Genomic DNA, 63441 nt, shown 5'->3' with positions numbered 1-63441 from the left:
TATATATATATATATATATGTATATATATATATGTATATGTATATGTATATATATATGTATATGTATATATCGGTGGAGGGGAGTGGGGAGGGTGGTACAATAATTTATGAAGAGTAATGGCAGAATAAAAAAAATCAATTAAAGTAATTTGAAGATAAAATAATGTAATCCAACTAGTTAAGAGTTTAGATCAATCCCATTAATATATTACAAAAGAGAATATTACTTAAATGTTTAGAAAATTACTTGATTGTTGATAACAAATGCATTGCATTTAAGATATTTTATAATTTTTTTATATTGCTTAGTAAATATTATTTATTATTTTTAATTTTTTATGACATTATATTGTTATAAATATAAATATAAAAAGTTTAGAAGTTAGATATGTTATAGCGAAAACATGTGCGGTATGTATGTAATTTTTATCATAAATAGATCATGCGCTCAGATGGACAATCATTGTCTCATAAAGCTTACAACCCATCTTACTCTTTATATCATTGACCTTGAATGTCTTCAAAATTAGTCTATTTGTATTTTCAACATATGATTATGTTGAATTTATCATATCATGACATTTATTCTCAACTTATTTATGTGAAGACATTAGGTGTCTAGCTAAATACTTTAAATATGAACATTAATCACTTAATTTTCCCTCTTACAATAATCCCAAATAATACTTCAAATGTTGAGGAAAAGGACTCTATGAAATCTTTGTGAATTAAGTGAAGAAATTTTTATTGGACGGTGATATACATTTGAAAATTGATGATTAGTTTGACAAATTTGGATTGAGAAATATGGGCATTGAAAGATGAACTGAGTCTAGCTACCAATCTCCTTCATTGTTAGGTGTGTTCATCCTAAAATAATATCTATATAAATGTACATTAATACTGCATTAAAGCAAATATAAAATTGTAATATGATTTAAATAAATAAAAAAAAAACATACCAAAACAATACTGTTTGGAAGTTTGCATTTCGGTTTTCCAGAAGGGCAAAACTTCCAAGCTTCGAATACTTAGAGCAAGAGGATCTACACGAAATTTAACACAAGAAAGGAGTTATGAGAATGTTTTTGTAATTAGCTTTCATTAAATACAGTTTTAGAAGGAGGATTCCGGGAATTTGGGAGAGAAATGAAGTTGCGGGCGAACGAACGATGATAGTGGTTGAGGGTTTAATTTCTCACCATGAGAGAGGTTATGGGTTCAAATCACACATAATTGTTCTTTGGGCTCAACTTTCTCAATCACACATAATTGTCCTTTGGGCTCAACTTTCTCCAATAACAATATTAATAATGTTATGCCATGAACAAATTTTCAACATACGCATGTTTCTTGAAGCATAACACAGATCTCGAAGCAACCTGTCGAGCAAAGCATGTTCAAACTTTGATTAAGAATCAACCATATCACTAATTTCAGCAAACTGATTGGTTTGAAGTGATTGGCTTGACGAGAAGGGCCCAATGATATCAAAATTTGTCAAATTCGAGTCAAATCAAGCCCATATCAAGTCATTCAACCATATTTGGAGGTTTTTCGGACACATTTAGAAGGTCAAATAGATGTCGAATTCAATGAGTTTATAATCAAATAGAGCGTCTCGACAAAAAATCCAACGAGCCCAAGACGCTCAATTCCAACATCATTAAAGCATTCAAATGTCCTTTAAATGTCTTCTGATCGAGGGAAGCATTTTGAACTGTCTGAATAAAGTGATTCATATTCCTACAATAATTGCGCACAGAACTCTATAAATAGACCCCCATCTCTCTCATGAGGGAGGAGGGAGCTTGAGGGTTAAAGAAGAGCTTAAAACCTTGTAAAAGAGTTGAAGTCCAACATCACTCCCACCGCCAACCACCGCTGATTGTCGCCGATCACCATCAATCATCGTCGACCACTATCGACCACCACCTGTCAGCCGGAACCAATTGCTATCGATCGCCGTCTGTTCCTAGCAACAAATTTATGCGCACGTCAACGTTGTAACGTGAGGTCTTCTAACCATTTTCCAACTGTGGGAGAAGTGGTTGTCGTGCATTGGCCGTTAGTCTTAATATGAGGGGTCATTTGGCCCGGTTCAGTCCAAGGAAATAAAATAACACGATCCAATCGGGCCATGCACCTAGCCTCAACTCACAGTTTGATTTGTCAGCATAAGGAGAAATGAACAGTGGCCACATAAAATATGAACAAATTTCTGTTGGAACATCCTTGTTTCTATCATATCAGAATGAGACTAATTTTATGTTGTCCTGTTAATTCGCACACACACACACGCACACGCGCACACACACACACGCACACGCGCGCGCACACACACACACAAATATATATATATTATTATTCCTATCATAATTCAAATTTAGTTATATTCTTTGATAATGTATTTGTACCTATTTTAAAGTAAATTTGATAATGAGGATATTAATTGGCCAAAAATATATACCTTGTTCAGCGTTGGAAGCAAACTAAGAAAGCTTATCAAAGTTAAGAACTTAGTTGAACAAACATTATGCAAAAACGTACAGGTTGTTGAGGAGAATCATTTGCTGAGAAGGAAAAACTAAACAAGCATTTACTCTAAACATACATTCAATTTGCCTCTTCTTTCTATTTATTATTTTTATGTTCTTAAAGATGGATATTTTAGCTTTTAATTAAGACTTTTTGAGGACTTGGTAGAGTACAAATTATTAAATAAATAAATATTTTTTTCTCAACCAAATCACACTTGGTGTCATTTTCATTAATGTATATATATATAAATATATATTTAAGTGCCATGTTTTGTATGATACTCAAATAAAACATCAAAATTTTCATTTCGTGAATAATTTTAGGAAATTAAATATGAACGATATTTCAATGAAGTTTATAAAAATGATTTAGGATTATTAAAAACAATGCTTAAAAATTATTAGAAGTAATTAATGAAGTGCTTAGTAACAGAAGAATGAAACTTATGCACCTACCTGGTCGAGTATCGAGGATCTCACCTCTAAGCTAGTTGTCTCACCCGCATTTCCTCCCACGTGATCAACTGCTCGAGGGCGAACTGCTCCGGGGCTCTCATCGGTTTTGTTTCGCTCTCTATGTTAGTAATTGTATTTGTAGCATGACTACTTTACCCTTTAGCTTATTTACTACTCTGCTCTGTAAATAAGCTTCTAAAGGACAGCTCAACTTTCATTGAAATGCATAAAATCACTTTGTATTTCTTGAGGCCTGTTTTCTGTCTTCTCACCTCTTATATTTCATAGAAGTGTCATATAAAGATTTTAAATACTCAAAAACCATCATAACCAATTCATTCATTATGTTCTAAGTGTCTATTCCATTGTACGAAGGGTAATATTTATACAAGTATTCTAAGATTTAGAATAGGAAAGAAAATAAATAAAAAGCAGAAATTAAGCCTAGACATTTGTATATGGAATCAACGTTAATTACAGCATATCAGAGTCATTAATGTCATTACACCATATCAAGGCAAATAAATGCCATTGATTTATTTCCTAACATAGAAAATATGAAAGGAAAATTAAAAAAAAAACTTCCTAGTTGGAATCATTCATTCCTCAGGAGATCACACGAGAGGCCGACTCAAAGTCATTCGGTCTATCGTTTCACTTCTCTTTTGGCAATCTTATGATTCTACATTGCGATTAATATATTTTAAAGTATAATACAATGCGTACCATCCACGTGAAAAATATAAAAGCAACACATGCTACACATAATCATGAAGCCATGCTGATTCACGTGCAGATCACGTATTATACATCATATAAAACAAAAATATAATCTTTTTCTTTTTAAGCGTATTGTCAGAGCATGCATTTGACTCCTTTTTTTTTCTAACTGCTTTTCAAATATTTTGTGATGAAAAATATTTTTTAAGAACCAAGTTTAGCCAAACCTACCATCGAAAACTTTTGAATATATATGTATTTATATCACTTCTCCATGACAGCATTATGATAACTATATAAAAGACTGAATTTTAAGATCAAGAAATTCAATTGCAGCAACAAAGACAAAAAAATACTAAACATTTTTATAATCTCGAAAATCAATCCAAAAGCTTTCAAATATATATATATATATATATGTATGTATGTATGTAAAACAAGAGAGCTCAAACCATAGGCAAATACGCCAATTTAAAAATGTCTGGCAACGTGCAACTTCAAATCCTTTTACATTACTCAATTCACAATTATTTTATCAAAACAATGGCACAAAAAGATAAATCAAAATCCGGAACCTTATTTGAAAATTTGAACAAAATTTATCTCAGCCAAAAAAAAAGCATTTGGCGCATTCTGATTATTTTCAAGGATATAACAAAAATTTGAACAAAATTTATCTCAGCAAAAAAAGAAAAACCATTTGGCGCATTCTGATTATTTTCAAGGATATAACTAGAAAATTTATGATAAGGTTTGGGAGATTCACCTAAAAATATAATATAGAAGAGCCCCTTTTCGGATTCAGGATTAAGCCGGAACATAAGATTCCAGCATCAACTGTGCATGTGTTGGCGACATAATCTCCACAATGAGATAGGTGAATCTCCATTGCTTGTCCGAATTGTTCTTGAACATTTCTGCAAACACCTTTCCGGCTCCATGAGGCCCTCGAATGTAAAAGTTAACCTGCAGTTGTATGCAAAAAATATATATTGATGTTTAAAATGATATCATAGATTGGAGATTTTATTGGCATTATCAGTTAGCATATTAAGGGCCCTCGATTGATTTGTTAAAGTAGTTACGAATTTGTTATGGAGTGTCATAATTTTTTTTCTCTTATGGAAAAGATTAAACACCAGCAGCTTTCATATAGCGATCATATTCTAAAACAGGTGTGATTGCTAAAAATTATTTTTACCATAAATTTCTGTTGCATAATGAGTAAAGTGCCAAATAATGTCTTCGCTGTTTATATGAGGTCATTGTAATCGTAAGACTATAAAAGTGTCATATTAATTCTCAAACTCTTTGATAGGGATGTCAATTCTGGTCAGCGGACCTGACCCGAATTAGGTCAACCCGAACCCGAACCCTAGCCGAATAATAAATAAGTCGAAAAACTCAACCCGAACCCGACTCAACCCAAACACGAATAAACCGAACTCAAGCCGATCAACCTACCAGCTCAATTTTTTATTAAAAACTATACTTCTTACATTTAGCCAATAACAATAGACAAATTAAAAAAAACTCTATGTTTATACATGACAAACAATAATATAAGAGTTAGAAGTACAATCAATTTTTTCGTGTTTATCTGAGTCATGATCGAGTTTTTGGGTTCAATCCAAACCCGACCCGATAATTTTACGTGTCGAATTTTCAGAACCAAACTTAACTAGAAAAATATTCTGGTCAAAACCCGAAATTTTTCAAGTCAATTTTTTACACCCTACTATTTAAATTTGGGTTAAAATAGTTCTATGTTGCAACTATTTAAACTCATTAAAAGAGTCCGAGGACTAAATTGATAGTTTTGTAAACTCTATGATTAAAATGACCCATTGGAAAGGGTCAGAGAACAATTTTGACACTTTTTTTCTTTTGAAAATTAACAAAAAAGAAAATTGCTAAATACTAGTGTGAGACCGATTTGCAAAGCTAAGCAATACCAAAGCTACACAAAATGGTTCCTAAATCCCTAAGCAGGTGGATGCCTAAAAAAATTAAAGATAACAGAAATACAATTATGGAATAATTTAGCAGTTAAATCGTGACTAGAACACCAAAACAAAGTGTTGAAATGAACTCCATAAAGAAAGTAAAATAGAAAATCACCTCAACATGTTCAACACCATCTTCATCTTTCCAAACCCTATTAGGTATCCTTTGCCGAGCAGCACGATTTCTACTTTCTTGGCCATAGCCGGTCACTGGGGAGCCAATCCTAACTTTAACCTGAAAATGTAGCCAAATATAAAAATTTTGTTCTTAAAAAAATAATGCAGCACAGAGGGGTGAGAAGAGTCTATTGAACTAACTTGGCTATCATTTTGAACCCTTTCAAGCGCCTTGCCAAAAATCTTGTACCTGAAGAGGGGAAAGACCAAGCAAATTGAGGCAATGCTTCATGTGTTTTGCTACCCATTAAATTGTAGGTGTGAAATGCAAAATATAAATCAAGATAATTGGACTTAGTCTGTGATAAATAAATAATAAAATTCCCACTGTCATAATGTTTCTTATCAGTACGAAGCGTATAAAAAGAGTAATGGCATAATTAAATGAAAAAAAATACTTCTCTGGAAAAAGGAAAAAACCAAGATTACATTCTAAATATAAAGCTTAAAACCAAATCAATTAACTGAATCTGCAAAAAAAAAAATTACCATCATGACAAACTGATCAAAATAAAATCAAGATATTTGGTTTAATTTTGGGTAATTTTCAGTTAAAGATATGAATCTTAAAAAATTGACTCCACATTTATTTAGGTTGGTTTAATTAAGTTTGATGTTGAATGATTTTAAATTCTAACATAATTTGTTTTGACAGTTTTAATCCAAAATGATGAACATTGAAACAAATTTCATCAAAAAAATGTAATAACTTAAATTAAACAAGTAATAATAATAATATAGATGTCAGCGTTTAGAAGACATGAAACTTCTCGTAAGAGAGTTACTTCATGATATTTTGACATTTCCCCCTCATTCGAATAAATGAAAGGGAAAGACGAGAGGGAAGGTAGCAGAAACTTTTACTTATTTTCCTTACTAAACATTCCAAATAAATTTTATTTACTCTACTTATTGCCACATCTTTTACTTGTTGTAAATGTTCCAATTAAATAATTATGTTTTACATTAACTTATCTTCATTAAGTGCTACCTCCAACTATATCTCTGCTACTATAATCATCATTTCTCAATATATCTATCCTCTTTAATTTACCACATCCAACCATTGACGTTTCTATAAAGTTCAGGTTGGCTAAGAATAACTTTTATATCACCCAAAACTCAAATTTATAACATGGATGATAACAATAAGTGCACTCGTGTAAAAAAAGTCAAGATGGGATAGTTGAGCGTAACCTACCTCCATTATAATTTAGATGTCATGAGCTCAATTCAAAAAACAATGTACATTGCAAGAATAAGGCTACATAAAACCTTCTATATATAGACAGTGAAAGTGAAAATTAGCATATATTGAAAGTGCAACATTGTAACACACTTCCACTATTCCTGATATGATTTTCTTAGAAAGAAAAATGTAAAATGAGCTCACTCTTTGGGCTCAAAGATTAGCTCCTTAAACACAGCATAAGCGGCCAAAGCTGCAACGCCAAGTCCTGCAAGTATTATAAGACTATATGATGCACCCTCGACAAAAGTCACAGGTTTCTCTGGAATATTATATGTGGGAGAATCATCGAAAGGATCTTCAACGGTAGAGATAGCTTTCCTTGATTCCTGGTGCAAACACAGAATGAATATTCTTAGAACATTCTGCACATTAGATATGTACCAGTGAGTGCTATTTATCAGAATTGAACGCCAAATCAAAAGCAAATACCAACGTAAAACAGATATTACATATAAATCTAGAAACAACATAAGAATTTGAACAACCAAAACAATCAATTTAATAGGTCGAGAATTTGCTCAATTTCCACTATTTTTGGTGCGAATGTATTCTTGACATTTGTAACTCAGCCTACTAAAGCCAGAACAGAAAAATAAACTTTAAAAATATGATTTAGGAGATGCATAAAACGTTATTTTATGTTATCAATTGGATAAGCCCATTATAGATAATGTACATGGGGTTTGATGACTATATCCAGAAGTTTTTGATGATCAAATATCGCATTGTAAGGTTTCAAAGTGATTCAGCCAGAGAAATGTTTCCCTCAATAGAGAAAAAACATAATGCAAAGTCTGATAAGCCTAGACTACTCACCATCATCGTCATCATTAGCATTACTCCAACACTTGGGGTCAGATTTATGAACTCTCATTTTTCATTCGTTTCATAATACTTTTCAAATAAAACCTATTATTCACAAATCATTTTAAACAACTTCTCACATTGTTTTACCCCTTCTTCCTATAGCCAAACTAATTTCATCTACTTATCTAATGGGCATAATTAGGGGTGTGCACTATTTGATTAAAACTAGAAAATCGAACAGAAGCAATTTGATCAAATTGGTTTGTTTAATTAGAAAAATTGGATTTTGGTTTTGAAAATGCTATAATTTGGTTTTCGGTTTTCGGATTGGTTTTGAAATTTATGACCAAGCAAACTGAAAACAGAATCGAGATTATATATGTTATGGGCCTTATCACTTGTGCTTAAGTTACGAGTAACAATATTTAGCCATTAAGGGTTCTCCCTAGCTCGCGCCGCTCAGCTCATCCCCGTCGCTCTGTTGCCATGCCACTCGTCGATCGCTGGCTCACTTCATCCCTCTCCAACCTCATTCTATAGACATATCCTCCTTGGTGTATGAACGAAGGCAGCTACGGATTCGAAAGTGGCCTGAGGTGTCGTCAAAGGTGGAAATGGGGAAGTAGGAGAGGCATGAAGACTCTTTTTCCTTTTTTTATTAGGCATGAAGACTCTTGGTTCCCAAAAATCTCAGTTATTAGGGTTCTCAAACTTTTACTTTCACCTTCCAGTTATAGCCCTAATTTTCTTTACGCTGCAATCCACTCCACAGTCTTACAAGTTTGTGAGTGGTTTGACAGTGATCTCTCTCTATCTTCTTCTCCAACTCTATCTTGTTCTAAGGCATTTTTGAACCGTAAATGACCAGTGGGTTTAATTTTTATTCTAGTTGAAGCATTGTTTATGTCGAAATGACTGCACCATAATTTTTGGGAACATATAAGAAGATCTGTCATCATTTATGGCTACATCAAAGTCATCACTATGAAAAAGGTAGATTGTTCACTGCTGTACCTCAATTGAATGTCATTCTGCGAATTGAAATCCATTAGTTTTGTTTTAGCAACTATATTAATTTTTTATCAATTGAATATCACTTGCTGCTACTAGCCCTCTGCATGTGCATGTACTTTTTATTTTTTTATACAACAAATATATATATTTCGGTTTATGTAATCCTTTAAAACTGAATTAAACTTCGGTTTAATTAGTTTGGTTTTATCAATTTTTTGTTTGGTTCAATACCTCGGTTTCTGGAATTTGGTTTAAATCAGTTTGCCCAAATTGCCTGTCTGTTTTTTATAATCTAATCTTCAATAGATGTCATTTTAACTCTTCATTTAACATAATCATCATTAATTTATACTTCCTTTTTACACATATTCATCTCAGATTTCAATTACTGCTGGACCAAATAAAACAAGTAGGCTACAGGCTTAAGCCGATACTAACAAATAACTATCTGAAATTAAGTACAACAAAACTAACGCAACTGACAGAACCAAAATATGAATTCATGCAAAAGAAACCCATTAGAGATTTTCCTGTCAGGAAAAACAAGGAGATAGGTTTCAGTTCAAGTTGGGAAAAGCATTAGAAAGTTCACCCAACAATTTCATTGTGTTTTGTCAGAAGGTACGGTATATTAAAATTCCTAGTTTTAAATTAAATAAACAATTTTTTACTTGCAAATTGCAGATTATAACGCACCGCATTAGATTAAAGCAAAATTGCAATGAAATGATAGATAAATGATTGCAGGCATGGCTCAAACTTCAAACCTCTTTTGCCTGCTGCGATGATTGTGAAGAATAATTTGATGAAAGTGGTCTCATGTTACAAAGAAGCAAGCAATGCTTGGTATGGTTTATGTTCAGCTGCTTTGAAGGGATTGAGATTACATTCCGGCTTAAGTTTTTTCTGAACAGCACTGAGTCACCTGTCACAGAATCACAATTAATGCACCAAGATTATAAGAAACTACCATAAAATTTCACTTGACAGTGGTGACAATTGTGCTTGAACATAAATAGAAAACAAACTGCCTCTGCATGTAATTCCTCTTTCTATGAGTATAATTCAGTTTCTTCTCCATGATGTAATAAAAACAATTACATTTTTTCAGCATTCACAAACATTTTTCATTTAAATAAAGAAAAAACGATAGTAAGAGTATATTACTGAATAAAAATATCAGGAAATTTACAAGCCCATAACTTCTTCGAACAAGACCAAAAATATTAATAATGCTCAGAACACAAGCATTAAGTGTAATAAAATTTTCAAGGATCAAAATCTTGCTTCAAGATGTTTCAGAATGGAATCGACATGGTCTTTTGAGGGCTACTCTGATAATTAGATTACATTGTTAGGTAATGTTTTCTTGTCGTTCTTTTGAAGGGGTGGTTTGGTAATTCGGTGTGCACAAGCTTTATTAACAACGCCAGCCTACCTAAAGCTACTTGCCTAGAGAAAATTGGATATCCTAGTTAGGAAAGGAGGTCCCAATTGTGGAGGAAGTAATGTTGAAAGGAGATTATAGCGAAATTTGAGGCTCTAACACAATTGATCCTCAGAGCCCTTAGACCTCCTTTGTCTTTCTTTCCTTGTACCTGCCCACTAGTTTCTAGACCTAAAAAGGGTGATTAATGGCTGCTCTTGTCAGCCTAGAAGCACACATATCAATAGTGAAAAATAACGTGCTGTAGCTCAAAACACAGCACAATCCACCTCCTATGCATTTCTTTCTCTTATTATTAACTTTGTTTCTTTGTGTGTTGATCTATCAGTTTCCTTTTCCTTTAGTAAATTGTCTTTAGTAAAGGAAATTCCAACAAGAAACCATGCACATCCCGCATATTTCCCATTTAGCAATCACTGGACACCATAACAAAAAAAGAAGAGCAAGAAACTGCAAAAAATAGAGATAGCAATTGCAAAGCAATGATGCATTGACAGTCCATAATAATGAAGCATGTTGTATCGAGACGTGCAAGACATGCACTTGCCCGACATACAGCAAACACATGCCGAGCACACCATCTATGTGTCCATAAAAAGAGAAAAAATTAACATGCATAAATGTCCGACACATCCCAAGTAATACATTGTAACTTTAGCTAATCAATTTTTTTCAAGATAAATTGATGAGATAAGTTAATAGATACTCAATAATGATTTTCTTTTCATATTCAGCTCTATATGTTTATATTTTTAATGAATTCTTTTTTTTTATTACAAAATAATTAATTTTTTAAACTTTAAATAAACAATCAATAATGTCATGTGACTATTTCTTCTTAAATCAAGTCTAAACTATCAAATAAATTTAAACGAATTTGCTATTTTATGAGCAATTAAAATAAAATAATTATTATATGAATTTACTTAATATTTATTTAGTTTGTGTAATTACTATATGGCATTTTAAAATTTTTAAGATAATATTATAATTTCTTATCTAATATGTGTTCTTATCCTATAATTTCAAAAATAGGCATGCCCCAAAAAGAAAAAAAAGATATATATTTTGTAAAATTACACATAAATTCAAGCTTTCACTAATCACATATTATAATTATTCAGTTAGTGCTACAAAAAAAAATATTAGTTCACGAGCAACTCGTGTTTCATTCGCTCAGAAGTTCATGTTTGGTTCATTTGTTAAGCAAGACAAATACAAATTGAGCTTTGATTTAAAGAAGTCAAACATAAACATTGCTTTGTTCAATTTTGTTAGGCTGGTTAATTGTTCATATAAAACAACATAATTACATATATATAGATAAATTTTATAATAAACTTTGAGTAATGGTGATGTGAATTTTCTATATATTTATTTCCTTGTGAGGTCTCAGTTTATAAAAAATAATTTAAATTTGACCTAAACAAGCTTGTTTAAAACAAACCAAACACAAACATGATATTTTCAAACAAAATGGGCCAATTTCAAACAAAAATAAATTCAAATGAGCTAAATATGAATAAACAAAAAACTCATTCATGCATGGCTAATTAAATCTCTTAGTAACTGCAAATAATCGAGAGCAAGTCAATGATTAATGATGATATTAAATAAAACTATGAAATTATGTTAGTGATGCACTAATGTATGTAGTAAATCTTCATGGAACAGTGTAGCTTATCAAAACTAATTAGCATGGTCATTTTATGATGTTGAAAATCTTGCTTTAACATCTCTCACAACTAGATTTCCAATTGTATTTTTTATCAAAAGATAAATTGCATCCATTTGATACCTAGATTAAATAAAAATTGTAAAACGGTTGAACTTGCAAAATATGCATGTCCCCCGTCCCTCTAAAAACAAAGAAAAACTAAAAATATATTAAAACATCAAAAAGACAATAAATTAAACATGTATAACTTCAAGTCCTTCAAAGAAGCCAAACTATGCTTGTTATCTTATAGGATAACTTTCCTCATCAATTCATTTTTTAATTGATTCATAAACTATATCAATGATAATTAAATTAATCTATCAAGAAGCTATCAAGAAGGAGACCAATCCCTACCTTCTTTGAAAGTATAAGAGAATCACATGAGAAAACATAGAGGACATTAGGTTGACTCCTACAATAGTGTACCAAATTCCATTTATAAGACAGCAATTTCAAATAAAAGCTAAAGAAAGGAAATGAAAGTGACAAACAATACTCCATCCTTTTCCTCCTCAAAAATAAGAGAAGGAAACAAAAAATAATGAGAAGGCTTTAAATCACCAGAAACAAACCTTTTCTGTTATATTACATCTTCCTCTGGTATGCATTGATGAGAGATTTATGAGTGGGATCGACCTGGTTCAATGAGTTCGAAAGGCCAAGCTTTTCTGATTGTGAGGTTTTTAGGCGACACGGGAGCTTGGGTCGCGCTACAGTAGATGCTACAGTACCGGTTCCAGTACTGTGGTCTTTTTTTGTACTTTGATCACTTGCCTTTTTTCTATTCTGTTCTTATGGATTCTATTTCCTTTATATTCTAATTTCTTTCTATTCTAACTACTAGTACTTATTATAAATATGTTGTTTGTAGTCATAGGGTTCACTTTTTTATGATTTTTATTTCATATTTATGTCAGGATAGCCGTCGGCATCCGCTTTCACCTTCGAGGGTTGCATCTGAGGGATTAGGTGGTGCTCCGGTTGTATCTCTCTCCCGATGTGGTGATTATCTTCCACCTATCTCCTTCCACATACTTCCCCGCCACTCTCGGTCGCTGTATATCGTTGCAGTCGGCCACAGCAGCCTTCCGTTTGTTGTTTTTGCCGCCCCAGCTTCCCAGTCACCTCCCACTTCAACCCTAGGATACACTTTAGTGATGTTTGATTTGAATTTAACAATAATACTGCTATTTCTATTGTGATTGGGGTTAACTGCCTTTCTTATGTGTGCCTTTTCTAAATGTAAAATTCTAAAAAAATTAATATTTGTGTTGAATACTACGCTGTCATTGTCGGGTCTCAAGCCCCGGATGAGAAAAGTTGAGAGTTGTGTTAGGTAGTCAACAACAAACTTAAAATTCGTCGAAAAAATCATCAAATGAATCATTTAAATCATTGTGAAAATGCTGGGATATCCCCTAAAAGCGACGCACTGTATAACCAAAATGCAGTGAAAAATATGCAATGCTCGCTACACCGGTGTTCGAGGTAGTGTTAAATAAACAAAAATTCTCAAATTATGAATGGATGCAGCAAAAACATTAGTCCATAATAATAATATTATGGATAGAATTTTAAAGTATACGTACTCTCACAGATAAATTAATGAACTTAGTAGATATTATGCTTCATACAAAGATAAATATCTTATGTGTTCAGAAAACTAAATGGGATGTGGATAAAACACTAAGGAGATTGAAAACTTAGGCTTTAAATTTTGGAATTTAGGTAACAGCGCACTATAAATGATTTAGGTGTAATTATACATATGAGTTTGAAAGATAATGTTTTTAAAATTAATAGAATTAGCGAAAAAATTATAGCCCTGAAGATTGTTATTGATAATAAGATTTTTAATGTTATAAGTGCTTATGCTCCTCAAGTACGTTTAGATATATTTCAAAAAAAAAATTTGGAATAACCTAAAAAATATAGTACAAATGAAAACTCTTGAATGAGTGTCTTAACAATTAGAGACAAAATGTAAAACGAATGTATCCGACAAAGGATTAGTGTAGCTCTAGCGGCAGACAAAATTAGAGAGAGTCGTCTTAGATGGTTTGGTCACATTAAATGTCTACCATTTAATTATCCAGTTAGGAGAGCAGATTTTAGATTTGACATATGTTAAGAAAGATTGAGGTAAACCTAAAAAAACTTGGGCATGTATTAAAAATGATCTTAATTTATTAGAATTAAATGAAAATATGACACTCTGGAGGACCAAATAGAGCAAAAATGATTCATGTAGTCGACCCCACTTAGAGGATAAAGGCATGTTATTGACGTTGTTATGCTTAACACAAGGTAAACAAATTTATCGAACAAATTGAACATAGACATTGTATTAAAAACAATATAAAAAAGAGGCTAAATTTAAACAAGGAAAAATTCAAATGAGCCAAAAACAAACACAAAACAAGCTCATTTAGTATTAAATAAAAATATAAAAAACCCTTTTAAGTTAATAATCTTAAAATGATATATTAAGGAGATGTAATTTTGATATATAGCTTTTCATCATATATTGCTCATATATATCAACACTAGGATTGCCATAAATTATAGTATATAGTATAAGTCAAAAACAGTACAAAAGTATTTGGAATATTGACTTTAGTACTTGAAAATTTGGAGAGGATACACAGAAATAATAAGTTTAAATTCATTTGATTTCATTTAATTGGAAATGTTTCTTCAAGGTTTAAAAAGGATGAGCATCTCTCTCTCTCTCTCTCTCTCTCTCATAATTCAATGTTAATATATTTTGCATCCATGACGCAAAATGTAAGCTTTGAGGTATTCTGAACGTAAACCTCATAGTTAAAAAATTGTGTAAAGCTAAACTAAAGATAAAAAATAAGATATTAACATCGTAACCTATAATCATATTAAAAAAGACATTAACACCTTAACATAGTAAGACGTGACAATTTGTGCGTATCTCAAATAACAAATTGTGATGACTGTAAAATATCATATAGCAAATTATGTAAAATAAAAGTATAATATAGGTATCAATTGATTATACTAATATAAAAAATAAATGAAAAATAACAAAAAATATTAAAACAAGGACATGGGATAAATTTAATATAATAAATTTCTCACTCCATTTTCCAATACAACTTCCATAAACCCAAATAAAAAATAGAAATAAATAATCAAAAGCCCTAAATACTTGCATCACTAAGGAGGTCTTCATTAAATTCATCATCATAATCAATCGTTTCCCCCTCCTCTTCTTCAACTGAGTCCGAGTTTTCTTTTTTTTTTTTCGCCACTTCTTTAATATCAATTACTTTTCCCTTTCCTAATAAGTAATAATCGATAAGAAGTTAAGAATACTAATGAAAATTTAACACAACTTCAAATACTTAATTTTTTTATGGATACATTTTTTATTTATCACTTGTTTCCTTGTACTCAATATACTAGCCATATTTTTTCTATCCATCGAGGAATCAATATTCAAATCTTCTCATTATAACTCATATAATACGATTTCATTGTTATCATTAACAAACTACTCATCATTCAAACCACTTTTTTTTTTCAAATTTCAATTATTCAGTCAATTTTTACACATTGATGTACACCAAAGAATTCCTCATTAAACTTATCAGACAGTTTATTATTTTTGTATGAAGTTGATTGTATGTGCTCTAGTTGCAATCAAGATTTCAAATTTTGGGATGTTCATGAAGAAGCTAATTCTATGTGGGACAAAGTAACAAAAAACTATTAAATAAATGGCAAAATTTGTACTTGGAGAATCAAAAGAAAAAATTTCTATAAATAAAAATGGTTGATGGTGGAAGGTTGATGGTGGAATAATAATGGTGGAATAATAATGTGCAAAAAAAGATAATAAGAAGGTATATTATAAACATTGGTTTAAATGTAAAAGCTTATAGAACTGAAAAAAATATTAAACGACCCGTATGAAGTTTAAAAGAACAATCTATGACGCTAAAAATTCTGCTTGTAGTGATATTTATAATAGATTAAATACTATGGATGGTGAAAAATATACGTATAAGCTAGCCAACCAAAGAGAAAATAAAAGTAAAAACTTAACTGTTGACCTCGCTTTCGGTCGAGGTGTAGTTTTCCCCTTCTTAGTAGCCTAGGATCTAGCCGTAGGACCTTTCTGTCGACTACTCCTAGAAAACTAATGAAGGAGCCCTCCCCGTTAGTAATTCTGAACTTTTCTTCGCTCGACTTGACATTCCATATACTTGACATTCCATATAGTAATCTTGACCACTATTGCTTAGCAGGTAAGGCTACTCCGAAGGAACTCAGGGAGCATTCCTATAGGACTGCAAGCCTTATGATTAACTCTACTCGTTGATTTGGCATCGCTGCGCTCTTCGTAGTCTTGTTTAATCGAATTCGAGTCGAAGTTTAGATAGGATTTAGACCGCGATGCATTTTTAACCCGATCAACGACGAGGTTGCCCGGACGACTCCGGATGACGAAACGGACTGCGCCTACGCGTCCGGGACGTCGATTTTGCTTAGGAGAGACGTTTGTTTCGTCGCGAGGGCATTTCTGGAGGAGATGTGTTTAAGTATTATTTATAATAATAAATAATATTTTATTATTATAAATAAAACTTATAAACCTACCCTAACTTCATTTCCCCTCTCCTGTTTTCCGTCTCTCGCTCGTGCGTCTTTCCCTCTCGCGTCTCTGCTCTGGTCGCCGTGGCCCCTCGCGTGACCCCCCAAACTAAGCCCCATGCGCTCTATCTCTGCGAGATTTTTTTCAATCATTGGCTTCTTCTTCCCTTAGCGTATATCAGAGCTCCTCTGTGAAGCTTCAAGGGGCCGAAAATCATTTTCAGGGGAGGACCTTTCTCTATTACTCTTCTCTACTCACTCTCTAAGTTTTTTTGAACTCTCCTTGTTGCTGGAGAGGTGTTGGCTAGAGAATACTTTTCTGCAATTCCTTTTGTGATTCTACTTTAAGGAGGTACTTCCCTCTACCCCTGTGTGTTGCCTGTGTTCGGCCCTGCTCTTTACCGAGTCCCTGCGCTTTATTTGTGTTCGTCCCTGTTCTCTGTCGAGCCTTTATTAGCATGTTGAAACGAAAAGATCACCCTTTGCTTCATTTTTTTTAAATCCATTCTAATTTAGTTCTCTATATGCCTATCATATGGAAGTAGCATTTGTTTGATGCAAGCTTAATGGATGTGTTTACTTCTCATTTCCTACTTTTGTATTTTACTAGCTCTCGGTTTTAACCTTGCCAAACCACTGATGATGACTTCAGGGTATGGTTTAGCACGCTAGTTGTCATTATACTTGTATTAGGAAATGTTTATCACTTAAAGCATGTGAAAGATGAAAAAAAAATATGCATATATTCTAGGAGTTGGACTTGGTTAAGCAATGTGGCATGCTATTAGTTCTTTCTTTTACTTTGCTTATCTAAAGTGTTGAAGTCATGGCATGTTTCCTATCTCCCAAGGCATATTTATATTGGAAGAATTTAAGAGGATGGTCTTGAAATAATTTGACCCCTCTCATGAGCATGTTAGTATACGTATTATGAAGCTTTCATCCACTTTCACTCAAAGCATGTGGTAGTTCTATTTTGAGATGTCTTAAAGATGTGAGAATATTGCTCTAACTTTTATTATGGCTTAGTATTGGAGGTCTCAATTGCAGCTTGATTTTCGACCCTCACTTGGCTCGGGTTATTTTCGACCCTCACGACCCTCACTTGGCTCGGGTTTTGGCCTATATTGGCTCGGTTTTGGTCTTTTACTGGTCCTTTTTTTTTTAGTTGGAAGCTTGGTTTGGTTTTGCCTTTGTGCCGAGCCTTGGTTTTGCTTGTGATGGCTCGGGGTTTTAAGCTTTTGTTAGCTTTAGCTTTAGATTGGGAGCCCGGTTTTTTTTGCCTTAAAGTAATTGGAAGTTGATGAATGAGGAAGCTAGGTTCTTAATCTCTGTTGGAGTTTTGCTTTAGCCCTTATTTGAGAGTTGGAGTGACCCTAGTTGGAGGCTCGGGTTTGCTTTGTTTCGCCCCTGCCCGAGAGGCGGATGTGGGTGTTTGCTTTTACCTGCCTTCTACCCGTGGGACCTATTGGAGTTTGTTGAATTTAATTTAGCCCCTCTTGTTGAGCTTGAATCATTTGAATGATTGTAGGTAGATCAAACTTGTTACTTTGAGAGATTGGTGATGTTTTGTACTCTCTTAGGTACATCAAAACCTTTATGGAATTGATTTGAGTCGCCCCGACCGTGAGCTTCCTATGGCTCTGTCCTGTCTTGTTTCATTGGAAAGCCCTGTGTTTATTCGAGGTGTAAAGCTATGGATTGATCTGGAGTTGGGAAATCTTAATGTCAGTTTGCAGTTTGGGAGTCCTTCAAGTTTTTTTTTAGAGGACGTTTTAGTTGGGTTGAGCCTGAGAACCAGCGCCAAAAGACCTTTTTTTATTGTTCGCTATGTTTGAAAAGGACCCTGGGCCCTACTCTTCCAGGACTTTTCGATAAGAGTTTTGAGAACTGATCTACTCTCCTTTTCAATGTTTTAGATGGATCAGTGTCTCCTCTCTCTCACCCCATTTTTGTTTTTCTTTTTCCTTGCTTCTTGGTTCGGTTTTCGATGTTTATGTCCGACGCATAAGTGTCCACGTATAGCTTTTTGCTATACATGAAACCATCAAACAAGGTCGCACAAGCAAGGTCGCAAGTAGTTTGTTTTGGGGCGTAGGGTGGTGATGATATAGGCACACCGAAGATAGAGCAGCAAGATATCATATCATATAACATCAAGATCCAGATATTTGATGAACAATAGGATAATTATATCCTTCACCGACATAAGTTTAGCGAAAGTTGGCTCAAACCTCCTCAGGTGGTTGACAGTCTCACGCCCGACAGCGTAATCGATTTGTGGACAATAAAAATTGTTAAAACTTATTTCAAGAAATAAAAATATATTTTTCACTATAAAATAAAATTTGATAATTTTTTTAAGACCTATGTGCATGTCAAAAACATAAAATTTTAAAATACATCTTTTTAAAATTGATTGTACACTTGACGAATACTTGTTTAGGCTGAGAAATGCTCTCTAGGTGAGGTTCAAGACACAATTCTAGATAAGTGGCGGGTTTTATACATTCGGGTGACCGAGTAGCCTTCGTGGACCCTCGAGTATAGATATATAGCCCCACATGAGTGTTTGTGGTCCCCCTTACCCGAATTTTTTTTTTGTTTTATCAAAGCTTTGGAACAGGGCACTCGTGTTTCTTTTCCTTTCTTTTGGGATTTCTCCAAGATTTTTGAGGATTTTTACTTGAGTCTTTTCTCGTTGATTTTCTCGAGTTTTTTTTCTCTTCTCGAGTTTTCTACCATGAGTCATTGTTACACTCTTCTTCGGATTTCCTGGATGACGTTTCTTTCAGACTTCGCTTTTTGTGATGCATTTCAGCTTGCTATATTTAAGAAACGGCGGATCTCACGGGGCGTACAGGTTTACTTTACATTTACAACACTTCATTTCCAGTTTATACCTGCTACTGTCCTCTACAACATGTTATGTTGTTCTTGTTTCTACCTGGTACTGTTTTTCCTATACAGCATGTTATACAATTCTTGTTTTTACCTGCTACTGTACTGTACAACATGTTATACTATTCATGTTTCTACCTGCTACCGTTTTCTACAGCATGTATATTATTTCTTTCACCATGCATTCTATTGTTTGTCCTGTACTGCACATTTTATACTAGATGTTTAGAGGACTATTACCATAGGGTCGTTTGATTTAACATCATAACCTGGCACCCTATAAAACTTAAACTCGTTACGACAAGGAGCTTGGAACTAGCGCGGTGGGCAGCACGACAATCTTCAACAGCAGAACATGTCTTCCCCAGCTAAATTATTCCTTTCCTAGAAATTAAAATAACAATTCATAGGATTTCAAGGTTGTTCGCCTAGCGCAACATAAATCCTCAACCGTTTCGTTAGGCATTTGTATAGATCTGTTGTCCGATCTAAGCCCTAACTCGCTTTAGGATTCTGAGGTTGTCGTTCGTTACGACCCAAATCCTCACATCTTTCAGGCAATTTGTGCGATCTTTTCACACGAATGTAAGCCCTAATTAAATAAAATTGGCAGGATAAAACACTTGAATATTTCTCCTTAAAACTGAAGTCAAACCATAGGGTAGACTGGGAAGTCACCGAAGATCTCCTCTGGATCTGTGGCATCCCCTAGCTCTTACTCCTTTAGATGTTACAATAAATGTTCCAAATTTGAGTCATTCCCCTTTCTCACCACGTTGTCTAATTTCGTTGTCTAATTTCGTTGAAAAATCTCATCCTTTTGAAGTCCTTGAAGATAATTTTTCCTGATTTTTATCGAGAGTATTCGTAAGTATTTTCGGTCATTTAAGATGTAATTAACTTTAGAGGTTTGCCCTTATAGGAAGTTTTTCCAAATCTAAACTTAAAATAAACCCTATTTAATTTTTCATATTAAATAGGGGAATTTGTCGACAAATAAAATGATTTCGCAGACCAAACGGACGTCATATATATCTTAGTTTATTTGATCGAGCCTCATCCTCAAGTCTTGTGTTTATCCCTCGGGATAAATATAGAGTTTGAGGTAAAACGCTCTTTCATTTAAACTATGAAAAATATGAGGTCAGTTTGATTTTCATATTTGATTTTAAAACTTAAATCTATATGTAAATTAAAACGTAATTCCGAAGCGGGCAACGGAATTTCGATTCCGGTGACCGACATTTTCTTACGGGCAACAACAACCCAACCCCCCCCCCCCCCCCCCCCCCCCACTTTTTATCGCCGATATTAACTCAAGTAAGGTGTATTAAATAAAAAAATAAAAAAAATATTATTCTTAGAAAAAGATATTTAAAAAAAGTGGGTGAATTATTTTGATAAATGTTTTAATAAAGTTTAGGAAAATACTCGACCTTAGTGATCTTAATATAATTAATAATAATAAAATAATTTATTTTTACTGTCCCAATAGTGAAAAAGAAGTTGATGAGGCTTTGAAGAAAACTAAGGGGGAAAGTTTATAGTACCTAATGATATCCTAATCAAAGTGTGAAAATAATTGGGAGATTTGGGAGTTTCTTGGCTTACTAAACTCTTTAATATTATTTTAAAAACTAAAAAGATATCTGAGAAGTGGAGTAGTTTGGTCCCCATTTTTAAGAATAAAGGGGATGCACAAGAGTGTGTCAACTATAGAGGAATTAAGTTGATGTGTCATACTTTAAAATTATGGGAGAAGGTAATTAAAAATAGGTTAAGACGTTTTACAAAGATTTCTCATAATCAATTTGAATTTATGTCAAGCGGGTCTACTACGTAAGCTATACATTTATTGAGAAGTTTGATGGTGAAGTTCAGAGATAATAAATTGGATCCACATGATTTTTATTGATTTAGAAAAAGCTTACGATAAAGTTCCAAACAATATCCTTTAGAGAGTTCTTGAGAAGAAAGGTGTTGATAAGACTTATATTCAAGTCATTAAAGATTAAAGATAAGTCATTAAAGATATGTATACTAGAACTGTTACTTGTGTTCGAATAGAAGAAGGATTGACAAAATATTTTCCTATTTATGTTGGTTTGCATCAGGTATCAGATATTAAGTGGTTTTAAGTCCATAGCTTTTTGCTTTAGTTATAGATGGCCTTACTGGACCCTCACAGAAAGATGTACCTTGGGGTATGCTTTTTGTTGATGATATCATTGTTGTGGATAAGACGAGAGAAAAAACTAAGGAAAAACTTGAATTATGGAGGCCTGCCTTGGAGTCTAAAGGCCTTCGTTTGAGTAGAACTAAAATTGAATAAATGGAATGTAATTTTAGTAGTAGTAGCTCTAGTGACAAAAATGTAACTATGGGTGATCAAATTATTAAAAGGTGTGAACTCTTTAAATAGCTTGGTTCTATTGTTCAAAGTGATGTTGATATTGATGGGGATGTTATTAGTAGAATTCAAGTTGGTTGGTTGTAGTAGAGGAATGCTTCAGGCCTATTGTGTGATAGAAAAGTACCGAACTAAAGGAAAATTTTATAAAATGGTGGTGAGAACTGTAATTGTATGGTGTTGAATGTTGGTCTTTAAAAGAGAAGCATAAAACTAAGTTAAGAGTTGCCCAAGATGAGAATGATTAGGTGGATGAGTGGCTTTACATGTAGAAACAAAATGCAAAATGAATATATTCATGATAGGGTCTAGTGGCGGCCAAATTAGAGAAAGTCGTCGTAGATAGTTTGGTCACATTAAACGTTGAGTATCTGATGATCCGATTAGAAGAGTAGATGTTTTAGATTCAACTTATATTAAAAAAGACAGAGGTAGACCTAGAATGACTTGGGCATATTGTGTAAGAAATGATCTTAATTTATTAGAATTAAATAAAAATATGACACTAAATAGATCGCAATGGAGAAAAAGGATTCATGTAGCCGACCCCACTTAGCAGGATAAAAGTTTTGTTGTTGTTGTTGTCTTTGTAGCAAGAACATGTACCTATTATATGTAATATTCAACATTTCATTGCTTAAGTATGTATCACAACTTCTCAATTAATTTTAACATGATTTCTTAAATATCATGGATTCATCATTAACAAGTAATCATATAATTTTGAATTAAACCCTGCTAATAAAAAATTAATGTGCCCGGTATAAAGAAAACATTAACATGATAATTTATTAATCTTCTTTACCTGCTAAATTATTTTGATTTATTTTCACTTAGCCCACTTAGTGGGATAAAGGTTTTGTTGTTGTTGTTATTGTTGTATTTCCATTGTCATGTCTCAAGCTTCGGATGCATTAAGTGGAGGGTTGTGTTAGGTAGTGGACAACCAGCATAAAATTTTGTCAAAAAATCAAGACATGAATCATTTAAATCATTGTATAAATGTTACGGCGTCCTCTGGAGGCGATGCGTTGTATGACCTGAATACAGTGAAAAGTGTGCAAGAACAGTTATACCGGCGATGTAGTATCAAATAAGTTCTCACATTATAGATGGATGTGGGCAAAGAAGTTGGTCCAAGAAACTAATATTAAAATAGATCTTTGAATATATAAGTAACCTCACAGTTAAGTTTATGAAATTAGTAGATATTATGGTTCATAAAAAAATAAATATCTTATGCATTCAAGAAAATAAAAAGGTTGAAGAAAAAGCTAAGGAGATTGAAAGTTTAGGTTTTAAACTTTATTATTCATATAAGAGTCGCATTAGAAATGGTGTTGGTGTGACTATAGATAAGACTTTGCAAGATAATATTACAAAAATTAATAGAATTGAAGATAGAATTATAGCCCTAAAGACTGTTGTTGATACTAAGATTTTTAATGTTATAAGAGTTTATGTTTCTCAAAAAGATTTAGATATAGATTCAAAAGAAAAAATTTGGAATGACTAAAAAGAATTAATACAAATGATACCACTTGAAAAAAAAATTATTCGAAAAGATCTTAAACAACATATTGGTAGAGTGGAAGAATATTTTGAAAATATCATGGTGGCTACGATTTTATAGTGAATAACGAAGGCAAAACCCTATTAAATTTTGTTATTGTTAATAATTTATTTAAGAAAAGAGATGAGAGTATTATTACTTATAATAATAGATCTAATAAAATACAAATTGATTATTTTCTTATGAGAAAAAAGAGATCGTGAATAATGTAAAGATTATAAGACATTTCAATTGAAAATTTAAGTACACAACGTCGATTATTAGTTTTGAATTTAAGATGAAGAATTGTAAAATAAAGAATACAATGAAACATTGTCATAGATTTAAATAATAGAACTAAAAATATACAAATAAAATTATTTTTATGAATAAACTTTCAGATTTCAACATTTGGGATGTTCATGAAGAAACTAATTCTATGTGGGATAAAGTAACAAACACTAATAAACAAGTGGCAAAAGATATACACAGAGAATCAAAAGAAAACTTTTTTATAAATAAAAATAGTTGGTGGTGAAATAAGAATGTGCAAGAAAAGATAAAATATAAGTTGTGATATAAAAACTAGTTTAAATGTAAAAGCATAGAGAATTGAGAAAAATATAAGGTAGCCTACAGGGAGCTAAGAGAATAATTTGTGATGTTAAAAATTCTGATTTTTGTGAAATTTATGATATATTAGATACTAAATAAGGAAAAATATGTATAAACTAGCTAAACAAAGAGAAAAGAAAAGTGGAGATTTAATTCAAGTATAATAAAGATGAAAATTAAAAGTATTTCTGTTGGAGGAAGATATTCAACATAGATGGGTGAGCTATTTTGATAGACATTTCAATGATATTTCTAAAAATGGGATTAACTTCAATGATTTCAATATCCTTAATCATAATTTTTTTTTTTTTTTTTACTGTTGCATCAGTAAAAATGAAGCTGAGAAAGCTTTAAAGAAAACCAATTGTGGAAAATCAGTAAAATCTAATGATATCCATATATGTCTAGGAAATTTGAGAGTTTCCTAACTTACTAAATTCTTTAATATTATTTTAAAAGCTAAAAAAAGCCCGAGTGGCATAAGAGTACTTCGGTCCCTATTTTTAAAAATAAAAGAAATGCACAGGAGTGCAAATTATAGAAGAATTAAGTTAATGTGTCATAGTTTAAAATTATAGAAGAGGGTAAAAAACAAAGGTTAAGACATGATACAAAGATTTTTCATAATCAGTTCAGATTTATGTCGGGCAAGTCTACTATAGAAGCTATACATTTAGTGAGAGGTTTGATGGAGAACTACAAACAGAGTAAGGAGGATATACATATGATTTTTATTGATTTAGAAAAAGTTTACGATAAGGTTCCAAGAGAATTTCTTTGGAGAATTCTAGAAAAGAAAGGTGTTGATATGACTTATATTCAAATATATGTATACTAGAGTTGTTGTTTATGTTCGAACAAGAGGATTGACACCAGCATTTTCTTATTTAAGTGGGATTACATCAGGGATCGGCTTTAAGCCCACATCTTTTGCTTGAGTTATGGATGCTCTTACTGGACATATATAGAAGGGTGTACCTTGGTGTATGCTTTTCGCAGATGATATTCTTCTAGTGGATAAGACTTGAGAGGGAGTTCAGGAAAAACTTTGATTACGGTGGTTTACATTGGAGTCTAAAGGCCTTCGTTTGAGTAGATCTAAAGTTGAATATATGGAAAGTATTTTAGTAGTTAGTAACTCTAGTGGCAAAATTGTAAGAATGAGCGATCAAATTATTAAAAGTGTGAATGTTTTAGATATTTTCGGTCTTCTCTTCAAAGTGATGGTGATATTTATTAGTAGAATTCAGGTTGGTTGGTTAGTTGAAATACATTGGGCCTATTGTGTGATAGAAAAGTATCGTGTAGACTTAAGAGGAAAATTTTATAAAATGGTGGTGAGGTCTGCAATGTTTTATGGTGCAGAATATTGGCCTTTAAAAGAAAATAAATCTAAGTTTTGTTGAGATGAGAAAGCTTGGGTAGATGAGTGGCTTGACACATAGAGATAAAATGTGAAATGAATCTTTCCGAGAAAGGGTTAGTGTAGCTCTAGTTGCAAACAAGATTAGAGACAGTCGTCTTAGATGGTTTGGCCACATTAAATGTCGATCATGTGGTAATCTGGTTAGAAGAGTAGATGTTTTAGATTCATCTTATGTTAAGAAAAGCATGGGTAGACCTAAAAAGACTTGTGCATACTTTATAAAAAATCATCTTAATCCATTTGAATTAAATGGAAATATGACACTCAATAGGACAATGGAGAAAAAGGATTCAAGTAGTCGAGCCCACTTAGTGGGATAAAGGTTTATTCTTGTTGGTGTTGTTGAATGCCTTTTTTTTTTTTTTTGCATGTTAAGCAAATCTGATACTCACAAAAATGTTTGCTACTGGGAAAGATGTCGAGAAGCTGCCAAAATTTATTTTCAAGCAACTTGCAAAGGACTTAAAAGTAACAATAAAAAGAGCCACCTAAACACCAATGCAATATAAAATGAAAAAAAAAAATAGATTTTAAAATTGCAAAGATCAAACAAAATTACAAATTGGGACTTTCAATACAATGATTCTAGTCATATGAGACAAGAACTGCACATTAAACTAGATAACATGGGAATAGTTAGGAACTTGCATGTTAAGCAAACCTGATACTCACAAAAATGTTTGCTACTGGGAAAGATGTCGAGAAGCTGCCAAAATTTATTTTCAAGCAACTTGCAAAGGACTTAAAAGTAACAATAAAAAGAGCCACCTAAACACCAATGCAATATAAAATGAAAAAAAATAGAATTTAAAATTGCAAAGATCAAACAAAATTACAAATTGGGACTTTCAATATAATGATTCTAGTCATATGAGACAAGAACTGCACATTAAACTAGATAACATGGGAATAGTTAGCTCCCTAATAACCATAAATAATATCTTCCAATGAACACTTAGATTGGGATGCTAATATGTTCTGGAAACAAAAGCTGCAAGCAAACGACGGCGAAACAGAAATAGATGAATGAAAAACTCAAACGATGGCTCCTCTTATAAAAAAAAAGAAAACAAGCAAGATACAATGATGATCTATTTTTTGAGAGCTAGATCGGCTCTCCTACAGCCCTAAACGTTGCTAGGAACACCACAAGAGAAAGAAAACAACAGCCAACCAAAATATGTATAAAATAAAACAAACCCTAGGTGCTTCCCTTAATAAAATCCTCCCACAACATTTCTAACTTTTCTTCCAAGCCCCCTTTAATTTCTCCTCCTTGAGTAAGTAATTAAGCCTCTTGTAGGCCCCACCTACTCCCTACCTTCTTTTGTCGCTGCAAAGTGCCGCCCCACTTCTTCTCGTGAATAGGATCAGCCAGCCTGCTATTGCGGCGGGCCAGTAGGTTGTGGCTTTCAACCGGTCCAGGAGGGACCGGTCTTGTTATTGGCATAATAGATACACGTTGAACAAATTAGAATATGTACCATCATATCTACAAACTATATATAAAAAGATAGAAAGCAGTTTTTAAAATTTTCAAAAGTGCAAACTTATGCACATCTTAATGGCAAAATCATTCATGTGAATGATTTGCATGTATTGCTATACAACACTTTCATAATACCTCAAGGACATTTGAAGTATTTTAAAAAAATGTGCAAGTTCTTTAAACTAGACTGAGGCCTTTGAACTTAAACACATCCACATGCGCTTCTAAAACATGTTAAATGCTCATTCATAAGTTAGAGAATATGAAACGGACTAGCATAAAACGAACTCAAACTTATCAACGTCTACTTCGACCAACATACTAAATATTTGATCATAAAGTCCAAGAAAGCTACGTTGACTGGCATAAATGAACTCAAAATTGTCTGAATGCGCTACTACAAACACATTAATAGCTCACATTTATCATATGAGAATGTGACGCAAAGTATTCAAATGGGATAATTTCAAACTTGCTCAACCCAGTTTAGCATGCAATTATTTTGAATCTCATAGACCCAACTTCAATATTCAAATTCATCGGCAAATCATATGCATTGACATTACCTATATAACAACCTCATAAGTTTCACTTTTTAATTTTGATATCCCATACAGTCTAGAGCCCATGAATGATATTTAAATAACAAATTTTCAAACAAATAAAAATAAAATAGTGATTTCAAGGCTCACTCTTAATTTTATAAATTAAATCAAGTTCTACAGCTCCAATTCTCAACATATGGGCTAGAGTGGACAAGGCTTGTAAAGCAACAAGCATTGAAATACACTCAAAACATAGCAAACTATGAATTAGAACTTTTGCAAGAAAAGACATAATCAAAATAGTTCAAAGCAAAAATGGAAATATCCATATGATAGGCATGTTCATTAGATACTAAAACTTGGGGGATACACTTTAAAAATCAAAGTCTCAAAGTTACAAATATAAATAATATAAATAATTCTTACCTCGAAGATAGATGTATTGACAAGAAATATCATCTTGAAAGGTTAATTTTAAAAAATATAAGTCCTAAATTGCAAATAAAATACTACAATCAAACTACTCCAGTGATGTCATATTTGAATAAAATGTTAACTAGAGATGATTATAGATTCAAAATAGTTTCAAACTCTAAAAAAAACACATCTAATCCAAAGTACATAAAAATATTGAACATATTTAATGATGATTAGAGAATTCAAAAATATTCAAGAAAAATCTATTGCCCAATAAAAGCAAAAAGTCATCAGCTCTTTATATTAGTTTATCAAAAGTGACAAATTTAGAACTAACACAAGTACACAAAGTCCTATCAAACATACATCTATGATCACTATTAAAAAATCTCATGTCAATAATAGCATAACTACTGTAGTTCAACTATGCGTCTTTTATCCTAAATGATATCCAAAAAAGAAGCGATTATAATCAAAGCTCTCCGACTTAACAGTTCACCCTTATTAATACTATTATATTATAATCACAATCAAAGCCCAAATGTTACTTAATGACTTGCCCTCGTCAGTCGTGGATCGTGGATCATAGGGTATACTAGATAACACAAAAAAAAAATCTATTAGCTAAGATTAGTTTATGATTTCTACTTGGACAAAATATCAACACCTTGTATATATGGTTCTATTAGAAATGCAACCAATGGCTGCTAATAAGAATCATTTGATCAGGTTATATTGATTGCCTCATCTGACTAAGTAGACTATAGTCAATGATAACGATAAAACCATGAGATCTTAAGTGGATTTATCATCATTCCCTCACAACAATCGCTCTAAGTAAAGGGGAGCAAGTAAATCTCTTCAATCTAAAATTATATTATTATTGCCATACGCTAAGCAATTAATAGTTTAAAGACCAGTCTTAATCAAAAGTTTTGTTTTGTGTTTGGAAAGATAATTAACCATAAGAGCTTACGTTTGAGAGAAAGCTAGAATCAGATCTTATAATCATTGTAAGGCAAGAGTAAAATTTTTGGATAAAATCTTATCTACAATATAATTTGCCTTCTAGAAATTAAATTGATAACAAATACGAAAACTATTTAAATAGAGCTACGATTAAATTTTTAGAGCCCACACCTACTGAAAACTCTAATTTGTTATCAAGAAATCACTTCACTTCAGAAAGCTCCCTAGAATCCCCTGATAATATAAGTGTAATAACACTTTAAGAAACTAGAAAAGCAAGCCAGCTGGCATTGCAAAGACATGTATATGCATAGATAGCAAAAGCAAACATGTTACAAGTTCGCTGAATGCTCTTGCTTAGGGCCATTGATGATAGTAATGTGATGATGCTCTTGATTGAGTGCAATGGCTTGTTGTTTCTCCACCCTGAACTCTGAATTTCTTCTTCAACAATGAATACAAATAGTTTGCACCCAGAAGATCTCTCTAATTCCAATTCTCTTTATAGAATAAAAGCATGATGAAAAACAATAACAAAAACATGGGGTAGCCGGCTAACAGCTGCGTGAATTTTGCAGAGATGATGAAAGAACAAATTTTGCAGTTTGACATAATAAATTCCCAGTTCAATCTTTCCTTATTATCTTCGGTGACATTTGAATATTGATTTGTAGCTGTATTTTTTAACTTCATCAGCTGCATAGCAGATTATGATAAAAGTTAGGCTGAATTTCGTGTGTTTTCTGCTAAGAATAAATAACCATTATAGCCATCCTCAAATATTTCAAAACCATAGAAAAAACAAAATTACAGGAAAAAAATCATAACAACTCATCAAGTACATTATAGATAAATACAGCTCAAGCAACGTGATCAATTATTGAAAACCAAATTATATGATTACTCAGGGACAAATATAGAGTGGCAGAATCAAAATAAGTTCGAGAAGTTTATCCCAGATCGTGAACGATGCAATAATATGTTGGAAAGATTTATTACTATTTGAAAACTGATTGACAGAAGAAAGAAAATAGGCACACTGAAAATAGATATAATACGGAGAGTATAAGAATGAAAAAGAAAACTGACCTTCTACCTTCGTTATACCCTACAGTAAAAGAAAACAGGAACCAGGAATTAGTAGTGGTGAACCAGCACAAATAGACAGCACAAGCTGTTCCCACCTTAAAAATGCTGCTTGTGGTAGAACTGCAACAACTTCCATAACCAGAGATTACTATCACCTGCAACAATTGTATCTTCAACTAGTTTAAATACTGATGAAAAAAGAAAAGGAGGAGTTCAGCGGATTATAGCAGTAGTACCCGCTTTAGAGGCTCAAATCTCCTTCCGCTTTCTGGGTATAGGCCGGTTGAGCCTAATCCCCAAGATGAGGAAGATGATGCTGAAAAGAAGCCTCTATATGAAGTCAGATAACCTAATTCTCTAACCTTGTTCTTGAATCGGTGCATATCCTTAAAGGCTCCTAGAGAGAGCAAAAATTCACTGAATATTATCTCTTAAATACTGGTAACAACTGAGCGATAGATTACCTGAATGACAAAAAAGGAGGCAGCTTTGGAAAAGTTTTGAAAGCAAGCCTGCGAGTGAATTTCACTTGTAATTTTATTGCACTTCTTTGAAGTTTCCTTCTTCACATACAATTCTAAAAAATGCAAACACCAAAAAAAAAATTAAAAGATTAAATTGCCATGAATACCAAATAAATTAGAGGTGGTATTTAAATAAATAGATCCTTCTTACATCATACTTGACGGAATAGATGCAAAAAAGGCTGCAATGAAGTTCACACGTCATGCAAACATATATATAAACACACACACACACACACACACACACATAACCATTGAGCAATTACTTTCTGATTAGGCAAACAATGGCTTAGGACCAAAGAAAACAAATATTATTGATTAAATATGCATGTTCATCTAAGTATCACACAAAACCGGGTTCAAGGTTCAAGTTAATTCAGCTCGATTCCGTGTTTGAAGCAAACCAGCCAAGTAACGAGCTTGTCAGGATCATGATGAATTCATCATGATCATATTGAAATTGCCAAGGTCACAATGGCAAATTCATCAGACATTTGCTACGTTCAACATGTACTAGTCAAATTCTTCTTGACAACGCCGTTGAAGTCTCATAAAAAATGTTGTGTCCAAGCACACTCAGCCTCAAATACGATCAAGCCTAATCACCCCAATATTTGAAGAAATGATCAGGCCTAAAAACACAGTTTGTATAGCTAACGTTTTGCGGAATTGCGTGAATAATGCTGGCTATTAGTTGGCATTGTGATCCAATTCTATGTTTTTTTCGTGTTAGAGTTTTATGTTTTACTTAATAGAAGATATCATGTCTTTCTATGTGCTTCGTATTTTTCAAAAAGTGATATATTCAGAACGATTATGGTTATTACAATGTATTATGAGTTTATGACATTTATTATAAAGTGCGTTTGTTTCAAATGTTATTTTTGGCACAATATATGATATATTTAGGAAGCTTGAAGTCTACTTAATCCGACAGTGCATATGCTTCTAAAGCTAAGAAGAGGGAGAATTTTTTATGGAGTTTAAACTCAGACGAATCACCCTTTTATTACAAATTATGCATTTGATACCGGAATTAACCAAACTGCATTACAAATTATGCATTTGATACCGGAATTAACCAAACTGCAATAATAAAAGCAAATATTATTATTAAGCAAAACAACTAGGGTTACAATCAAGACTCAAAACATAAACAAAAATAAAACAAATATCAAGATTCTAGAAGGTCGGTGGCAGGATTCTACAAGAGGAAAGGAGGGCAGCAAGCCAGTGGATAGAGCTAGAGGTAGGGAGTAGCTGGCTAACAACTAGGAGTGGGAAGGAAATCGAAGGAGATAGTCACCACCTCGGAGCAGGATACAGCCGGAGCACCACCTATCCTCGGATACAGCCCTAGCAAGGGGAAGAAGCCCACGAGCAGAAATCTAAATCAAAACCAAGAATAATCCCTAAACTCAGTAAGCACACATATTAATAGAAGATAGATAGGCAGGAAAACAAAAAAAGGGGGAATTTTAGGCAGAAATTCTAGCCCGTGAAGGGGTCGACTAGTTGAGCCTCCTATTGGACTGAGACCTTTGTTCCTGCTAAACCTCTGGCCAGTTCAGTCAAACCAAGTCCTTAGGTCAGTCTCCCAGGGTTAGGGGAGCTTCGACTTCATCCATCGAAGCTTCTGGATCTTCGTAATATGATGTCAGCTCAGCGACATTAAATGTGGCTCAAGCATTGTAATCCCTTGAAAAGTCAATCATTTAGCTTTTGAAGCATTCTGAAATGTTTATCTGCTCTGAGCTTGAGTTTTCCAAATGCTCCTACTAGGAAGCTTTCTTTTTTCAGCCGGTTACACACTATGTCACCTTCTCTAAAGGTCACATTTTTCCTTGTCTTGTTCGCCTATGCTGGAACTTATGATTATGCTTAATGATTGATCCCTTTTCTAACTTTCTCATGGAGTTTCTGGTTTCCGTGCACTGGTTCCTCTGCATCATCACTAATCTCTGACATTGACAAGAGCGATACCAATTTCAATATATTGAGCGGATTGCACTCCTACATGATCTCAAGGAGTGTGGCCCGTGGTCTAACTTAGGAATATGTTGTACGGAAACTCGGTTTGAGTAAGAATCAAATTTCATTGGTTGATATTCTTCCCAACGAAACATCTAAGTAAATTTCCAAGGCCCATGTTTACTACACTCATCTGACAGTCCATCTGAGGGTGCGCTGCTGAACTAAATTGAAATTTAATACCTAATTTTCCACACAAAGTCCTCCAAAATGGCGCAAAAACTTGACATCTCTGTCTGAAGTGATGGTCTTGGTTATCTCATGTAATCTCATAATTTCTCTAAAATACAGTCAGCGACATGCGAGGCATCCAGTGGTCGATGGTATGGTACGAAATATGTCATCTTTGAGAATCGATCCACCACGACCATGATTGAATCATTTTCCGCTGTGTCCTCAAAAGTCCCACCACAAAGTCCATGATAATGTACACCCACGGTGCCTTTGGCACCGATAATGAAGTGTATAACCCTACATTATACCCCCCAAGTTTTTGTCATATGACCAATCCCGCATTGTCTGACGTGTCGCTCTACATCTCTCGCTAGTCGAGGCCAAAAGAAGTGTTTTCTTACGAGTGTGTGAGTCTCTCCCTTCCAAAATGTGAGTCCTCCACAGTGGCTCTGCTGAACGATGGACTGCCGCAACAAACATCAAGACTGGACAATTTACTCTGGAACAAATATCCATCGGCTTTGTAGTACTGCCTGATGAGCTTCTCCAAACCCTGCGCTCAAATTTTCCCGAAATCTTTGTGGACCTCGTATAACTCCTTTAATACCTCAAAGCCCATGACTCGTGCCTACATCGCAATGGTCAACAAGTGACGGTGGTTCAACGCATATGCTAAGCAATTCTGACACCACAAGTTGTGCTTAAGCGCGAATTGGAACGATGCCAAGAACACCCAAGGTGCATGTCGGCCCTTCAATTTACTCTGTTTGAGAATTTCAAAGCTTCGTTGTCCGTGAACAACGTGAGCTCACTTGTCAATAGGTATGCTCAAGAGCTTTCATAATAGAATAAAACTCCTTATCGTGAGTTGAGCATTTCCTCCTGGAATCATTTAGCTTCTCACTTAAAAAGGCGATGGGGTGACCTCCCTAGCTCATCACTGCTCCTCTCCCCATGTCATTAGCATCACACTCTACCTTGAACAGCTAAGAGAAGTCTGATAATGTCAAGGCCGGCGCCTAAGTCACATTTTCCTTGAGTGCATTGAAATTATTTTGAGTTGCCTCTGTCTACTAGAATGTCTCCCTTCAAAAGATCTGTAAGAGGGGTGGCATAGTATTGAAGCTCCTAATGAATTGTGTAAAATGATACAAGCCCCAGAAAAAACTTAGCTCGATGAATGGCTGATGCTCGAAATTGTTGAAAGGCAAGAAGGTTAATCACACAAGTATACGTGCGATCAAGTAATATAAGAAAACAAATCCGCAAATCGATACCACGGGGAAAGTGTCAAAATATTCCTAACATGCAAAGTTTTAATTTACCAAACCGCTAAGCTTAGTTTGAAAGCGGAGTTGCAAGTAGAAAAGTTTGAAGTACTAAAACAAAAAGAACAAAGTAAAATAAGTTTTTCTAAGGTTTTTCATATATGTAAAGTTCATACTCCTATGACACCAGTCAAATCATTTCTTAAAGTTTTCACATGGGACTCACGTTATTTTTGACAACCAGAGATAAAAGTTTCTCCTTAGCCTATATCTAGGTCAATAGAAAAGTGGAAACAACTATAAAGTTCATGGATACTTAAAGTTGTACCTTTTGCCAAGATTTTTCATATCTCGTATGTAGGTTGCAAAATCGTACTAAAAATACGTCTATTTCACTAGTTTTTTGTGGTCAACTTATTTGTTCTTCTATGTGATAGGAAAAAGTTTTAAATCGCATGAATTTTAACACTCTATCGTGTCTGAATCGAAGTAAATTAAGTCTGGAAAGCTAACATAACAACATACGAAATTCAAGCACAAAAAGATCGTTGATGGAAAAATACTTCACATAATGAAATAAAGAGAAAACGGCATGCCTTGCATCACAAGAGCATGAAACGAAGTCAATCACGATGCATGAGAAAATAAAATAAGAGAACTTTTATTGCAGGCATAATAATAAGGATTGCAGTGCAAGAGGTCCAAAACACTCAGAGTCAATCAGTCCTTAGGAATATACCTTTTCTAATACAAGTCTCAAAAATCTCCTCTCATACAAGGGCACTCACCTCACCTCTCAAAGTCTCAAGAAAACTAGAACCCTAAAAGTTGTTGTGGAGAGCGTCCATAGTCAGCAAAAAGGTGTATATATAGTGCCCTAACTTCGCTCGTATAGCTTTGGTCGAAATCAGCATAAAAAATCTTGCCAAATCGAGTTCTAGCCGTCCGGTGCTGCAGATGCACACCAAAGACAGCGTGGATGCAACAATGTGTGGGCGTGAATGCACCTGATGAGCAGCGTGTGTATTCCATTCTCTCTATCTCATAAATTGGCCATTTGCAGGTCCGACGCGAGTGCACCTAGGCAGTAGTGCATGTGCACTGTGATGTGGAAGGTTGACACGGGTGTGAGTGCGCTCTATATCAGGCACGGGTGCGCCCCACTACAACTTTTAATCCATCACTCCTGACTCCCAATTTATCTTTTTTCCTCCCCCAAGTGGCATAAACTATGTAATTTGCACAACACAACAAAAATACATTTTTCAAACATAATATCATGATAATTAAGAGAGACAATATTGTATTTAACGCAAAGAAATCATGTAAATTTACCTCATATCAACGATTGCGGTGTGGTACAGCTCACAATGACCTCAATCTTTGTAGGGTCTATCTGAATGTCTGCACTAGACACAATATAACCCAAAAAGCATACAAGATCTATCATGAAGTAGCAATACTTGGATGAGCATATAGTTTCTCTACTCGCAATACCTCGAACACCGTTCTCAGGTGTTGTAAGTATTCCTCCTCAGATTGGTGTAAATCAAAAATTCGCCAAAGTAGACCACTACAAATTTTCCAATGCAGGGATGAAATACCTTATTCATCAGCCTCATAAAAGTGTTGGGCGCATTTGACAATCTGAAGGGCATAACTATCCACTCATATAAACCATCTCATGTCTTGAAAGCGGTATTTCACTCGTCTTTTAACCTAACCTGGATCTAGCGATATCCACTGCGTAAGTCAACCTTGAAAAAGATTATGGCTTCGTGTAACTGAACCAAGAAGTCATATAAGCGGGATATGAGAAATCGGTACTTTATGGTAATCTTGTTGATGGCCCTACTGTCAATACACATCTGTCACGAACCTTTCACAAGGAATGTGAAATTTGAAATGTGCCCACCAAATCACACTCCAAAAGCATCACCGTAAACGAAACGGTTCCACAAACCATCAGAAGTAATAAGATCATGTAAATCTCGAGAATAATGTCTGATAAGTTAGCAGCATCTATTCCATAAAAGCTTCAACTTTTCATCAAAATATATGCAATTTTAATTATAAAAATCTCAGAAAAACTTAAAAAAGAAAGCAGTGTTCAACATTGTTCACCAAAAATGTTACTATACACTAAGGAGAAGGCAATAGCAAGCCAATAGACCAACAAAATTTCTAGATTAAATGTAAAATAGTGCTCATATATCTATGCCGAATAAGCCACAAATAATTCTTAAAGAAACAGATTAACAATATAGATATATATTTAATTCCAAAGCTTCTATTAGTTGATCAGGATAGGTAAAAATGCCGCTAACTTATCTATCATGTAAACTTCAATTTTACTATACAATTATATTTATAAAATTTTATAAAAACAAAAAAAAAGAAAACAGTGTTCAACATTTTCCTCTCAAAATGTTACTCTAAACTGAGTAGATAAGAACAAGAAAATCGATCAACTAATATCATAGTTCATACATATGTAGAAGAAGTCCACGAAGAATTTTAAAAGAAACAGATATACATATATTTCATTCCATGGCTTTTATTGGTTGATCGTGATAGGGATAAATGTTGTTAACTTATCTCTGATGCAAAGTTCAATTTTGCGTCAAAGCATATGTAACTTTTTTTATAAAAGTCTCTAAGATACTAAAAAAGAAATTCTTAAAGAAACAGATTAACAATGTTCATATATATTACATTTCATAGCTTCTATTGGTTGATCAGAATATGTATAGATGTTGTTAACTTATCTATCAAGCAAACTACACATTTGTATCAAACATGTGCAATTTTATTTATAAAAGTCTTTCATAAACTAAAAAAAAGATTTCTTAATGAAATAGATAAACAATACTCATATATATTTTATTTCATAGCTTCTACTGATTGATCAGAATAGATATAGATGTTGTTAACTTATCTATCATGCAAATTTAAATTTTACATCAAAGCAAATGCAATTTCATTTATAAAGTCTCACAAATATTCTAAAAAAAAAGAATTCTTAAGGAAAAGATGAACAACGCTCATATATATTTTATTCCATAGCTTCTATTGATTTATCAGAATAGGTATAGTTGATGCTAACATATCTATAATCCAAACTTTAACTTTGCATTAAGACATGCAATTTTATTAATAAAATTCCCTTATACAGTAAAAATAAAGAATAAGTGCACCACATTATCCCCCCAAAATTTTACTCTACTCTATAGTGGAGGCAAGTGCAAGCAAATTGATCAACTAACATCAGTGCAAACATATGTAGAACAAGCCCACAAAGAATTCTTAAAAAAACAGATGTATACTGCTCATAAATATTTCATTTCATTAATTCTACTGGTTTATCAAGGAAACTTTGGATACTGCTAACTTATCTGCTCTGAAAACTTCAATTTTGCATTAAAACATACATAATCCGATTACCAAAAAACTATAACGATGCTTTTAGCTTTTCTGAGCTCTATTTGGTCGATGATTTTCGAGTGGTTGTGCACTGCTGTTGGATTTTATTATTTCTGCAATTTTGGTTTTTGCAATTCCTGCAATTTTGCATTGGTGTTGGATTTTTTGTATTTGTGATGGGGTGATGATCTTTTCTGTGGATTTGGTAATGGCATTACTTATAATACACTATTGTTAGTTACTGTGATGATGATTCAACTGGTTGGAAAGGCAGTACAAAATTTTGGAGGTTCTCTGATTTTTTATTTTTTGGGTTTTCATTGTTGGGTGGTGTGGTGATAGCTTCTTCTGTGAAGTTGGTGAGAGGATTGCTTGTGTTGTGATGTTGGTTTTTATAATTTTTTAAGAACAATACTGGTGTTGTGATTTGGTGGTTAGTGGTGGGTTGGCCAAATTTTGGTGGTGGTGGTTACTATCACGAAAAAAATTATTCATGGTGGTGGGTTGGCTGAATATTGTTGTTGGTTGGTTGCTGGTGTGGTGTGGAGTTGTGGAGTGTGGTTGTGTGTTGTGTGGAGTTGTTGGTTGTGTGTTGTGTGGTTGTGTGTGGGTGTGGAAGTGTGCAAGTGTTGGTATGATTGTGTGGTTGTGGTTGTGTTGGTGTGAAGTTGTGGAGTGTGGAGTTGTGGTGTTGTGTGGTGTAGAGCTGTGGGGTGTGTTTGTGTGTGGTTGTGTGTGTTGTGGAGCTGTGGGGTGTGGTTGTGTGTGGTTGTGTGGTTGTCCAATTTTGTGTGGGGTGTGGAGGTGTGCAAGTGTTGTTGTGAGGTTGTGTGTGATTGTGTGTTGTGTGGAGGTTGTGTGGTTGTGTGGTTCTGTTGTTGTGGAGTTGTTAAGTGTGGTTGTGTTGGTTGTGTTGTTGTGGAGTTGCGGAGTTGTGGAGTGTGGTTGTGTTGGCATGTGGTTATGATTTTTACTAATTACTTCTTCTGTCAAATGTTTATGTTTAGTTTTTTCTATGCTAGTAAGTCAATGGTTAAGACAAAAGAGGTCAGTTCATCAGTTATTTGGGATAAGGAAACCAAAATCATATTTTGCGACCACTGTCTTAAGAAGATCGATTTGGAAAATAGGCCCAGCACATATTTTAACAAAAAATGGTGGCAAAATATTGTGAAGAGGTTCAAGAAAATGACAGAGTATGATATGATGCAACTGAAAAACAAGTGGAATTGGTTGAAAAATGACTGGAAATTATAGGAGGAATCAAAACAAGGATCCATGCTTAGGTTAAGATCCAGTCAAACGAACTATTGATGCATCGGAGGAATAGTGGGATGAAAAATTGGAGGTAAGAACATATCCATGAAAAACTTTATTTTCATTACTTTCTCTTCTTGAACTTGATGCCCTTTATATAGCAGAAAATGTCAGCCGCCAAGAAATTCAAACTCAGTGGAATTGACCCTAATCTAGAAAAAAAGTTTGATCATATGTTTGGTGTGGTTGTGATAACGGAGACTAATGTCTGGACCTCTAGTGAGCAAGTGTTTGCGGGCATACCTAAGAACTTGGATGTCGAGCAGGCAACTGGCTCCAATGAAGGCCAAAGCCCAAACCAAAATGAAGTGGAGTCCACATGCAGGTTAAAGCGTCCAAGTGTAGAGAAAAAGAAAAAAGAATGAGCTGCTTTCATTAGAAGTCAAATATCAAACCTGGTGGCTTCATGCACCAGTGAGCCTAAGACTTCACAAGCGACCTCCATCAACGAGGTTATCCGAGTTTGGAGGCAACTCCAGAATTTTATGAGGATGTGTCAGTATATTTGAACTCCATGAAATTGTTGAAGGACTCAACCCGTGGAGAGTTCTTCATGAAGATGGCTCATGACCGTAGGGACAATTATTTATGTTTTTCTATGACAGAATGTGCATTGATTTTATTCAGTTAACTTTACATTATTTGTATTTATTTTCCAATAGGTTTATTAGATTTTTAATTTTGATATTTTTTCTTTTTCCTTGGAATAATGTTAATGTTATTTTGAATGTTTGTCTTTTCATCGTACACTTTGTAATTTGTTATTTGAAATTTATTAAAGTTGTTTGTTTCACATATATTACCTGAACAGAGCACTTGTTTAACATGAATTCGCAAAGAGAGAGACGCAGAAGGAGAATTGTGGCAGCAGTATGTTTGATGTATGAGTACTACAACTTATACGTAGATCGGTCTCCTTGCATAACATCATCTTAGAATGGTGATGAATGGGTTGGGGAGCTACTTGAAGAACACCTTATAAGATTAAGCGACATGTTTCGTATGACACAGCTCATATTTATAGATCTCCTAGATGAATTACATAGGAATCATGGACTTCATGGTTCTTCTAGAATGACAACCAGAGAAGTATTCGCAATAACCCTCTACATTTTATCACAGAATGAATCAATGAGATGAGCAATTTCAATATTCATCGGAGACAATCAGTAGATATTGTTTAGTGCAATTAAAGGCTCTTGTTAGTTTGTCATAAAAAATTATCAAGCCCGATGATCCAACATTTGAGAGGACTCCGATAAATATTGCACCTTATCCGTGGTAGATGTCACTTTTTAAGGTAAATCTTTTTACTTATTATATTTAAAAGTGAAAAATGAGTAGTGTAATTAACACAGTCTTCATTAATTTGTCAGAATTGTATTGTAGTGATTGATGAAACAAGGGTTGATGCACATCTATTCAATAATGAAATGGTCAAATTTATTGAGCAATTTGGATCACCAACACAAAATATGATGGTCGTATGTGATTTCAACAAGTGTTCTACTTTTTGTTATTGTTGGTTGGGAATGCACTTCAGATGACAATCGTATATTTGCTTTTGCGAAATGAAATCGAAAGCACAACTTCTCTCACTCACCTCTAGGTTTATTCAAATATTAATCATATTCAGATATTTTTTAAGTTCATTACTAATTATTATATATGTGACAGATAAATATTCTTTGATCAACGTTGGATATCCCTTACAAAAGAGGAATCTAAAGTCATTTCTGGATACCAAATATCACATTGACGATTTTGAAAGATCCAACAATGTTGCTCAAGACTGGAAAAAAACGTTTAATAAGTGACACTTCTCCTTATGCGGTGTAATTGAAAGAACATTTAGAGTATGGAAAAAAAATATGTCATGTTGCGTAATGTGTTGACATATTCATTTCCGAAACAGTTGCAGATTGTGGTGGCACAATTGCTCTCCACAAATATATTCGACGGCTTCATTCGCTAACTAACATATACTTCAGCATGGTTGACGATAATCATTTACACATCTCATTTGAAGCATTTGAATATCACATAGGATAATATATTTCCACAAGCATAAGTAGAATCACAAGAATGTTGCACTTAGTATAGCGAAGGTGCTGGAAAAATGATTGAATTGAGCGAGCGGATTACAAACGTCATTGTTGGATGTTGAATAGACTGATTCTTATTTATTTATAAAATTCATGATAATTTCTTTCCGTCTTTATTTGATATTGATTGTTTGGGTTTTTTTACGCTACTTGCAAGTATTTATTTTTCATTTTCATTTCTTTAATTTTTGTTTTGACAGGTTTGAGAGGTTCATGTTGAAACATTTGAGCTTATGGATTCTTTTGAATGCTCTGTTAGTCGTTGTTAGTTGGTGTCACATGTGAAATCATAATGAAAGCAACCAAATTCCTCACTTTATTTGGTGTTGCAGTTTTTTAGGCTTTTCTGGATGGTCTTTTTTGTGATATGCATATGTGACACACACGAGCTTGGTATTACGTTAATTAAAGGCAACCGAGAATTTTTTTTTTACAATGTCCGATGTCTTCTTGTAGTGACAGATTCGTTGGGTGGGATAATGAGTTCTCTTAAACCTCACCTGCATAAAACTATAATTAATTACTTTTTAATCAATTTTTACTTCTGTTATGACTAATGAATTGTTTTTTAAAGCATTCAGGAAAGATGAGCTCAAGAATTTTTGGGACTTCCCGAAGATTATTGTGTCGCTATGGACTTCAGAGTTCTGTGCTGGCATTGCGTTAGTCACATAACTACAGGAGAGAGTGTTACAAGTGCCCGCGGAGAATGACGGAGAAGTATGAATTCTTCCGGTGGGCAAACAGGCAGGCAGATTCTGCCGCCGAGAGTGATCAAGAATGAATAGTATCCCTAGAGGACGGCGCAGCTCGTGACATGCGCCGTCTGCATTTTAAAAATAATGTTATTATATCATTAAATGTTATTTTAATAGTTTTTTTCATTAATTTAGTAATTATGATACTCACTATTAAGTGAGGTATATATCTGAAATGAATGTTTACTTCTGAAATATCAAATATATTAGTATGACAGTTCTGTTACAAACATCATTACTACACATGGGCAGAATGATTATTTGTCCAGAAACAGCTGCAGCACAGCTGTTTTCAAACTACCAAAAACAAGCAGTCAGTCAGTTTATCCGTAACAGTTTTTGCACAGCTGCTTCCTGCGGTAGCTGTTGCATGACAACTTATTAAAAAGTTGTAGCTGCCTCAAACAAACCCTTAGTTTTTTATTAGTTATGATTGTTTGGTATAAATAGGGCTTATTATGCTTTGGGCTAAGGAGGCTATGAGATTGTTGTCTTGAGACTTAAGGTTAAGGTTTGGGAGAGATCGCCTACTTCTCGAATTATAGGTGTTAGGGTTTAGGTTTAAAAGAGATCAACTGTCTTTCAAATTGCAGGTGCTTATCTTTATGTATTGGAGTTGTGTTGCTATCTTTTATTGAAATATGATATTTGGTTGTCCTCATTATTGTGGAAAACTTCTCGTGTTATAAAATGGTATCAAAGCAGGATGAAGTCAAAGATGGGATCGTGGATGCCTTTGTGACACCCTACAATCGTGATTGAGATAGCTGGGAAGCAACGTGGATGTCTTCGTGATGCGATAGACCTGCAATACAATTGTGAGTGCCTCCGTGACAGGATACAATGGTGATCGAGAGTGGCAGCTAAGTTGGAGTGGCCGCTATCTAAGGCAATGAAGAGGTTGAGAGAAATTTTGGGACTTACAAGTTAAAACTAGAAGTTCGTGAAGGGTTGTAATTCGATTGTGTGGCTGTTGACAGAGAAATTGAATAATGATAACTTTCGGTGCGGAAAAGCGGTAATCCAGATTTTTGAGAAGTTAAAGAAGGTCGTGATGAGCGCACAGTGTTGATGTTACCTGATTTTAATCAACCTTCCATTGTAGATATGGATGCTTCGAGTTTTGGATTAGGCACAGTCCTCAAGCAGTGTCAACGAATCATCACTTATTTTAATCAAGTGTTGAAGATGAGAGTCAAACTCAAGTTAGTTTATGAGTAGGAGTGGGAGCCACATGACTTGATCCAGCGGCAGTTTCCTTTTTTCACCATGAGGGACAAGATGTCTTTTTGGAAGGGGAGCAATGTTAGGCTGGCAATTTAGTTTTTTATTAGTTATTATTCTTTATAATAAATAGGGCTTATTATACTTAGGGTTAAAGAAGCTATGAGATTTTTGTCTTGAAGTTTTAAGATTAGGATTTGGGAGAGATCTCTTACCTCTCAAATTGTAAGTGTTAGGGTTAGGATTTAGAAGAGATCGCCTAACTTTCGAATTGTAGGTGCTTATCTTTATGTATTGGAGTTGTGTTGCTTGGTGTTATTGAAATAAAACGTATGGTTGCCTAATTTCTGTGTAAAACTTATCTGGTGCTTATCAGAAATATTACCATTGCATTTTAGTGAAGGAGCATGCTTTTCCCTTTACGCCAAACCAAAAAAATATAAAAACTTAAAAAAAGAATAGTTACTCTATATCTACTTTGTCGGCAAGCAAACAACTTTTGAGTTTTAAGAATACATTGTTTATTCTTATTTTGCATTTTGAAAATAAATATATTCTTAATACTTGCAATGAACAAACCCTAACATAATTTGGTAATCTGCCCTTTTCTAACATGATATTAAAAATTTTATAAAGAACATCGATGTGTAATTATAAAGCAAAAAACACTTAAAGAGAGTTATTGTGGCATTAGTTTATTTAGAATGTCTATTTTTCAATTTACGAAAAAAATTTCCTCATAATTTAGGATGCCTCTAAGACTTCTTGGTGCATCATGAACACTTTTTTGGAAACATTACAAACTATTATTTTAATTGTGAGAAAAATGGTTTTTCATGTTTGATTAAAAATGGCAAACTTAATTTAAACATCCACAGTAGTTATGAAAGTAATTTACAATTTAATATTCAACATGTGTGACATGTCATACTGTGATGCGTCCATGATGTCATGTCAATATTTCAATAGAATAAATATGTTAAGCCGTTGTACAAAAGTGAATCTTCTAAAATCTCTTGAGCCCTTCCCATCCATCACAAATTTTCTCTTACACCTTCACATCTCTCATTAGATGTGGGATAGCTGTCAAGTAGAATAATTTCTCTGCTTCAAACAAAGCCTCGCAGGGAGGAATATTTACCCCTTATCTCAAACCTTGCCTAAATATTAGAAATTGGAAATCATGCATAAGGCTTCATTTTCATACTCTGAAAAGAAAACCGTACACGAGTTGGGATCAAATCAGCAAGTGCACAACAACATACTCTCACTCATAGACCTTTGCTTTGTGGGCAAGATTCGCCAACCAAAGGTAGTAAACTGTGATATAAGAAGTAAATGAAGTAAGGAGTGCATGTAGAATGTGGTCAGCCTCTTCAGATGAATAATCAAAACTTCAATATTAAAAGTAGCATACAAGAAAATACATATATAAAGTTTCATTTGCATTGTAGAGTTAGTCTGTGAAGAAAACGATGACGTTCATATAAACATATAACATTTATATGTACATAGATTTGATAGACACAGATAAGTAAAGCATGATGTATAAAATAATGCTCTTTATCATGGGTTCTAATCATTTACAGTATTCAAAAACATCCAACAACACAAATTAAAATCAAAACATAATAACTACAATAACTGCACAGCAGCATATATTCAAAAACAAAACAAACCCTTGACATGAAAGGTGAATGCCATAAAAAAATTCAAGCATTCAACAATGTAAGACGAAAATAAGCATCAGACTCTAAAAAGATGCACATAGGGGCCGACAAACCCGCACCTCGCGCTTGCGAGTCCTCTCATCGCACCTCGAAGGGAGAAATCCAGCGGGTCGAAGCAATCTAGCAGATAACGAATGCCAGAACTTGCACTGAGCTCGCCGAAAGGTAGAATATGGACTTCAAATCACTGTCAATCGTCGCCGTAATATGCAGGCTACCTTCCGCTGGGGATCCAGATTGTGAGGGAGAATCGAAGAGAACTTTCGGGCCCTGTAGAGAGCCTGCCAGAAAGAAAAAAAGACAGAATCTTAACTCCCGTTTCTCCTCCCTATTTCCTTAAATCCCAAAGTTGGTAAATCCGTAAGGCGGGTTTACAGGATTTAGAGAAACTGAAGCACGCGGAAGAGGGTAGGGGTAAGTCCGAGAGTTACCTTCTTTACTTTTATGTCAGAATCTTTCTTCTCCTTTGTGCTCGCCGCTGGTCCCGTCAACGCCGTCTCCAGCTCGCGGCTGCCGTGATTTGGGTAGGAACGAAGGAAAGGCGGCAGGGTTCCGGTGCTTTGGGTCGGATCGATGGAGTAAAAAATATTACATCATTAATTAGAAATACCATCAGTACCCAATAAAATAACGTCAAGCCTAACCGGAGAAAAAAAACGGCGGAGAAGAACGTATTATTTATATATTATTGTGTGTTATTCATGTGTTATTATGTGTTATTTATATGTTATTGATGTGTTATTGTTTTATTATAACACTAAGAATATTCTTAGGATACAATAACACATGAATAACACACAATAATACTTGAATAACACGGGGAATATTCCCGACAGAGAAAAAAATGACGCAGTAACACGGGAAATATTTTTTCCCTTGTTATTCATGTGTTATTGTGTGTTATTCATATGTTATTGATGTGTTATTGTGTTATTATAACACCAATAATATTTCTAGGACACAATAACACGAATAATACACAATAACACATGAATAACACGGAGGGGAATATTCTCCATGTTACTGCGCCGTTTTTTTTTCTCTGTCGCGCAAGGTGTCGTGGCGTTATTTCATTGGCTATGCATGTTTATCTACGTGCGGGGGACGTGCGTAATACTGATGTAATATTTTTTTCTCGATGGAGAGGCATAAAACTAAACATTATAAATATTTTATTGATTGGCCAACCAGAAATTATTATTTGCGGCTAATCGCGCTTGTCCTTGTGGTCGCCCTGGTGTATAGTACAAGAGGCTATTTCGACCACATCAACAACACATACGAATTTCGCACTTAATAATTTCTCTTTGTTAAGAGACAATAGTTGTCCCGCCTTAAGGAATCAGAAAAAATATTATTTACTCGGTTTGAAAGTGTGGATTACAGAATTGATCACATGATGTTGTCTGTTGATGGTGTGATGCAATTCACATCGTCAATCACATATTTGATTTATCAGATGTAATATTTGTTCATGAAATTGACCATAAACTTCTCTCGCATCTCATGATCTTGATTTCTGGCTCTCAGCTTCTTGAGAGTTGGAAATTACTCACTATTTGAGAAAAAGCAACAATAAGACTCACCCACGAGTAAAAAAACATAAACATAAATCATGCTGAGAGAACCAATGAACCAGATTAATCCAGCCAACAAGGAATCCATTGCGCGCAATCTTCCGTTCACTTCGTCCCCATTAGAAATCGATTAATTCAAACAAATACGCAAAAAAAAAAAAAAAAAAAAAAAATCTAATTTCACAAAAATTAAAACGATGATAGGTGAAATTTCTTACATGATGGATGGGAAAAGGCAAGCACTAGAAATAACAATGTGAATCTACGCATCCTTATTGTTGAATCTAAGCTCCTATAAATGCTCTTAGACAGTTGTTGAAATAATAGGAAACCAAATAAAACCATCAATTAAAACAACAACATGGCCATGTGGTGGGTGGTGTTTGAAATCATCATGTGCAAAACTAAAGGAGTGCTAAATACGTAAATAATGATGTTTGGGTGTGGAATATGTAATTTATAATGTTTTGAGTGCCGTGTATTTTCCATTTTTTTATAGATTTAGATTTTTTAAGTAAATTTTTAATTATTAAGATTAATGGCTATTATTCAAAATTAATATGCTTAGGGCATAAAGCTATATTAGTATTAAATATAACTTTCATTCATCCAATGATCTTTTTGGCTTTAATTCTAAATATAGAGCAAAATTTATAATTTTTTAATCTTAAATTGTCCTTTGTCAACACACCCCAAGAGTTTATGATTGAGAGAATAATGGAAAAGAGAAAAAAAGTATAGCCAGTCAGGAGTTTTCTGCAGAGAGAATCGGTAAAATAACATTTTTTTTTTTTGTATCATATTTATAGATGTGTATTTTGTACAATTATAAAAATGAGGGAGAAGTTATGGAAACCGCCCTTTAAGACAATTGATGTTCTAATTAGTTGTATGGATTTCATACTATAAGGATATTACAATTTGAATTTTAATATGACGGTAATTTGGCTAGTCGACTTGCTTGAATTTGGCCAACTGAGGCGACCGGCTGAGTGGCGACCGTGTCATAGGTCGGTCGGCTGAGGCGCTCAGTTGAATGTCGATGTCGTCTGCCACGGCAAATCCAGAACGGTTGATTAGTTATGATCAAGGATTCCCACCTACGCCTTAGTTGGTCGGGACTGTTGGCATGATATGTTGTTTGAATCTCTCACCATAGTGTATTGGTCAATTATTGACCACTCAGTTTGCAGAATTTTGTTTAAAGAGATCTAGAAAATAATCTATAACTAATTTAAAACCTGCTTAAAACACTACAAGCTCATCTTTAAGATCAAAATACTAAGTTCCTTAATTAGACCAAATTGCCCCTAAGAGTCTTTACTTATATAATTTATAAATAAGACATCAAGTGATAATTACTCTATCCTTGGGGTTGGTTAGAGCATCAGGTCATTGAGCATAAGGGTATAATCGAGATGAGTTATTAAGCAACATAATAAATTTGAATAAACTCGGGACTTTTCAATGGATTGTGAGATGCCTGGGGTCTGGTCCCTGGACTCTTCTCATACTCTTTTGGGTATCTTGAAGTATGATTAAACACATTATGCCTTGCTTGAAAAATCATCTATACACTTAAATAAATAGTACCCATTAGGATATGACATAGGATATGATAAACACGCCTTGAACTTGTACTTCCTACTTTTTTTACAAGCATGCTTTAATTCCTGCAAAACTATATACATATGCCTTGCAAGTACTGAACTTTCAGGTGGAGGAACGAGAGGACTCGACAGGTACGCTTTTATAGCTTACAACATCTTCTTTTCCTGCACTTTCTTTATTGTACTATTCCTGCTTATGAACTTGCATGTTAAACAACGATGTCACCCTGCATGTCAAAACTAAAACTTTTAGAATAGCCACATGATTGAAACGAAAACAAAAAATTTAAAAATCAAACAAGATAAAATTCACCGCCACAATATTTAAAATATAAGACAACTATAAATTTAATCACAAACATCACAAAACCAAAACTGCAACTAAATTAAAATATTTTTATCGGATGATCGGGAATCCCTCAGAGAAGGTAACTTACGGTTGCTAACAAGATTTCTCATGATCTAAATGAAAGTATAAAGCTCATTAAGTTGAGTTTAGTAAATTCATTTAGACTAAGTGCATCCGAAAGAAAATAGTGGTGCAAAAACGAGGGAACCATGAGATCCTAATTAGTGTCGCTCTAATTAACTTTAATATTCCCCATAAAATTTAAATAATCATAACTTTAAGAAATAATTGATCTGACATCATGACTTGATATACTAAAAATGTGACTTCTAAAATATGATATTTTTCTCATCTCCTCAATTGACATTTCTAAAATTAAAGTCTGCTACTTCATCGAGGAGCTTGGAGCTTTCCTGTGAGCAGCACTGCTCTCTTCAATAACAGAACATGTCTACATCAGCTAAATCATTATTTAGAATTAAACAACAAACCATATGATTTTGAGATTGTTTGTCTAATGCAACATAAATCCTCAATTGTTCCTTATGCCTTTGCATAATCATGTTGTGCAATATAAGCTCTAACTCGTTTTAGGATTCCGAGGTTGTCGTTCGTTACGACCTAAATCCTTATATCTTGCAGGTTGTGCGAGCGTCTCACACAAGTGTAAGCCCTAATTAATAAATTGGCAGGATGAAATATTCTATAATTCTAATCTCTAAAATTGAAGCCAAACTGTTGGATAGCTCGGAAAGTCACCGAGGTTATCTTCAGAATCTATGACACCCCTTAGTCTTTCTTCCTTTAATTCTATAATAAAATGTTCCAAATTTGAGTCATTACTCTTTCACACCTCTTTGTCCGATCTCGTTGAAAAGTCCTATCACTTTGAATTCCTTGAAGAAAATATCCCCTCATTTTTATCGAGAGTTTTCTTACGCGACTTCGGTTGTCTATGATGTAATTAACTGTAGAAGTTTGCCCTTATAGGAAACATTTCTGAACCCAGCTTAATATAAACCCTATTGAATCCTTCATATTAAATAGAAAAACTTGTCGGCTTATAATAAAAAAAATGGTTTCGCAGACTTAAAGAATATCATACAATATTTAGTTTATTTAATCGAGTCTTACCAGTAAGTAGTGTGTTTATCCTTCGGGATGAATATACTTGCAATATTTGACTCGTTTATTTAAACTATTGGGGATATGAGATCGGCCCGGTCTTGTATTTTCCAAAATCTAAAATACTATTTTTTTCTAAATTATATATATTAAATTAAATTATGCACAAATGAACTTGTTGTACGAAGAGGGCCACAGTCGATAGTGATCGACGACAGCTAGCGAGTGTTGGTCGGTGATGAGCGACGACTGGTGGTCGGTGACAGTCGACGATGAAGTAAAGTTGAACTTCAACTCATTCTTTAAGCTTCAGTCATCCTCATACTTCAAGCTATCTCCTATCAAGAGAGAGGTGGGGCTCTATTTATAGATTATTGTTTGCAATTAGTGAAGGAATATGAACCATTTTAATCAGACAGTCCGGAGAGATTCCCTTGATCAAACGATACTTGATAGACATTTGAGTGTTTCATATTGTTAGAATTGAGTGATATAGAGATTATTGTTTTGTCTTGTCGAGATGCTCGGATCTACTATAAGTTAACCAAATTCGACATTTGTTTGACTTTCCAAATTTACTAAAAAAGTTTCAAAGGGTGACTTGATGACTTGTTATGAGCTTGATTTGACTTCGATTGAACCAATTTTGATATCATTAAGTCTGTCTCGTTGAGCCGGTCAATTTGACTTTAAGTTTGCTGAAATTGAATCTTAGGATGTGTTCAAGTGATTATCTCGAGTTCTGTGTCATATCTCATGATTTATGATTTATGCTCAACGACGAGAAATTGTTGATGTCATATTAAGGATAATTGCCTTAAATACATATTGAAAGATCAACTATACGAATTTGATAGAGATGCTACGTCCATCACATAATTTATTAAAAATAAATATTCTAAAATCTCAACCATAGGGCTCCTCTTTATTTATCTTCTTATATGGAGTTATTCCTTCAACCTTCTAACCGTGGCCGTTCGATAGCTGAATTAAATAATAGATTTTTCTATCCATTTGGGATGATTACAACTATCATTAAGTTTAATTATCAATTAAATTATGGATTACAACTATCATTATGATTACAACTATCATTAAGCGACGGACAACAATGGCGTGTGTTAAAATTTTGTTTGATTAAATAATAGATTTTTTCTGCTGTCATAATCTGATAAAATTGACCGTAAAATGATTTTATTTATCATAAATTATAAATGTAATAAAAATATATAGAATAAAATTATGAAGAAGATTATTTATTTTCCAACAAATTCTTATGATAAAAAATATTCAGTAAAAATATAAGTGCTTATTTAAATTATATTTATTTTTTCAAATTTTAACCTTAAAAAAATTATAATCAAAATTATGTTTGAAAAAAAAAGGTTTTTAAAAACAAAATCAGAGAATTATAAATCGTAGTTGCTGGCCAGAAAAATAATAATTACATTTCATATCATCTATTTAATCACAGGTGAGATTGAGACAAATCTGTTCCAATACCAATGGCCAATCCAGACGGAGCCCATCTGCTCCAAGGCCGCTCCTTTCGTCTCCGGCACGAACCAGTAAGCGAAACCAGTCATCCCCATCACCCCTCCCGCGAACACAAAGAAGAGTCCCGCTTTTAGTCCGCAGAGCAGCGCAAGCAGGCTCTGCGCCACCGCGAATGCCGTCAAGAAATTAACCGAAACATAAACGCTCTGCGCCGCCGACCGTATCTCCATCGGATATATCTCGCTGGTCAGCAGCCAAGCCATCGATCCCCACGACCACCCAAATGCAGCCAAGAAGACGCACACCAACCCCACCACCACGTACGCGTCCTCCTTCCTCACCGCTCCTTGATCATGCATTCCCGCATTAAGCATCGCACCCAGAGCCACGTGAGCTCCCAACATCACCACCCCTCCCGTGAAAAACAGAGCCCGCCGGCCCACTCTGTCCGCCAGCACCATCGTCGCCGTTATGGTAAAAATAAAACTGATGAGCCTCGTGACAACAGCCGACAAGAGCGCCGCGCTTTCCTTCTGCCCGATTGTCCGGAACATAACTGGGGAGTATACATTCACCGCGTTGATGCCGGTGGTTTGAAAGAAAACAGGGATGGCTACGGCCATCACGATATGCGGGCGATAATTTCTTCGAAGCAGGAGGAGGAATGGGTGTTTGGTGGAGACGGCCTTGGTGGCTTGGGCTGAGGCGGCGATGAGGTTTTCGAATTCGTCCTTCACGTCGACATTGGTGCCGCGGATGTTTTGGAGGAGAAGGCGGGCCTGATGGTGATCGCCGCCGCGTTGGATGATGCTACTGGGTGTCTCGGGGAGGAAGATGGCGGCGATGATGAGGAAGGTGGAGGGGATGGCGGCGGAGGAGAGTGAGATTCTCCAACCCCAGCCGGCTTTGATTTTCTGAGTGGCGAAGTTGACGAGGTTTGAGATGAGGAGGCCGAAGCTTATGGAGGCCTGGAAACCGCCTGATATGGCTCCTCGACGTGCAGGGGGGGCCATTTCTGAGAGGTACAGTGGAATCGACTGAAGCCGTGCACAGTGTTTGTTTGGAGGACCAAATAAGTGAATCAACATAATTAATCACATATACATGCAAAGTTAAAGACTCCATATAAAGTAAAAAGATTAAAAGCTCCTTAATTTATCCACAAATTACCTGATTGGTGAATCCAACGGCAAACCCATGCAATATTCGAGCCAGAATGAGCATGTAAACATTCACGGCCGCTCCGCCCATCGCCGTTCCCGCCAAAAACAGAGCTCCTCCGATGAGCATCGATGGCCGGCGGCCGTACTTCTCCGTTACCCGCGAAGCAAGCAGAGAGGAGAAAAGCCCTGAGATGTAAAGACAAGAAGTGAATGCCGTCAGTACTTGGCTGTTAAACTGACAGTAGTTTCTGACACGAATATTGTCTCGCTCCATCTTGGCGTAGACGTCCGGAAAGAATTTGTTGAGAAACGAAGCCGTTGCCGTCACTTCGCCTGCGTATAAGTACTTGGTTATGATTGAATATAGGATTAACTGAATAACTAACTAATAAATTGAATGCCTGAGATGCCGAGGTGGAAGCCAAACAGCATGCCGCCGGAGGCACCCACCACGCATGATAAGGTGACGATGGGGGTGATACCGCCGCCGTAGACCACGGCGGTGGATTTGGAAGAAGAAGAAGGTGCGGTGTTAGAGATGGGCATGTTGGGGGATAAGTCTCCTGCCATTGATGGATGGAATGCGGTGAGGAGAAGTGAGCCACCGAGTCCTCCGTCGACGGAAGATTTATTCCAATGAAACCAAAGTGGCGGTCCCCAAGGCCATGGAAGGATTAAAGGGCCTTTACATACATTCAACAATCAACACTCAATTCTTATGTATAATACGATTTAAACTTTACTTTCTTATATTTATTCCCCCCAAATATATAAATATTTTTTAATTCATAGATAATTATTTAATTATTTCATGTCCTAACATATCTAGAAAATTCTAAATGAATTTAGTTGCAAAAATACCAAGAATAAGTTTCATGATAGTTGGATCTATAATTCTTCATGAATTAGTATAAATAAGCCTCATGTTTTGCCATTTTTTATAAGCTAAAATGAAGAACAAATGGTTTAATACAAGTTTGATTATTTTCTTCCTCCATCATATATTGTATCAAAATGCTAACAGAGAAAGGTTTATGAGAACATGGCTAGCAACATGAACCTCGAAGTGCCTCTTCTCATGAAGAAGATCTATGAGAATTTGAGTATGCAAATAAAGGTGTTGTTTGGCTCGAAAAACAGTTTAGGAGGTATTCAAAAGAAAGCTGCATTATTGGCATCCCAAAGTGACCCTTTGTAGGAAAGTATAAAGAAGAAGAACGTCCCCCATTTCATTTATGAAGTCTACACATCCATTGACAAAATATTATGAAGCAAATTAAGCCATGAACTCCTCCATTGATCATGTAACTTCCCGTATTTTATTATCAGTGTGGTTCTTACAAAGTAAAAATAATTGAATCAATGATCATAAAAATAAATTGTTGTAATTAAGTCATATTATTTTTTTGGTTTATTTAGATTGTTAAAAATTACCATGTTTTTTTTTTCTTAAATTGTATTTAAGAAAAATGTTGGGGAGATATCATAGATGTTTTATCTTTCAAAAAATTTTAGCAAAAAAATTAATTTTAGATACCTGTCTATATTAGATCTAGCCATACAAAGCTTATTTTCACTACCAGAATAAAAAAAAAAAAAAAGAAAGAAAGAAAGCAAAAAAGTTTGCAATCCAATAAAAGTGTGGCTATTATTTAAAAATAAGATCGAGAATAGACTACTTCATGAAGACCTTTAATCTAAAAAGTGTGGTCATTATTTAAAAAATAAGGTTTAGAATAGACTACATCAAAATTATTTTGATTGAAAATTGTATATCAAAATTTTTTTTTAACAAAAGCTATTTTGCTTCCTATCATCTATACTGTTACTTTTTACATAATAATTATTAAAAAGATAAAAAGTGGGAAATAGAGGAAAGAAAAGAACTTTATATGATTTTGTTTCACACAATTCATTTATACAAACATAAAATCACGATCATTTAGGTTAAGTTAATCAAATCAAATTACACACTTGAATAGGTCAGGCTCAGGCTCAGCAAGTCCTAAACACTAAAATAATTTTGTAAAATATAAAGTCACCTAAGAGAAACACTTGTTAAGTCACAAATGCATGCTAGAACTATGATTAAGTATGTTTTATTTTAATATAATTTTAAGTTAATTTTATGCATTTGAAAGGTTTTTGTGATGTATTTTACAGAATTCATGCTAGAAAGTTATTGAAAGCTTAAGAAGTAGAAAATTGAGCAAAGTAGAGGAGTAGCGCCTAGGCAACGACATGGGGTGCCTATGGCAACCAAGAAGCATTTTTGAGCCAGAATGATAAAGAAGTTTAAAAGTAGGCACTAGGTTGGTGGCACTATTAGACACCATGACTTAAGAGCCTAGTGTCACGCTCCGCGACATTCGAGAAATCATCGAGACAAACAGAGAATGGAAGATTCTAGAGAAGGTCCGAATATGAGGAGTCATCAAAGGGGCTCTAGAAGATTCCACCACGTTCAGGGGAGAGCAAGAAGGAAAAGCTCTAAAGAAGATCTAAGAATAACCTAGAATGTTCTAGAGTTATTTATGTACATTAGAATAGTCTAAGAGATAGAATATTATATTGTAATCTAGAAGCTTCTCTTAGACATTGTATAGTCCCACATTGGCTAGATGAAAGGCCAAAGGCATGGAGGAGGCTATAAAGAGGAGCTCCTCCCCTCATTTGTATTGACCCAAGCATTGAATCAAAGCATTCTAGTATTCAAGTGCTAATTATTCCTTTCTCTCTATTCTTCTTCTTAAGAGTGCTTGGGGCTGCTAAGTCCAGTGTTGTGAGTGATTAGGCTGATTTAGTGCTAAGAGAGAGCGCTAAAGCCGCACGGGTGACTTGACGAAAGTTAGTCCGTGACAACCCGATCATGTGTTATGTAATTTTATTTGATTGATAAGATTAATGTTTACATCACTGCTTTGTCAAAAATAAAAATACAAAAGTAATTCTAAATGTTGAATATCTAAAATGTGTGTGCCTCAGAATCCCTTGGCTCATAACCAATATTTGTTTATAAGACAAAATTAAATTTTCAATTCATAATTTACTTTTAGATCGACACTTGAAAATAGATTGACATATGATCGATTTATTATAAATCTAGACGTAACAACTAAATTAAAAAAAAAAATTATAATTAAGTTCCAGAGTATCTAACAACCTGTTTGGGGCAACTTATTTGGTGCAGGGCATTCTGAAGACACTGATGAAGCATTTGGAAACAACAGCTAAGCATTTGGAAACCACAGCTCGGTAGCGTTGCTTAAAAATTTATGTTAAACGCGGGTAATAGTTCCCGCAACCCGTATTTCTTTGCAAACCTATCACTCGTATACCCCTCTCGGTGCTCCCATCTCACTGCTGCCCTCTCTCTCACGTCTCTTCTGCGCTATGTCATGCCTCTCTCAATCGCTCCTCTCTTGCACCTCTCTCCGGTGTCAATGAGTTGCCTTTCTCCTTTCTCGCTTCCCTTCGATTTCTGGTGGCAACAAGTTGCCCCTCTCCTCTCCCTCTTCCCTCCGATGTCTGACCCTCTATATGTTTATTGTGTTCTTCATCGTTCAACAACATCACTAATTTTTTTTTTATGAAATGACTCTCTCTGCAATTTTTGGCTTTCAATTGATGCTTCCAAGGAGCGGTGGACGGAGAGACTGCCGGTGAGCATTTTTGAAATGTCCCAAATTTTTGCTAATTTTTAAATTGTTTTCAAATACAAAAACATGTTATATAAATTTGTAGGCGGTGCCTGCTGCGAATAAATCTAAATACAGTGGAATCGATCTTGAGCTGGAGGAGAAGTTGGCGAACCTTGATGAAGTTGAGTCCACGGGTAGGCTAAAGTGCCCCCAGGTTGAAAAAAGAAGAGGGAGTTGCTTTTCTTAGAAGTCAAATCTCACAGTTAGTCGCTTCATCCACTAATGACCCCAACCTATCACAAGCAACTTCTATCCATAAGATTATGCAAATTCTGGAGGCAACTTCAGAAATTTATGAGGACATGCCACTATATTTTTTCTATGAAGTTGCTTGAAGATTCGACCTGGAGAGAGTTTTTCATGACAAAGTCCACCGACTGTAGAGTAGCTTAGCTACGCTATTTTCATAGGAGCAGTGAAATTTGAGGGACACTTTTTTTAGTAGGTTATTGTATGACATTTCATACTTCTTATTTGTTTATTTACTTTGAACATTTTTATTTGCTTATAGTATTACAAACAACATTACTATACAGAGGAAAAATAATCATTTATCCAAAAATAGCTGCAACACAACTGCTTTTAAACTGTAAAAAAAAATAAAATGTCAGCTTCTGCATAGTAGCTTCTTATGGTAGCTGCTGCACAACATGTTATTATTAAGATAAACCTGCTCCAAACAAACCCTAAATTCCAATTTCAAAAAAGTTATAATAAATCTAAATTTCTCATTGAGACAAGCCCAAAAACATTTAAAAGGTTCCAATTGATTCAAACTAAGAGCACTTGAAGCCTAGTTTAAAATTTCATCAATTCCTCATCAAATCTTAATCATGTTCCTACAACTAAAATAGGAATTTGATGAGTCCAAGATCACTTATTTTAAAGTTATTAAATTATTAAACATGATCAAAAGAATTTGTATGCGTTGTCGGAAAGACTGGTCTAAAAATTTAGCCAAATTTATAAAATATTGGTTAAGAGAAAAAAAAAAAGAACTATCGCCAGACCCCAATTCTCCACATAAAAATGACCTTGGCTTAAATATAAAGAGAGCTTAAAGACCCTAAGAACTCTAGAGCTTAACTAGGCATTCGACATCGAACGTCAAAAGTGGTCTGATTACAATTCCCATCCCATTTTCATCGCCTAACTTCTTAGCCTATTGTCACGCTCCGCGACATTCGAGAAATCATCGAGACGAACAGAGGATGGAAGATTCTAGAGAAGGTCCGAATATGAGGAGTCATCAAAGGGGCTCTAGAAGATTCCACCATGTTCCGGGGAGAGCAAGAAGGAAAAGCTCTAAAGAGGATCTAAGAATAACCTAGAATGTTCTAGAGTTATTTATGTACATTAGAATAGTCTAAGAGATAGAATATTATATTGTAATCTAGAAGCTTCTCTTAGACATTGTATAGTCTCACATTGGCTAGATGAAAGGCCAAAGGCATGGAGGAGGCTATAAATAGGAGCTCCTCCCCTCATTTGTATTTACCCAAGCATTGAATCAAAGCATTCTAGTATTCAAGTGCTAATTATTCCTTTCTCTCTATTCTTCTTCTTAAGAGTGCTTGGGGCTGCTAAGTCCAGTGTTGTGAGTGATTAGGCTGATTTAGTGCTAAGAGAGAGCGATAAAGCCGCACGGGTGACTTGACGAAAGTTAGTCCGTGACACTAGGCTCTACATATGGGTGCGTAAGTACCAAAAATCCTTTAATGTAAACTGAGCAGATGGAAAGGGTACGTGTTGGATCTTCAACGCTTAAGTGAACCAATTGTGCCTAGGCACCACAAATCAACACCTAGATGCCAGCTTACTCGTTTTGGTGGTTTGAGTAGTTTACAGGCATTCAAATGAATATATAAAAAACCTTACGCCAAAGACTTAGAGGATTCCATATTACGATTATATATATATATATATATATATATATATATATATATATATATATATATCTTTATTAAACATATATATATATATATATAGTGATACGAAGCCGAAGTGTGAGAGAGTCCAAAGTGGGGTGTTTGTTAGGGCTTTGAGTGTGTAATTGTTCTTGTACACTCAATACAACATTTGGAAGAGGAAGACAAATAATTGTTCAATTTTTTTAATAAATTCAATCGGGTTTTACCTTTTCAATTCTTGTTTTTTTTTTTATAATAAATGAAATGTTATTTGTTTTGTCTCCATGCATGCTTAGAGAGTAGAACTTTTTTTATTCCTTGAATTGGTAATGCAAGAATTATAAATTTGATTTTTATGATGAATTCAATTGTACTTTTTAAGATCTAGCATTTTAACTTTTAAATCTTTATTTGCCTTCAATCTGACTAGCTGAGCTGTTAAAGATTGCTGTGATCTTTGAGTTTCAAAAATATAAATATTTCTTATAAATTAGTACAATTCTAAAGGGAAATAAGGAATACTGGGCTAATTACAGGATTTAGGTGTTGAACATGTGTGGTTATCAAACCTTCTTTGATGTCCGATAGGGGATAAGAAGGAGAATTGCTTACGATTGTCACCGACAATTTAAATCACTTAGTCATACTTAGGTTCTTGTAGAACCAATTCATGGGAGAAATTTTAAAGCATTAGAAAACCTCATTGCATTCTCACCTCGTTAACTTAGGTTTCACTTTTTCTAAAATTAGGATTTGTAACTTTACCAAAAAAAAATAAAAAAAAATAAAAATAAAAAAAAAAAAAAACTTTGAACTTTCAAACTAGATTCAAAACTAGTTAACTAGAACATTTTTTTGGAATTCAAGAGTTTGCTCGTTCCTTGTGGGATCTACACACGGACTCAATTTCATATACTAGTTGGTTGGCACGTATACTTACGTGTGTCACTGGTGATTAGTATCATTTATTTTGTATTAATCAACTGATTTATAATACTTGACTATGACAAATTGTTTTAAGGAGAGAACTGATTTGGCCATGAAATTATAAACTCATCATAGATACTTGCTTTTAAGCAAAATTATTTGAAGAATTGATCACCAAAATAACTAGCTAACTTAACTAAAAAAACACAAACTAATAGAAGTTGTACCACTAAACTCAAATCCAATGTTAAACTTTACATAATTCACAAAGTGTTTAATAAATATATAACAAAAAATACTTATTCATTTTACAAAATGCATTATCACACATTTCTATAAAATTTTTCTTATATTATTAATTCAATCATTCATGAAACATTAAATTTTGACCTAAACTATAAATGAGGGGCTAGATAATGTATTCAACATTTTGTAACTTGGTCATGTTGCATTATTATTGTATTCAATTTCTAAAAATATAATAAATTTTTTATAATAGCTCTCTTTAAGCTTGTATTTCAATATATACTCCCTTTTCAAATTCAAAATTATATTCATTAATAAGATCTTAATATCATCAATGATTAGATTGGAATTGAAAAACCTAATTTTTTTGATAAGTATGAATAATATATAGAACAAAATCCCAAGCCACGAAGCATCAAAAGAGGCTAACCTCAAAAAACAACATGATTTTATAACTACCAAATATCCCAATCAAACAAAAAACTAATAATGTAAATTAGAATTTGTTAAGTGAAAGAAGTAAGAAGAATGTTTGCATTAGCGGTCAAGTGAAAGATCATTGTTCTAAAGATTTGCTTCATGAGGAGAAAAAAGTATAGAAGAAACTCACATATAAATTATAAAATTTTAAATTGATTTGGCTAATTGAAATATATTTTTTGTTGGATTTACTAAGAGTTTTGAAATAAAAATAATAATCTCTCTTTTGATTTGTCAATAAATACAAGAATATGTGATCTAATGTTGCTTTCATTTATGTTGATTTTTCTTAACGTTTGTGGCTAATTGTTATGATTTTACATGTATATGTAGACCATTTCGCTAATGATCATATGAGAGTGGTTGCACTTCTTTGTTCATGTTTATTTGTCTTTAACGAATATAGAGTTTATGGCTATTAAAGCAAAGACCCAAAATATATCTTAACATTCAAGGTGTTGCAATAGATATTATTTTTATTCAAAATATAAAAACAATCAAATCTAGTATAAATAACTATACTTTTACAATAATAAGTCACTATCCTACAATATAAAACGATTAATTATCCATATAATTTAAAATAAATATTTTACAAATATAAACTTTATGAATCATACTTTAAATTTTCTTTTCCTTATCCAACATTCATCGTATCTTCGTCCCTTTAAAAGCCTGCATATTCACTCCTAGAGTAAATATTACATACATTGAACATGCACGAGTGCCTCAATAATTATTTTCTTTTTAAATGTGCATTATGACCGTGAATATGCATTCGCTTGTAGTAATATTTTTCCCTACCATTGACCGCTTACTGGTTCAAGCTGATCACTCTACATTTATTTTTTCTAATTGATTTTAACGAGTCAATTTCGAGCCGAACACGAATATTTAAATCAAGCTGAACACAAACACGTTGTTCACAAGCCAACTTCAAACAACTCCGATTTCAAACATGAGCAATTTCAAATTAACTGAACACGAGTCAAACTTGAACTCACTCGAGCTCATCTCATTTATAGCCCTACACTCGTTAAACATACACTCAAAATCTACCCGTTATTTTGCCCGAACCGAACCGAACCGCACCGAACCGAACGAGGGGAATATCTTCTCTGCCATTAATAAATAGTATTAAAACACCGCATCCGATGAGGCCTGCAATTCCCACCACCACCCTCCAAGAAGCAACCATTTAATCAGTCTGGTCGGCCGAACTCTCCATGGCCGCCTTGAACCCACCAAGCGTCGCCGACCTCCTCCTCTTCCATCGTCACGAACGCGAGTTCTTCAACCGCCTCATCCACCGCCTAGGCCAACGCCACGTCCCCACTCAATGGGTCATGTCTCTCTGGCTCTGGTTCGAATCCATCGGCCACCATGACTTCATCCGCCGCGTCTCCTCCTCCTCCGACCAACTAGTCCTCCATTTCCTCGCCGAAGCCAAAGCCTGCCTCCTCCGCCTCATCTTCAACTCATCATCGGACCAGCAAGACGACGAGCACGAACCACTTCTACTTACCAACACTCTCGTGTCCGAACCCATCGGGCTTCGCTTCTTCGACTATCACCACCAAGAAGCTCTCCATGGCGTCCTCTATTTCCAAAAGAACGTCTCCGAAATAATTTTCAACGATAATATTACTGATCAGATAGCTGCTCATCAGGTTCTGTCCAGCGGGCTTCATATTAATTGGCGGCCTTCTGTTCAATATAACGTGAGGGAAGATCACTTTGCTTCCTCATCGGCATTAATGTTGAATTCGATGGCGGGGACGTCGTCGGCGCCTGTAACAGACCGGTCGCCGGAGGAACAGAGGTCTATGTTCATTACTTTCTCCAGGGGGTATCCGCTAACCCGAGATGAAATTAAGGACTTCTTTAACATGTAATTAATTGTTACTTGGCAAATGCTCTTCTTCACAGCACTGAAAATCAGAAAAAGAAAAAAAAATTGTCTATATGGATTTTATTTAATTTTAAATTTATTTTGAGGTGAACATAATTATTTGAAAGTGATTAATTATTAATATATATTTTCATCCATCTTAATTTGCTCTTTTATATATATTACATTGTACCGTTACATATAATTAGGAAAAGATAATATTCTCTTGGAACAGGATATATTTACAAATTTGGCTGGAAATATCATATTTAACATCAGAAGATTTTTCATATTTATTTTAAAAGAAAATAATGAGTACTATATATATATATATATATTAACATCATGACAAGCAAATTTAAATAACCAAACCCTGATTCACATTTTTTTCTTATAATTATTTTCTTGGTATATATATAAGTTAATTATAAGAGCAATTCAATTTAGATGATATATTAGGACATAAAACATTTAATCATGGTACGTAAAAATTGTTATATTAAGATTGTATTTATAATGAGTGAATGAAATATATTTAAAAATGGTAGGTAACTTGGTCGTTTTGTATCATATTATTCATAACATATAATAAAATCGAGTGCTACGTGCATGCATGCAGGAGGTTCGGGAGGCCGTGCGTGGAGATGGTGATGATAGAGAAGGCGCCGGTGGGGGTGCCGCCGATGTACGGACGGGTGGTGTTCACCACCGCATCGGTGATAGCAGTGCTGCTCAACGGGCAAAAAACAGCAAAATTTATGATCAAAGGAAGACATCTATGGGCGCGCGTGTATGTGCCCCGCCATTCTTCTAACTAGACTCAGCAAAACTTCCTTAAGGGCATTTAGCTTCTCCAAAAAGAAAAATGACATATAAAATATTTATCTTTTACACAATAATTTTATAGCCGTTTTTGGTGAGAGGGGGTGTGCCCCCAAAAGATTTATACCTGCAATTTTTATTTTATATATGTAGCCACGTTTGTTATAGTTTTTTGCTGAGTCGAATCTGGTGTAATGTGGACTCATCCAAAGTTACATCAGGATTATATATATTCATGATTCCTTTTGTCAGAACCTTAAACAATACTGTTCAGTTTGGTTAAAACGGCTGCTTATATTCATTTAGTATTCATGGGTTTGCGTGTTCATATTTAAAGACCTGCAATGGATGGAATGCCTGTGCCATTGCCGTGAGAAGCAGAGAATGAGGTTTTACGGATAATTTCCTTTCCTCAACACCTTTACACAGTAGACTTTATACATGCATATAGTAGACAAAATAGGAAAAAAAAAACATTCTAGAAAAGTTATATTTAGTTATATGATTATGGTGACCTCATGCAAGCTTAGTTGTGCTTGTTATTGTTACAGCTGACACCCCTGCGAGCTGACTGTTCTCGGTAAAACGTGAAGTTCATGAAACCTCTGTTTTGATATACTCTAGCTGAATCTGTTTGGAGTTGATGAAGTCCCTTCTGAAATGGTAGTCGATCTCTATATATTTGATTCGTGCGTAAAAGATTGGGTTGTTGGCTAGAGATATGACAGATATCTTGTCACAATGTATAGAATTAGGTTGTATAAGTTTGACATCAAATTCTTCTAATATTCTCCTTAGTCATATTACATCTGTTGTGGCTGTTGCTAAGGCATCATACTCGGCCTTCGAATATGACCTTGCAATTGTAGACTGTTTCTTAATCAACTATGATTTTTGAGTGTCACCTAGGAATGAGCACACTCCAGGGGTGGACTTCCGATATGATTGTTCTTCAACTAAATCAGCATAAAGTTTCGAAGATTGAGATTGTGGGGTATGATTTCCACGGCAACGTGGCTCGTGCCCTGTAGATGCCGCAACAGATGAGTTAATTGTTGATAATTTGAGTTGATATTTCCGTCGTATTTAGTGTCGAAAAATGCCGTCGCTAAAAAATACTATCAAACATGCAAGCGATGTTGGAGTAACGATGCAATAGTTAAAAAAAAAAACCGACAATGATTAGCGTCAAACGGTGCAGACACTAAGTAGCATTAGGCTTCTTTGACGCTATTGGATCGTTTTAGCGGTGACTTATATCATTAGCTAATTGTGTTTTAGTCTTACAATTTTCCGACGCTAATTTGAAGCTAATATATAAGAAATAAAAAAATACAATGAAACAATTAGTTTTTTACATATCTACATATAACAAACACAATCAACATAATATGATATTTATGTATCA

At 34.3% G+C, this 63441-nt stretch overlaps 3 protein-coding genes across 4 annotated transcripts; 1 reads left to right on the top strand and 2 right to left on the bottom strand.

Moving 5' to 3' along the window:
* Positions 1-4399: 4399 nt before the first annotated feature.
* On the bottom strand, positions 4400-45316 carry LOC110031065 (probable mitochondrial import inner membrane translocase subunit TIM21). Of its 2 annotated transcripts, none has more exons than XM_020734100.1 (11): positions 45167-45316; positions 44795-45016; positions 30646-30758; positions 30418-30578; positions 30277-30336; positions 30182-30200; positions 9740-9897; positions 7293-7477; positions 6041-6089; positions 5838-5957; positions 4400-4682 (listed from the first exon to the last, which is right to left on the bottom strand). In XM_020734100.1, the coding sequence occupies exons 4-11, from the start codon at positions 30562-30564 to the stop codon at positions 4524-4526; spliced, it is 897 nt and encodes a 298-aa protein (XP_020589759.1). In that variant the 5' UTR covers positions 30565-30578; positions 30646-30758; positions 44795-45016; positions 45167-45316; the 3' UTR covers positions 4400-4523. The 2 variants fall into 2 exon arrangements, with proteins under 2 accessions (XP_020589759.1, XP_020589760.1); XM_020734101.1 differs by having other exon boundaries at positions 44823-45016.
* Positions 45317-50826: 5510 nt separating this feature from the next.
* On the bottom strand, positions 50827-52547 carry LOC110031086 (hexose carrier protein HEX6-like). The gene is made up of 3 exons (XM_020734127.1): positions 52507-52547; positions 52064-52389; positions 50827-51930 (listed from the first exon to the last, which is right to left on the bottom strand). Exons 1-3 carry the CDS (start codon positions 52511-52513, stop codon positions 50857-50859), a joined length of 1407 nt encoding a protein of 468 aa, XP_020589786.1. The 5' UTR covers positions 52514-52547; the 3' UTR covers positions 50827-50856.
* A 7999-nt stretch (positions 52548-60546) lies between these two features.
* On the top strand, positions 60547-62029 carry LOC110031063. Its single transcript, XM_020734098.1, has 2 exons — positions 60547-61211; positions 61831-62029. Exons 1-2 carry the CDS (start codon positions 60547-60549, stop codon positions 62027-62029), a joined length of 864 nt encoding a protein of 287 aa, XP_020589757.1.
* Positions 62030-63441: the final 1412 nt, after the last annotated feature.

The sequence above is a fragment of the Phalaenopsis equestris genome, unplaced genomic scaffold (genome assembly GCF_001263595.1).
Source record: "Phalaenopsis equestris unplaced genomic scaffold, ASM126359v1 Scaffold000765, whole genome shotgun sequence".
NCBI classification, from domain to species: domain Eukaryota; kingdom Viridiplantae; phylum Streptophyta; class Magnoliopsida; order Asparagales; family Orchidaceae; genus Phalaenopsis; species Phalaenopsis equestris.
This window is presented reverse-complemented; position numbering and strand designations above follow the sequence as displayed.

Excerpts from the sequence above, each read along its gene's own strand:
- LOC110031065 (XM_020734100.1), bottom strand. The coding sequence starts at position 30,564 with ATGCACCGATTCAAGAACAAGGTTAGAGAATTAGGTTATCTGACTTCA. Across the intron at positions 30,337-30,417 it reads GATTTGAGCCTCTAAAGCGG|GTGATAGTAATCTCTGGTTA; the intron begins GTACTACTGCTA and ends CAATTGTTGCAG. Across the intron at positions 7,478-9,739 it reads CATCGCAGCAGGCAAAAGAG|GAATCAAGGAAAGCTATCTC; the intron begins GTTTGAAGTTTG and ends TGTTTGCACCAG.
- LOC110031086 (XM_020734127.1), bottom strand. Across the intron at positions 51,931-52,063 it reads CCGTTGGATTCACCAATCAG|TCGATTCCACTGTACCTCTC; the intron begins GTAATTTGTGGA and ends GCACGGCTTCAG.
- LOC110031063 (XM_020734098.1), top strand. The coding sequence starts at position 60,547 with ATGGCCGCCTTGAACCCACCAAGCGTCGCCGACCTCCTCCTCTTCCAT. Across the intron at positions 61,212-61,830 it reads ATTAAGGACTTCTTTAACAT|GAGGTTCGGGAGGCCGTGCG; the intron begins GTAATTAATTGT and ends GCATGCATGCAG.